The sequence below is a fragment of the Rattus norvegicus genome, chromosome 19, assembly GCF_036323735.1.
Source record: "Rattus norvegicus strain BN/NHsdMcwi chromosome 19, GRCr8, whole genome shotgun sequence".
Lineage (NCBI taxonomy): Eukaryota > Metazoa > Chordata > Mammalia > Rodentia > Muridae > Rattus > Rattus norvegicus.
Window position 1 is genome coordinate 52,721,560 of NC_086037.1, and position 72,089 is coordinate 52,793,648.

Below are 72,089 nucleotides of genomic sequence, written 5' to 3' on the forward strand. Positions count from 1 at the left end.
AGAAACCACTTTATTATTTATCAAGTGTGTTCTCAGTGTCAGAGGCTGTTACAGATCTCATGTTTCAAATCTAACTGTATTTATGTGTGTTTATGTAGCTTGTCCTATGAAGTAGAAACATTGCTGGCCGTGTTTGCGGGAGTGGAAGCGAGAAGGAGATGAGGGTGACCGGGAGATGACTGGCACCGCCCACTGGAACACCTGCAGTATGTAGCATGTCCTCCTGTCAACTCTGGAAAAGTGAGCCAGATGGCGTCTACATCTTCCTCGCTTTGAATGTTGATTTCTGTTTTGTTTTACAGAGAAAGAACTCCAGAGATAGAAAGAAAATAAAATTGTTATCCAGGAACTGCTGGTGGGAGATGAAGTGTGTTCATCCATGGAGGAAACCAGTGTGGAGGGTCTTTGAAAAATTGAAAATGAAACTATTGCTTCTTGACAAGTCATTAATGGGCTATGTCCGGAGGAAACGAAATGGGTACATCAGAGTGCCATCCACCCTTCCATGCTCATTCAGCCTTGCCCACAATAGCTGAGGCCCAGAATCCACTTGTCTGTCTATCATGGGATGCTGGGCCGATTCACACTGGAATATTATATACCCCTAAAAAAGAAGAAATCCCATATAATCTGAGAAATAACAGTTGAATCCGGAGCATATTCAATCACGAGACATCAGTCAGGCACAGAAAACTCTATAACACATGATCTTATTCCTATCTAAAATTTAGAAGGAGGAAGAGGAGGAAGAGGAGGAAGAGGAGGAAGAGGAGGAAGAGGAGGAAGAGGAGGAAGAGGAGGAAGAGGAGGAAGAGGAGGAAGAGGAGAAAGAAAGAAAGAAAAAGTTCTTAGAACAGTGGTTGCAGGGTTCTGGGGAAGATATTGACCAAAGCAAGATTTCAATTACATAGAAAAACAAGTTCGGACCTACTGTCGAAGAAGGCAATCATAGTTAATAAAAGTGGTATCTTTTGAAACCTGCTAAGAGAGATTTTTATGTGTTCCCACCCTAAAACTAACTGTATGAGACAGTGCTTGTTAATGAGCTCGATTAGACCAATCTACAATAAATACACATTTCAAAACAACACTAAATAGAACTAGTTCTTGTTCATTAATTTAACAAATGTTCTGGAAATAGCCCCTTCACTTTGGAGTTGCGGGCTGGTTCTGTGAGGGTGTTTTGCTCTGTGTTTTCAGTTGGCTGGAGTCCATTGCTGTAATCCCCTCAAAGTTGCTACCTTTTAAAGTTTGAAATCAGACTGGCTAGGAGGAAGTAGAAAGATGGGAGGAGATCAAAGGATTACATGAGGTGGGGTCAGGCTGAGAGGGGACACTGAAGGCCAGGGGGACCAGTGTGGCAAGGATGCCCTCTCTCTCCAGGCTACTTGGAAGGGGATGGCCACGGGACCAGGGCGCTTCGTGCGCATGCGTCAGGATTCAAGTTCTTTTTTTGTTCGTTTGTTTGCTTTTTGTTTTTGTTGTTGTTTTGTTTTGTTTTTCCTGTCTTCCTTCGTGTTAGGGATTCCTGGCCCTCATCACTCACCAGTGAAAGAAAATGTCCCACTGGTGGTGCTGTACCTGGTTCCGAAGTTAGTGGGACCAGCGCTACATTTTAACATTGTCTTTGGTATAATTGACAAAGGACTCACGTGCTTCCCTCTTATGCATAGTTTAGATGTCAGAGAACAGCCACCGGGACTCAGTCTGGCTTTGTTTCCTTTAATGTCTGACACGTCTGTCTAGTGTCTAGACAAACCAGGAGGGGCTCAGCACCATGAGTAACGGACCCACTCAGACCGTTTCATGGCCCTGTACCACAGCTCTAGATAAAGGTGGCAAGTGAATGTTCTATCGAGTTCCTCAAGTATCTGGTGAAGGGTCTTGCTTGATGGTCTCCAGAACATTCAGTTTCATGAACCCCCTCATCTGTTTCTTTCATTCTGGTCCCCCTAGAGGGCAGGGATGACACAGAGACGGAAGGAAGGAGAGAGCAAAAGCCCCTGGAGTCAGACTCTGGCCCTTCTCTGGTTCCCTCTCTTTGCCTTTTGTCTTACAGAGGGAGCTACTGGTCTGTAAGTCGCAGCGCAGATGGCTGGGCGCTGTGCTGGCCCTCCAGCTGGGCTGACTTAACCCCCGAGTGTTTGTGTTTGCTTTTGACAGCCAAGACAGGGAGTGGGGGAGCTGTTTCCAGCAGGATGAGCCTCCCTCCTTTCCTCCTACAGCAGCTGGTGGAATGTCTGGGCTGTCCTCCTGCCATGCACCGAGTGAAGTTTGGATGAGGGACAGATGTAGTTTCTAGCAAGGAATCGCGGCTCTTCGTCCGGAGCATGCGCAGTCCCTGCCTACTCCAGCACACAGGACTCTGCAGCGTAGTGCTTCACGTATCTGCCTCTTTCTTCAGGAGGCAGCTATCCACCTCCATAACACAAGAAGTGAGCCAGTAGCTTGGGGCTAGTTTATGCCCATTTTCTAGATGAGGTACTAGAGGTATGGGGAGGTGACCAGTGTTCCTAGACTTAAACATATTGTTTAAAAGACACAGGTCAAATCAATTGTCTAAAGGGGAATCATCTGGGACCATGTTTTTCTTTTGTGGATGTATGTTTGTGTTCATGTGCGCGCTCTGGTGTGTGTGAGCCAGAGGAAATTGGATTCCTCCCACCAGTTTCGTCCTGAACCTGGGGCTTACCCATTGGGTGGAGCTAACCCCCCGTTGGGCGGGGCTTACTCCGTTGGGTGGAGCTTACCCATTGGGCGACACTGGCTGACTGGAATGCCCCAGAAATCTTCCTGTCTCTGCCTTGGAGGCACCAGGATTACGACACTACTTTTTTCCACGGATGTTGAGAATCCAACTCAGGTCCTTACCTGTATGTAGCCAGCATTTTACTGACTGAGCCACCTCCCTGGGTCCTTGGAATGCATATTCGTAAGGTGCTCCACTGTGATATTGTGGTACTGACCTGCGACCCTTTCTTGGAGGTTTATTTGTTTATTATTTATTTATTTATTTTAAAGCAGAACATCTAAGTATATAGGGAATGTGTAAACACATACTAGATCATGCTTCCTACATAATAGCCCAGCACACGAGCCAAGATGCCTGACTGATGACAAAACAATTATCGAGGTACGGGCAGGGACCATACTGGTGGTTTACATACCATGGCATAACGTAAATCGGACGGGCAGCTTTGCTGTTCGGCAGATTCAGCTAGTTAGGCTTCCTCATAGATGTTACTAGAGTCTTTAACAGATAGTGAAAGCTGGAGAATGGCTCTGAAGCCTCCAGATTCCAGCAGTTTGTCACAGAAAGGGATTCCCAGCTTATTCTTACTCTACCCCTCACACCGGTGTGGTGCGCATGCGTGTGGGAGTGACTGCGTGTGCGTGTGTGAGTGAGGGCCTGTTCCTGTGCGTGTGCGTGTGCATGTGCGTGTGTGAGTGAGGGCCTGTCCCTGAGCGTGTGCGTGTGCGTGAGCGGGTTGCCGGTCCAGTGTTACTGTTTCTAACTATACTTCTGTTATCTATTTCCTGCTGTTATCTGAGGGGAGCTGGCCCCAAACAGCCTCATCCACGTGCTGCTACTCACAAAGCTCTCACCAACCAACAGTGACTCACACATCTGTGTGGAAAGAGCTGCTGCCCTCAGCTGCAGGAGTTTATGTCTCTCTCTCCTCCAGATGATTACCCCAAAGTATGTAATAGTCGTCTAATGGGGAGCAGGTGGAGGAAGAAATGCAGCCATTTTGAACAAAGGGAACAGATGTAAACTGCAGCATGAAGGATTTAGGTTAGACATCCACATACGAGGACAATTCTCTCCTGCGGGTACGAGCAGTAGAACACTGGGACACAGGATCAAAGCTGAACTGTGGCACATTCGGGGACGTTTGAAAGAAAAGGGCAGGCGGCTTGATTTCATGTCTTTAGTACAGGCTGCTCTCTACAGGAGGAGATGCATTTCTGAGGGGTTTGTGTCACCCGAGATGAGTTCTGAATACTACTGATAAGGAATCATGTCAAACAGATGAGAGAGAGAGAGACACACACACACACACATACACACACAGAGACAGATACACAGAGAGACAGAAAAAGAGGCAGAGGCAGAGACAGAGAGAGATTGTTTCAGATCAGTCTTGGTGATACTAGAATGTCAGTTTTGGCATGGGGAAACATGTATTATTTAATATTAGACTTTTACCTTCATGTCTGGTGACAGAAATGGTCATATACATGCATATGCATGGTGTACGTGTGTGTGCTGCATGTACATGTGTGTATGTGTGTCTCTGTATGTGTGTGTACATGTACATGTGTGTATGTGTGTCTCTGTATGTGTGTGTACATGTACATGTGTGTCTCTGTGTGTGTGCTGCATGTGCGTGTGTGTGTGTGTGTGCGTGTGTGTGTGCGTGTGTGTGTGTGTGTGTGTATTGTGATAGAATCTCTCACTGGTCAGGGGTTTAAATCTTAGGCTACGTTGGCTGGCCATTGAGCTCTAGGGATCTGTCTTTGTCTATCTCTGGCTTTTACACACATGCACATGCTCCATCAGACTCAATGAACGCAGTGTTACTACAACTACTTAATAAAAGACATTTGACTACCACAAGGATATGGAGTAGCCCATCTTAGGACAGGAGATTGCCTGCACGCTAAGTTTTCAGCTCTGTGACCCCTATAGGCCCTGGCCAATTATGTGGGGACTTCTGCAGAAGACTAGTGTTTGCTCCAGAGTGGTCTTTATGTAGAGATGCAGTGGCTTGTAAAGGACTTCAGTCACCTATTGGTGACTCGCACTGATGAGACCGGGATACCACCAAAACTGAGAAGCTTTGGAATATCTTTACAGAAGCATGCCACCTCGTTTTGACTAAGCTGTGCTTGGAGGCATTCCTAGTACCTTAACATACCCCAGAATGACCAGCCATTGATGGCTCTTTAAAATATACACTGCTGGTGTTGGGGATTTAGCTCAGTGGTAGAGCGCTTGCCTAGCAAGTGCAAGGCCCTGGGTTTTGTCCTCAGCTAGGTGGGGGGGGGGGAGGGAACAGGGGGAAGGGGTAGGGGGGGAACAAAAAACCAAAAACAATCCCCCAAAAAACAAAAAGACAAAAACCACTGCTAGGGAGCTTCCTCTGTTGAGATGGCCACGTGACAGGTTCTCTATGTCCTGTTTCTGTTGAAATAAGCATGAGATGTAGAAGAACCTTGAACATGAAGATGCTAGAAGCCAGAGACATCATTGCCACCTCCTGTCTCTTTGTTATAGCTCTTAGCGCCTCGAGCTACTGGGGACTGTGTAAAGCTTTCTGAACAAATAAACCCAGGCTCAGCGGAAATGGAATGAGCAGCTGTAGTTGAGGCCTGAAAACTGACCAAGAGTTCCAGGTCGGTCCAAGCATTCTGTGTTTGGTACCAGGCTCAGATGGAGTCATTTCTGGGACACCGGGGATGAGGTAGGTGTCCCGGGACCATGCTCCATTTTACCATGACAACTATTTGGAACAATTGATTTTCGTAAGGAAGTCTGGACAGGACTTGGGAGTCATCACTCAGAAAGACACAGGAGGAGGACCTTGGAGGTTGCTTTGTTTTCTAGGGGAGGGAGGGGTCTGGGCAGATTCCAGGGAAGGATTCAAGTTGAAATGCAGATGTCTAAGGAGCAGCTTAACAGGACCCAGAAGTAGAAAATTGAAGGAGATGATGGAGTTGAAAGGTACAACAGTCTTTCAGACGAACCTTACGGATTCTTTCCAGGGCTGAGCTCACCACAGCAGGGGTCCAGCCTGCAGCTTGGAGTCTAATGTGTTCCCCAGCTGGCAGGGGATGCCAGATGTGTACATGGCTCATTATAGGTGGTTCTGAAGAGAGCCGGCCCATGCTCTCTATCCTACAGTGGCAACCAGCTCCAGCTTTTTGGAGGCTTGGGCCTCCGGAGGGACGTCTTCTAGTTTCAAACCAAGTGGGGCCTTTCTGTTGGGAGCTGTGGTAATTTGGGCCAAATAAAACAAAAACGAAAAGCGAAGAAAGATGCACTTTCCACAAGCGATGTCTGTGGATAGTCTGCTTCAGATGAGGCTAAAATAAAATAAGATAAAACGACAACTAGCCAACACATTGGGATTGGACAAAACAAACAGAATGAAAACAGAACAGAAACAAACAAACTAGGAAAGGCACGAGGAAGAGAAACCTCATGCGCACACCCAGAGATCACAAAAACACTGACTGGAAGCCATACTGTATACACAGAGGACCGATGCAGACCCATGCAGGTCTTGTGCATGCTGAGGCTGGAAAATCTTTTGTCTTGAATGATGCGTCTCTTAAAGTGTGTACTCAGTCCTCTGGCTTAAAGGAAAGTTAAGAAGGTGAGCGTCCCTAGAGTGGACCCACTAGGAGCAAACCGCCTCGCTAAAGAGCCACACGTTCCTTGTGTATTTATGTCCGTTTTCTTTTGTCTTTTCTTTATTATTATTTTGGGCTGTTATACAAAGGCATCTAAATACTTGGGTTTTTATCATCCTGTTTCTTTCCTCCACTTGGGTTAATACAGATATTAAGTCTAATAGTATCTACTTAGCATAAACAAGAAGATAAAAAATGATTTCTCTGATTGAAATGTTTGTTATTTAGTATTAAGCATCTTCCGACTCCCTTGCGTTTTCCATTTTAATCCACTCGGCGCTTGGTTGGGGGATTGCTAGATTAGTTTTAATCCCCTGTCTAATAGCAGAGTACTGCTGAGATTTATTACACAGGCAGGGCCTGGTTCTTGGATTTAAGAGGGCTCACGTGCACTCTTCATGCATATTCAATTTGGGCAACCACTGGTTGTGTAGGAAAGGTTGGGGAGACCTCCTTCATCTCAGAGTGCTTCTCCTCGGGCACACGGAGTGCAGACAGCATTTATTGCATTAATCAAAAGAAAATTGATTCCAAGTGTTTCTCTCTTTGGGGGTCAGATTAATGTTCTTCGAATCTGCTCCCCCCCATGCTCAGAGTGTACTCTGCTATCACTTAAAAGTGTTCTAGATGTTTTCTTTATTTCTTAGGAGGCCAGCTTGAAGAGAAAGATAAATACTTCACTATATAATGGGTTCTTTCCAAGGAAAATGAAAAAAAAAAAGTTGAACAGCACCCAGCCAGGGGAATAAATATTTTCAGACACCACAGGAAAGCAAGAGAGGTCTCTGTTTCTGAGGAACCTAATGGTTGCCATTTACCCTCCAAAGCGATTGGAAAAAGAGCATCTGTTAGTTTGGATACTGTAGGTGCACTGTTATTAGTTCAATATTTTTTTGTGTGTGGTGCGATGTGAGGCATGTTGGCACAGAGACCTGTTGGGCAGGAATTCAGGTGTTCAAGGTACTGTGAGAACCATTATCACAGAGCTGCCTGCTGAGTGTAACCTGGGCCCCAGGAAGCCCTGCCCCTCTTGTCTCTCCTAGACTGACTTGAGAGGGGGCCTACTAAATAGTTCAGTAGACTCACATCAAAATTTAAAATTTGTGGTTGGGCAGTGGTGGCCCATGGTTTTCATTCCAGTACTTGGGAGGCAGAGGCAGGTGGATCTCTGAGTACAAAGCCAGCCAGCTTGGTCTAGAGAGAGGGAGAGAGAGAGAGAGAGAGAGAGAGAGAGAGAGAGAGAGAGAGAGAGAGAGAGAGAGATCCAGAATAGCCAGTGCTACACAGAGAAACCCTGTCTCAAAAAAACCCAAAACCCAAAAAATCAACCAAAACAAGCAAGCAACCCCCCCAAAACAAACAAACCAAACCAACCAACCAACCAACCTACCAGCCAACCAATCAACCAACCAAACCAAACCAACCAACCAACCAACCAACCAAACCAAATCAATCAACCAACCAAGTAACCAACCAAACTACCTACCAACCAACCAACCAACCAACCAACCAACCAAACCAAACCAACCAACCAACCAACCAACCAACCAAACCAAACCAACCAACCAACCAACCAACCAAACCAAACCAACCAACCAACCAAACCAAACCAACCAACCAACCAAACCAAACCAACCAACCAACCAAACCAAACCAACCAACCAACCAACCAACCAACCAAGTAACCAACCAACCAAACCAAACCAACCAAAGCAACCAACCAAAGCAACCAACCAACCAACCAAACCAACCAATCAACTAAACCAACCAACCAACCAACCAACCCAACCAACCAACCAACCAAACCAACCAACCAACCAACCAACCAACCAACCAACCAACCCAACCAACCAACCAACCAACCAACCAACCAACCAACCAGCCAACTAACCAACCAACCAACCAAAACCCAAAAAACTTTGCAACACAAATTTTCCTGTTTGTGACGGGCAAATCCAAAAGAACCCTTCCCTTTTCCTTCCCCTCCCTCCCCTCTCTCCCTCCTCCCTTACTTCTTTCTTCTCGTTGCCGTTACACAGAGTCATACTACATAGTCCACTCTGACTCAGAGCTCATTGTATAGCCCAGGCTGACTTCAAACTTCAGAGTGATCCTCCTGCCTCTGCTTCCCAGGTGATAAAATTACAAGCATTTATCCACACACCTGGAAGAGCATTCTTTATTCTTCTGAAGGGTATTTTTCTTCAAAATTTGAGTTGGCTTCCAGATTTATATTTCATTCATTACATACGGTGCCACTTATGACTTGTAAGTAACACACCGTTCACCTAACTGGTTGTTTTTGAGGGAAAAGAACAAGAAATAGTCATGCTCTTAGAATGAATGTTACTTATGCAGTGACTTTAAAGGGCACTCACCGTGGCTACTGACATATACATATGTTTATATGTATGCTATCAACATCAACAAGTGGACTCAGTGGTTTTACCAGTTTGGAGCTCTGTTTCAGTGTTTTGATCCCCCTTGAGCTGCAGGTATGAGTGAGCCGATGGATCTGATGCCCACATAAGTAGCTTGGCCTCAGATGTAATCAAGAAAACTCCAGACCAACACTATGACCGTGAAACTTCTGTTCTGGCAGCTCCACTCATTTAACTATGGGAACGTTTCCTTCATACTGAACAAGCCAGGAAGGTAATGACTATCTTTTCATTTGCATCTGGTAACCACCCGTGTTTAAGGTCCACCAGGATGGAGACAAGTCCATAGCTGCTGCCTCTGACCGGCAGGTCTGTCAGTGTCACAGTCAACAGAAGAACAGTTGAGTAAATGAGTGCATCCATAAAGATGTCTGCGGCTCTTCAGGAGAAGTCATCAGACAACTTCCTAAATTACAGTGTCCTCCTTATCCAGCTGAGGACAACGTCCAAGTCTGCCACTGGAGCTCAAAACTACAAAGTACCGAACCTGTGGAGAGCATATATATATCATATAAATTACATAAAATATATTATATAAAACATACAACATAAATGATAGAAAATATATAATATTATATATACTATGTAAATAAAATCTATAATATATGATACAATATGTAAATTATATAAATTATATAATATATTATATGAAACATTATATAAATTATAAACATGATATATGAATAATAAATATATGTAATGATGTATTTTAAGGTAATATATTTCCATATGTTAATATAATAGCCATGCTTGTAAAGATGTGGTAAAGTTTAACATACACAGGCATTACATGAGACTAACATTCTGGAATTTTCCGTTTCATATTCTCATGCTCTGGTTGCTCGTGATGAGTGCAAGTGTAGAAAGCCAGACTGTGGCGAAGGTGCTTGGGATGACTGTGCTCTGCGCACTAAGTCTATGTGGTCTTTTCCACATTAGCAGGTCTAATCCATGGCCACGTGGACCACGTGAAAGACATAGGGTGGTGATGAGGACTTTGAATCCAGTGGTCCACATGTGGTACATGTATTTCCTCAGTATGTAAGTGTGATAATAAACTCACTATATACCATATGTCATAGGACATATATAAGGAAAAATATAGCTCGTCAGTAGGGAAAGGGTAGGCAAATTGGAGATTTTAGGCATTTTTGAATTAATAATTTTAGATGACTGTTTAAACACAGGATAAACCCTCAGTGCTTTCTAAGGTATTCTAAGGTATCCACAGACTACCTTCAGAATTTTATTATATGAGGACTCTTGTCTTGGGAAGGAGCCTGGAATTCTTTCCTTTTAAACAGGTTCCCAAGTGATGTGAGAGGCACTTGGCCTGAAGACTTCATTTTGAATTGCAAGGCTGTAGCCAAACTCTCACCCTAAACTGATAAATGCATTGGTTAACATCAGCAGGACAACTTGGCCAGCATTTCAGAGCTACCAGAGACACACTTCTCCCTAAGAAACCAAGCAAACATGTTACATTAGTTATTTTTCTTGTCAATTTTACAAAGGAAGTGTAAGGAAGGAAAAGCTCGGTTTGCCTCACTGTTTAAGGATCTGAGGTCCCCATGGTGGGGAAGGGGCTTGACAGGTAGCTGTGTGGTGCAGTAGGAGCTGTGCAGCAGAGGCACCGTCTCTCCTTACAGCCAGAACAGGAAGCAGCAGGTGGATAGGAAACTAGGCATAGGGTTCTATCGTTCCTATAACGAAGTAAATGCCTGTTATTCATCATGGTCTCTGTGAGGGTAGGGCTATATCCTCCATTATTGTCTATGGGATCTTAGCAAGTCCACAGTGTTTGGGAGGCCTCAGCATCATGTATGTACTACCTCACAGAGAGAGGACAATAATGTAGTAGAAATGACTATGGGTGTGGCTAATTCTTGTTAATCAGAAACATGTCTTCATGTAAACAAATGCAGGACAGTGTATATGTATAACCTACATACACATGATGAACATCCCTGTGCATGCAACACACATGCACAGATACATGCACAGACATGCACACATACAAACGCATCTACACACATAAATGCATATAAACACACACACACACACATATATATATATACATATATACACATACACACATATACACATGCACAGATGCACACACACATACAGACATGCACACATACAAACACATCTACACACATACATATATACACATACACACATATACACATGCACAGATGCACACACACACGTACAGACATGCACACATACAAACACATGTACACACATACATATATACACATACACACATATACACATGCACAGATGCTCATCCACACACATATACAAATGCAAACACCCCCACATAAATACACATACACACGTGTACACACACACACATACACACACACACACGCACCCCTTAATACTGTGGTGTGTGGTTTTGTACTCTTTCAGTAAGACCTTGCTAAATGTAGAATCCTGAAACTTTTGTTTTCTTCTAAGGGTTTTACACTCTTGGGCCTTACATTTATAAATTTGTACCATTTTGAGTTAAGTTTGCCTACGGGCTGAGTGATTTTGTATGTGGATCCCTAGTTTTCATAATGCTATTTGTTAAAGACTGCCTTTGCGTGATCTAAGCACCTTATGGAAACCATTTAACCATACACGTGAGCATCTTTCTGGCTCTCTGGTCCAGCCCATCTGTTTGGGCATTCTTCTATGCCAGCCCTGCAGTCTCCAGTTATGGTGGCTCTTCAATAACTTGTAAAGTCAGAAAGTGTGAGACCTCGAGGGCTCACATCGGGTTTACTAACCTTTGAGTGAGGTGGGGGTCTTCCATTCCCTTGATGGCACTGGAAGTGCATTTCTGTTCGTTACCAGTGTACAGGAACATGTAACTTTAGACTACTGATTTTGTATTTTGAAACTTTGTTGAATTAATTAACTTTAATGGTGTGTGTGTGTGTGTGTGTGTGTGTGTGTGTGTGTGTGTGTGTACATGTCGTTTTGTAGCAGGAATGGCTGAGGCACCTCTGTGTAAATGCAGCAGCAAAAGCATCTCCTGCAGGAGGTCCTAACTGGGACTGCTTGAGACATCAAGGATTGCCAGTGCAGACAATCCAGCCAATCAGGAAGTGCTGTTTAGAAGAGAAGCTTTCTTAGGACCAATGGGGCGCGGGTGGAGGATATTAAAGGCGCTTGCAGCAGTGCTCAGCCAAGCTTGCTGCTCACCTGCTCCTGGGGTCTGCGTTTTCGACTCCAACCCCTAAGGGCAAATAGGTTGGTTGGTGAATTCTCCAGGGCACAGACAGCATAGTTTAAAGGGGAGTTTTGGGGATTTTTCCTCTTCCTCTACCATATGGGTCCTGAGAAAAGCTTCTTTACTTACTCAGTTATCTCATTAGCCTGCCTGCTTTTTTTCCTTCCTCTCCTGCCTCTCCCTCCCTCCCTCTCTCCCTTTCTTCTTCCTTTCTTCTCTTTCTTTTTTCTGGGTGAGGTTATGTGTATGGTATACAGACATCTATGTGTACAATGTGCATTCCAATGAGGGCAGAGGAGAGCGTTGAATGTTCCTATCACTCTCTGCCTTGTTCCCTTGACTCCTGGTCTCTGGCTGAACCCAGAACACAGGTTTTTTGGCTGGACTGGCACCGAGCACCAGAAATCATCCTGACTCTGCTCTTCTCAGTGCTGGGCTTACAGCAGACACGGGACGGTGTCCTACTTTTATGTTGGTGCTGACATCTGAACTCTGGTCGGTCCACACGCTTGGAAAACAAGCGCATTCAACTCTGAGCCATCGCCCCAGCCCAGGATGCTCATATTGCTGTAACTACGAAGTACCTTTATCAAGGGGCTTGGAGTTTGGTACTAAAGTCTCACTTTCCCTTGCTTCAGGTCCACCCTTGCATTTTCTAGTCTCTGTGTGATAATAGGGGTGGTTCAGTCGGAGTTGTATCGACGTTCATGCCTCCCCTCTTTTCGGCCTCTTGCGTTGAACCCAGTTAAAGGTTTTTGGTAGAGTCTGAGGTCCTAAGCCCACAGAGACTCTCCCACTGACTTATGAGATCAATAAGCCTCAGAACATGGCTATTCAGAATATAGTTGTTGTGAATTAAGGTTTCCCCCGGGGCTTTTGAGTTAGCCATAATGCTAAAAGAGCAGTCATGTAGTTTCTTTGAAAGCATTACTTGTAAAAACTAATGGTTGCAACTATAAAGGGAGCTATAAAGTTTATCTTAAATTTTTTGCATTTATTTATTTTATTATTTGTGTGGTGGTGGGGATAGTGGTGGTGGTGGCGGCAGCAGCACCAGTAACAGCAGTGACCTTATGCGCATGCGTGTGTTTGCTAGGCTCCCGGAGTAGAGGTCAGAGGACAACCTGTGAGAGTCTGTGCTCTCGGACCACCATGTGGGCTTCAGGGATTGGGCTCACTCACAGGTCTGCAGGCTGAGCCAGCCCTGTTGCTGGTTCAAAGTTTATCTTGGCTTTACATATATCTCTGATTTTTGTTTGGAATGTATCTGTACACGCTGTTACTTCCTGCTCACAAAAGAAAGATTATCAGTGCTTTTTTGGACTCTTCTCACAACTCTTAACTCATTTTATTGTCACAGTATACGGCTTAGAACCTCTAGATCCGTGTTAAACCGCAAATGAGACAGTGATTTGCTGGTGGAGGCAAAAGAGGGCATTGGGTCCTCTGGATTCAGAATTACCTGAAAGTTGTAGTCACCGTGTGGATGCTGGGAACCCAATTCTGGTCCTCTGCAAGGGACCCAAGAACCTAAGAGTCATCTCTCCAGTTCCAAGAATGGACTCTTAATGGAGAAACTGCTTTTAAGACTTAAATTTGATCCTCATGCGCTCGTGCGCGCACGCACGCACGCGCACGCGCACACACACACGCATGCACACACACAGAGGCGGACACACAGAGGCGCACTCGCATGCACATGTAAACACACACACGCATACACACAAATGGCACACACTAATCTAATTATACAGGCTAATGAAGGAAGACGTGGCAAGTGTTAAGAGGATCTTTCATCTTGTATTCACTTGGTTTTCGTTCATGTCTACGTCCAGTCAGAACAAAGCTAAACTCATAATTCCTCCATTCTAGCTTCCCTTGTAGTCCATGGAAAGCCTTCCTGTGTATATAATTCTAATTGTAGGACGTTTTGAACGCCGGTGGGTGTGGCGTCAGAGAACAGTAGTGCAGAAGATGCTGTTCTTAAATATTGTTTCCTTCTGTCAAGTTTCCCATTTTCTCACTTACCCTAACCAGGTGGAGAGAAGTTCTAGCTGTTGTCCCCAGGAACCTTAGCAGCTGTTGGATGCTGGGAGACTGAGACACGCTCTGTGGGAGGTCCGAGTTCCTTGCCTCGCTTTCCTTCACCCTTGCTGTAGAATATATTTCCCTCCATAAATGACAATATAGTGTTCAGTTCTAGTCCACATGTTGGCTACATGCCTTGGAACAGGTTGCTCAGCCCCACCTGCCTTCAGTTTCTGTAAACCAGGCCTGGTCACCTGCACTGTGCTCAGTTCTTGTGAGGGTTCGTGCTCCAGGATTTTCAAAAGCCATCTCCTGCCTCTGCCAGCACATTGCTGACATTTCTTACCCCAGGTCCCTGTTGTGCTTTGTCCCTGCTTGTACAATACTTGTCTATCTTCGCATTGGATATCAGATTTCCTGACAGGGTGAGTCCTAATACACACACACACACACACACACACACACACACACACACACACACACACACACACCCCACTTTAATCTATTGTAAAAGCCATAGAGTGTGTGCTCAACAATACTGCTTGAATGGCTTAAATACACATTTTTTGAGGGGGGGTTCTCTTGTCTGAGAACATGAGGAGTGTCTAAAATAGACGTCACTTCTAAAACACACTGGCCAAGCATAAACTCAGCCCTTCCATCCCACGAAGGATTCCCCTTAGGTGAATGAAGTGCTCTCCCCTCCAACAGGCCCTGAAGGTGTGATATTGCTTTCCTCTCGGGTTTTCTAATCAGCTCTCCTAAGGAAACCCACCAAGTACAAAAGGCAGGTGCAGACTCGGGGGCTAAGCAGGGATGAGATGCTCTGAGCACCGTATCCCATTTCCAGATCATGTGCATTGGCTTCTCCACAGTCTTACTGGTTGAGAATGACTATTCTTGACTACCTCATGGTCTCTGACCTCCAATGAGACCAAGAGAGAAGTAGCCTAGAGCCCACCCTACAGTGCCCTATGAATCTGTGGCATTTTACGATGCAATTGGATGAGCAGGGGAATGCTGTGCAGGTAATCAACAAGTCTTGCCCCTCTCCCCCAATCCCTTACTCAATACCTCACCTCCTTGGGTCTATGAACTGTAGCTTGGTTATTATTGACTTAACAACCGATATCTAGATATAAGTGAATATTTATCACATTTGACTTTCTGGGTCAGGTTTACCTCACTCAGGATAATTTTCTCTAGTTCCATCCACTGACCTGAGAATTTTCTTCTTTTTAATGGCTAATACTCCATTGTGGAAATGTACCACAATTTCTTTATCCATTCTTCAGTTGAGGGACACCTAGGTTGCTTATGTATTTGGCTATTATGAGTAGAACATCAGTGAATGATTGAACAAGCATCTCTGTGATAGGATGAATCATGCCTTGGGTATAGGTCCAAGGAAGTAGAGCTGGATCTCAAGGTAGAGAGACTCCCATCTTCCTGAGGAACAGCCACACTGATTTCCATAGTGGGTGTACAAATTTTTCACTCCCACCAGAAGTAGAGAAGTGTTCCCCCTATTCTACATCCTCACCAGCACGAGCTGTCACTTGTGTTATTGATCTTAGTCATTCTGACAGGTATAAGATGAGATCTCAGAGTAGTTTTGATTTTCATTTCCCCGATGACTAAAGATGTTGAACATCTCCTTAAGTGTTTCTCCGCCATTTGTGTTTCCTCTTTTGAGAATCTTGTTAAGATCTGTACCCTGTTTTTAACTGACTTGTTTTCTAGATATCTAGTTTTTGAGTTCTTTCTATAATTTGGACACTAGCCCTGTATCAGATGTATCGTTCAGTTTCACGATGATCCATTTATTAATCGTTGATTTCAGTGCCTGTGTCAATAGTGTTCTGCTCAGAAAGACTTTTCCTGGACCAATGAGCTCAAGGCTGGTCTCCACCTTCTATTCTACCAGGTTCAGTGTACCTGGCTTCTGCTGTAGTTTTGATCCCTTTGGAGTTGAGTTTTGTGCAGGGTGATAAGTATGGATCCATTGCCTTCTTTTACATGCAGCTACCTAGTCGGACCAGCATTGTTTATTGAAAAATTCTGTCTTTTTTCCCTCAGTGTGATTTCTAGCTTCTTTATTAAAAAATCAGGTGTCCATAGGTATATGGATTTTTATGTTTGGGTCTTCATTTTGTTGCCATTAAGCCACATACCTGGCTTTTATTTTTTGTGTGTAGTAATACTGTGCTGTTTTTATTACTATAACTTTATAGTGCGAACTTGAAACACCAGCAGTTCTTTTATTATTCAGGGTTGTTTTAGGTATTCGTGTGTGTGTGTGTGTGTGTGTGTGTGTGTGTGTGGTGTTCCCATAGGAAGCTGAAATTAAATTGTCCTTTTAAATCTGTGAAGAGTTGTTGGGATTTTGATGAGGATTGCATTGAACCTGAGATTGATTTTGGTGGGACATGACTTTAACTGTGTTAATCCTACCAATCCATGAGCCTGGGATACGTCTTCATCTTCTGATATCTTCTTCAATGCCTTAGTGTTTAATCATTCAAGTCTTTCACTTGCTTGGTTGGAGTTACTCTAAGATGTTTTGTATATTTGAGGCTACTGTGAAAGGCGTTATTTCCCTGATTTCTTTCTCAGTCTGTTTGTCATTTGTATATAGGAGTTCATTTTGTATCCAGCTACTTTGCTGAAAGTGTTTACCAGCTGTAGGAACAGTGAAACTTTTGGGTCACTTATGTATACTATCATGTCATCTGCAATGAAGATGCTTTGACTTCTTCCTTTCCAATCTGTATCCCCTTGGTCCCCTTCAGTTGTCTGATTGCTCTAGCTGAGGCTTCAAGTACTATAATGAATAGGTATGGAGAGAGTGGGCAACCTTGTCTTGTTCCTGATTTTAGTAGAGTTGATTTGAGTTTTTCTCGATTTAAGTTGATGTCGGCTATGGGCTTGTTATAAACTGCCTCTTTTAAGTTGAGGTATATACTTTGTATCCCCAATTACTCCATGACTTTTATCATGAAGGACTGTTGGATTTTGTCAGAGGCCTTTTCTGTATCCAATGAGATGGTCCTGGTTTTTGTCTTGCTTTTTAGTTTATTAATATGGTGAATTATATTTATTGATTTATGTATGTTGGAATGAAGTCTACATGATCATGGTGGGCGATTCTTTGATGTGTTCTTGGATTTGGTTTGCAAGCATTTTATTGAGAATTTTTGCATCTCTGTTCATAAGGGAAATTTGTCTGTAATTCTCTTTCTTTGTTGTGCCTTTATGTAGTTTGGGTGTCAGAGTAGCCATGGCCTCATAAAATGAATTTGGCAATGTTTCTTCTGCTTCTATTTTGTGGAATTTGAAGAGTATTGGCATTAACTCTTCTTTGAAAATCTGGTAGAATTCTGTACTAAAACCACCCGCTGCCCCCCCTCTTTTTTTTTGTTTGGGTGACTTTTACTTACTGCTTCTATTATACTAGGGGTTATGTCTCTGTTTAAATTGCTTATCTTATTGTAACTTAACTTTAACAAATGTTATGTATCAAGAAAATTATCCATTTCTTTTAGATTTTTCCAATGGGTGGAGTGCAAGTTTTTAAAGTATGCCCTTGTGATTGGCTGGCTCTCCTTGGTGTCTGTTGCAATGTTCTACTTTTCACTTCTCATTTTCTTAATTTGGATATTCTCTCTGCCTTTTAGCTACTTCGGATAAAGTTTCATCAATCTTATTGATTTTCTCATGAACCAACTCTTTGTTTCATTGATCCTTTGTATCGTACATTTCTAGCTCTGTTACTTTTAGGTATGATTTCTTCTTTTTGTTGTAGGGCTTTCAAGAATGCTGTTTAAGTTGTTGGTATGAGATCACTCCCCCCTCTCCCTGGCACTTAGTGCAATGAACCTGCCTCTTACAACTACCTTCATTGGGTCCCATACGTTTAAATACGTCGTATTTTCATTTTTATTCAATTCTAGAAAGTCTTTAATTTCTATCTTAATTTGTCTGAATCCATTTCGTTTTTATTCAGTAGCGCGTTGTTTAGTTTCCATGAGTTTGTAAGCTTCCTGTTGATTTTGTTGTTGCTAACATCCAACTTTAACCCATGATGATCAGATAGAATGCATGGTATTCTTTTAATTTTCCCATATCTGTTGAGACTCTTTTGTGTCCAAGTATTTCATCAGTTTTGGAGAAAGTTCCATGAGGTGCTGAGAAGAAGATACATTCTTTTGTTTCTGTAAGTCTGTTAGATCCATTTAGTTCATAATGTCTGTTAGCTCCTGGTTTTCTCTGTTTAGCTTTTGTCTGTATGATTTGCCTATTGGCTATTGGTGAGACTGGGGTTCTGAAGCCCCCTACTATCAGTGTGTGAGGGTTAATATGTGATTTAAGCTGTAGTCGTGTTTCTTTTATGAACTTGGATGTGCTGTGTCTGGGGCATGGATGTTGAGAACCATAATACCGCCTTGGTAGATCTTTCTTATATTTTTGCTTGTGAGCCTAGCCTTTAATGGCTGGGCCATCTCTCCAGCTCGGTAGATCTTTCTTTAGATTAGTATTAGTGTCCAATCCCATCTATTCTGTTAGGTTTGCTCTATTTAGTCAGATATTAAAATGGCTATACTAGCTTGCTTCTTAGATTCACTTGCTCTAAATAGTTTTTCCATCCTTTTACCCCAAGGTGTTGTCTATTTCTTGGATAGAGCAGAAGGATGAATCCTGTTTTTGCATTTATTCTGTTAATCTGTGTCTTTTTATTGGGAATTGGGACCATTAATGTTGAGAAATTCTAATGAGTGGTATTTATTGATTCCTATTATTTTGTTGTTGTTGTGGTGGTGGTGGTGATGGTGTGTGTGTTTCCCATCTTTTGACATACAGGTCAGGAATTTTTATTCCTTGTGTTTTCTTCAGTATGGTTAACCTTTTAAGGTTGGAGTTTTCCTTCTAGTATCTTTTGTAGGGCTGGATTTGTAGATAGCTACTGCTTAAATTTGTTTTTATTGTGGAGTATCTTATTTTCTCCATCAATTGTGATCAAAAGTTTGGCTGGGTATAGTCTGGGCTGGCATCTATAATCTCTCAGAGTCTGTAGAACACCTTTCCTGGCCCTTCTGGACATAAGCATCTCTAGTATTATTCTAATAGGTCTGTCTTTATATGTTTTAATTTTCTTTCTTTGTTCACATGTACACATTTACTGTTGATTATTATGAGTCTAGGAGACTTTTTTTTTGATTCAATTTATTTGGTTCTGTATGCTTCTTGTACCTTGATCGGTATCTCCTTAGATTAGGGAAATTTTATTCTCCTATTTTGTTGAAAATATTTTCTCTGCTTTTTACCTGTGTTTCTTCTCCTTCCTCTATTTCTATAATTCTTAGATTTTTTTTCTTTTTATAGGGTCCCAGATTTCCTGGATATTTTGTGTGTGGATATTTTTAGATTTAACATTTTCTTTGATTGAGGTTTCTGTTTCTTGTGTTATGTCTTCAATGCTTGAGAGTTTCTCATCTCTTTTTTTTTTTTTGGTTCTTTTTTTTTTTTTCCGGAGCTGGGGACCGAACCCAGGGCCTTGCGCTTCCTAGGCAAGCGCTCTACCACTGAGCTAAATCCCCAACCCCGAGTTTCTCATCTCTTATATTCTGTTGCTAAGTCTTGCCTCTCTGGGGTTCCAATTCAAGTGCCTAAAATTTTCATGTCCAGATTTCCCCTAGTTTGGGTTGAATTTTGTTTTATTTTATTTTTATTTTATGTGAGTATATCTTTGACATCCTCAGACACACCAAAAGAGGGCATCCGGTCCCATTACAGATGGTTGTGAGCCACCATGTGGTTACTGAGAATTGAACTCAGGACCTCTGGAAGACCAGTCAGTGCTCTTAACTGCTGAGCCACCTCTCCAGCCCCCCCCCCAGTTGTCTTTATTGATTCTATTTCCCTTCTTTTCAGGCCTTGAACTCTTTTATTCATTTCTTTCCACTATTGTTTGTGTTTTCATTGATTTAGGGAACTTATTTATTTCTTCTTTAAGGACCTCTATCATCTTCAACAGGCTATTATAAGATCTATTTTCTTGTGCTTCAGCTGTGTTGCCATAGTTAGGGCCTGCTGTGGTCAGGTTGTGGAGCTCTAGTGGAGACATATTGTTTTGGCTCTTATTGATTGTGTTTTTGTGCTAGCATCTTGACATCTGGGTCTGGGTAGATTGTAATTTTAGTGCTGATATCTGGTCTTGTTTTTTGGGGGATTGGTGTTTTATTTTATTTCTTTGTTTCTGTTGTTCACTTTGGTTTTTTGTTTTTGTTTTTGTTTTTTTCTTTTTGGCCCAATTGATAAGATATAATTGCCCACCTAAACATACAAAGCCCAATAAATACACATCCATCCCTTAAAAACATTTGTAACAACCTGTAAATGTAATCCTTTTTTTTTTTATTAACTTGAGTATTTCTTATTTACATTTCGAATGTTATTCCCTTTCCCGGTTTCCGGGCCAACATCCCCCTAAACCCTCCCCCTCCTCTTCTTTATGTGTGTTCCCCTCCCGATCCTCCCCCCATTACCGCCCTGCCCCTAACAATCACATTCACTGGGGGTTCAGTCTTAGCAGGACCAAGGGCTTCCCCTTCCACTGGTGCTCTTACTAGGATATTCATTGCTACCTATGAGGTCAGAGTCCAGGGTCAGTCCATGTATAGTCTTTAGGTAGTGGCTTAGTCCCTGGAAGCTCTGGTTGCTTGGCATTGTTGTACATATGGGGTCTCGAGCCCCTTCAAGCTCTTCCAGTCCTTTCTCTGATTCCTTCAACAGGGGTCCTGTTCTCAGTTGAGTGGTTTGCTGCTGGCATTCGCCTCTGTATTCTGGCTGTGTCTCTCAGGAGAGATCTACATCCGGCTCCTGTCGGCCTGCACTTCTTTGCTTCATCCATCTTGTCTAATTGGGTGGCTGTATATGTATGGGCCACATGTGGAGCAGGCTCTGAATGGTTGTTCCTTCTGTCTCTGTTTTAATCTTTGCCTCTCTATTCCCTGCCAAGGGTATTCTTGTTCCCGTTTTAAAGAAGGAGTGAAGCATTCACATTTTAATCATCCATCTTGAGTTTCATGTGTTCTGTGCATCTAGGATAATTCAAGGATTCTAATTCTAGGATAATTTGGGCTAATAGCCACTTATCAATGAGTACATACCATGTGTGTTTTTCTGTGATTGGGTTACCTCACTCAGGATGATATTTTCCAGTTCTAACCATTTGCCTATGAATTTCATAAAGTCATTGTTTTTGATAGCTGAGTAATATTCCATTGTGTAGATGTACCACATTTTCTGTATCCATTCCTCTGTTGAAGGGCATCTGGGTTCTTTCCAGCTTCTGGCTATTATAAATATGGCTGCTATGAACGTAGTGGAGCATGTGTCTTTTTTATATGTTGGGGCATCTTTTGGGTATGTGCCCAAGAGAGGTATAGCTGGGTCCTCAGGTAGTTCAATGTCCAATTTTCTGAGGAACCTCCAGACTGATTTCCAGAATGGTTTTACCAGTCTGCAATCCCACCAACAATGGAGGGCTGTTCCTCTTTCTCCACATCCTCGCCAGCATTTGCTGTCACCTGAGTTTTTGATCTTAGCCATTCTCACTGGTGTGAGGTGAAATCTCAGGGTTGTTTTGATTTGCATTTCCCTTATGACTAAAGATATTGAACATTTCTTTAGGTGTTTCTCAGCCATTCGGCATTCCTCAGCTGTGAATTCTTTGTTTAGCTCTGAACCCCATTTTTTAATAGGGTTATTTGTCTCCCTGCGGTCTAACTTCTTGAGTTCTTTGTATATTTTGGATATAAGGCCTCTATCTGTTGTAGGATTGGTAAAGATCTTTTCCAAATCTGTTGGTTGCCATTTTGTCCTAACCACAGTGTCCTTTGCCTTACAGAAGCTTTGCAGTTTTATGAGATCCCATTTGTCGATTCTTGATCTTAGAGCATAAGCCATTGGTGTTTTGTTCAGGAAATTTTTTCCAGTGCCCATGTGTTCCAGATGCTTCCCCAATTTTTCTTCTACTAGTTTGAGTGTATCTGGTTTGATGTGGAGGTCCTTGATCCACTTGGACTTAAGCTTTGTACAGGGTGATAAGCATGGATCGATCTGCATTCTTCTACATGTTGACCTCCAGTTGAACCAGCACCATTTGCTGAAAATGCCATCTTTTTTCCATTGGATGGTTTTGGCTCCTTTGTCAAAAATCAAGTGCCCATAGGTGTGTGGGTTCATTTCTGGGTCTTCAATTCTGATCCATTGGTCTATCTGTCTGTCTCTGTACCAATACCATGCAGTTTTTATCACTATTGCTTTGTAATACTGCTTGAGTTCAGGGATAGTGAGTCCCCCTGAAGTCCTTTTATTGTTGAGAATATTTTTAGCTATCCTGGGCTTTTTGTTATTCCAGATGAATTTGCAAATTGTTCTGTCTCTTTGAAGAATTGGATTGGTATTTTGATGGGGATTGCATTGAATCTGTAGATCGCTTTTGGTAAAATGGCCATTTTTACTATATTAATCTTGCCAATCCATGAGCATGGGAGATCTTTCCATCTTCTGAGGTCTTCTTCAATTTCTTTCTTCAGATTCTTGAAGTTCTTATTCTACAGATCTTTTACTTGCTTGGTTAAAGTCACACTGAGGTACTTTATATTATTTGGGTCTATTATGAAGGGTGTCATTTCCCTAATTTCTTTCTCGGCTTGTTTCTCTTTTGTGTAGAGGAAGGCTACTGATTTATTTGAGTTAATTTTATACCCAGCCACTTTGCTGAAGTTGTTTATCAGCTTTAGTAGTTCTTTGGTAGAACTTTTGGGATCACTTAAATATACTATCATATCATCTGCAAATAGTGATATTTCGACTTCTTCTTTTCCAATCTGTATCCTTTTGATCTCCTTTGTTGTCTGATTGCTCTGGCTAGAACTTCAAGATCTATATTGAATAAGTAGGAGAGTGGGCAGCCTTGTCTAGTCCCTGATTTTAGTGGGGTTGCTTCAAGTTTCTCTCCATTTAGTTTAATGTTAGCAACTCGTTTGCTGTATATAGCTTTTATTATGTTTAGGTATGGGCCTTGAATTCCTATGCTTTCCAGGACTTTTATCATGAAGGGGTGTTGAATTTTGTAAAATGCTTTCTCAGCATCTAATGAAATGATCATGTGGTTTTGTTCTTTCAGTTTGTTTATATAATGGATCACGTTGATGGTTTTCCGTATATTAAACCATCCCTGCATGCCTGGGATGAAGCCTACTTGATCATGGTGGATGATTGTTTTGATGTGCTCTTGGATTCAGTTTGCCAGAATTTTATTGAGTATTCTTGCGTCGATATTCATAAAGGAAATTGGTCTGAAGTTCTCTTTCTTTGTTGGGTCTTTGTGTGGTTTAGGTATAAGAGTAATTGTGGCTTCATAGAAGGAATTCGGGAGTGATCCATCTGTTTCAATTTTGTGGAATAGTTTGGATAATATTGGTATGAGGTCTTCTATGAAAGTCTGATAGAATTCTGCACTAAACCCGTCTGGACCTGGGCTCTTTTTGGTTGGGAGACCTTTAATGACTGCTTCTATTTCCTTAGGAGTTATGGGGTTGTTTAACTGGTTTATCTGTTCCTGATTTAACTTCGGTACCTGGTATCTGTCTAGGAAATTGTCCATTTCCTGGAGATTTTCAAGTTTTGTTGAATATAGGCTTTTATAGTAAGATCTGATGATTTTTTGAATTTCCTCTGAATCTGTAGTTATGTCTCCCTTTTCATTTCTGATTTTGTTAATTTGGACACACTCTCTGTGTCCTCTCGTTAGTCTGGCTAAGGGTTTATCTATCTTGTTGATTTTTCTCAAAGAACCAACTTTTGGTTCTGTTGATTCTTTCTATGGTCCTTTTTATTTCTACTTGGCTGATTTCAGCTCTGAGTTTGATTATTTCCTGCCTTCTACTCCTCCTGGGTGTATTTGCTTCTTTTTGTTCTAGAGCATTTAGGTGTGCTGTCAAGCTGCTGACATATGCTCTTTCCTGTTTCTTTCTGCAGGCACTCAGAGCTATGAGTTTTCCTCTTAGCACAGCTTTCATTGTGTCCCATAAGTTTGGGTATGTTGTACCTTCATTTTCATTAAATTCTAAGAAGTCTTTAATTTCTTCCTTGACCAGGTTATTGACAGTAACCTGGGCTGAGTATAGCATTGTTCAACTTCCACGTATATGTGGGCGTTCTTCCCTTATTGTTATTGAAGACCAGCTTAAGGCCATGGTGGTCTGATAGCACGCATGGGATTATTTCTATCTTTCTGTACCTGTTGAGGCCCGTTTTTTGACCAATTATATGGTCAATTTTTGAGAAAGTACCATGAGGAGCTGAGAAGAATGTATATCCTTTTGCTTTAGGATAGAATGTTCTATAAATATCTGTTAAGTCCATTTGGTTCATGACTTTTCTTAGTCTGTCTATGTCTCTGTTTAATGTCTGTTTCCATGATCTGTCCAATGATGAGAGTGGGGTGTTGAAATCTCCTACTATTATTGTGTGAGGTGCAATGTGTGTTTTGAGTTTTATTAAGGTTTCTTTTACGTATGTAGGTGCCCTTATATTTGAGGCATAGATATTTAGGATTGAGAGTTCATCTTGGTGGATTTTTCCTTTGATGAATATGAAGTGTCCTTCCTTATCTTTTTTGATAACTTTTAGTTGAAAATTGATTTTATTTGATATTAGAATGGCTACTCCAGCTTGCTTCTTCTGACCATTTGCTTGGAATGTTGTTTTCGAGCCTTTCACTTTGAGGTAGTGTCTGTCTTTGTCTCTGAGGTGTGTTTCCTGTAGGCAGCAGAATGCAGGGTCCTCATTGCAAACTGGATAGTTTGTTAATCTATGTCTTTTTATTGGGGAGTTGAGACCATTGATGTTGAGAGATATTAAGGAATAGTGATTATTGCTTCCTGTTATATTCATATTTGGATGTGAGGTTATGTTTGTGTGTTTTTCTTCTCTTTGTTTTGTTGCCAAGACGATTAGTTTCTTGCTTTTTCTAGGGTGTAGCTTGCCTCTCTATGTTGGGCTTTACCATTTATTATCCTTTGTAGCTCTGGATTTGTAGAAAGATATTGTGTAAATTTGGTTTTGTCATGGAATATCTTGGTTTCTCCATCTATGTTAATTGAGAGTTTTGCAGCATACAGTAACCTGGGCTGGCATTTGTGTTCTCTTAGGGTCTGTATGACATCAGTCCAGGATCTTCTGGCCTTCATAGTTTCTGGCGAAAAGTCTGGTGTGATTCTGATAGGTCTGCCTTTATATGTTACTTGACCTTTTCCCCTTACTGCTTTTAATATTCTTTCTTTATTTTGTGTGTTTGGTGTTTTGACTATTATGTGACCAGAGGTGTTTCTTTTCTGGTCCAATCTTTTGGAGTTCTGTAGGCTTCTTGTATGCTTATGGGCATCTCTTTCTTTAGGTTAGAGAAGTTTTCTTCTATGATTTTGTTGAAGATATTTACTGGTCCTTTGAGCTGGGAGTCTTCACTCTCTTCTATACCTATTATCCTTAGGTTTGATCTTCTCATTGAATCCTGGATTTCCTGTATGTTTTGGACCAGTAGCTTTTTCTGTTTTACATTATCTTTGACAGTTGTGTCAATGATTTCTATCGAATCTTCTGCTCCTGAGATTCTGTCTTCTATCTTTTGTATTCTGTTGGTGATGCTTGTATCTATGGCTCTTTGTCTCTTCCTTTGGTTTTCTATATCCAGTGTTGTTTCCCTGTGTTCTTTCTTGATTGCTTCTATTTCCATTTTTAAATCCTTCAACTGTTTGATTGTGTTTTCCTGAAATTCTTTCAGGGATTTTTGTGATTCCTCTCTTTAGGCTTCTACTTGTTTATTTATGTTTTCCTGCATTTCTCTAAGGGAGTTCTTCATGTCTTTCTTGAAGTCCTCCAGCATCGTGATCAAATATGATTTTGAATCTAGATCTTGTTTTTCTGGTGTGTTTGGATATTCAGTATTTGCTTTGGTGGGAGAATTGGGGTATGATGATGCCATGTATTCTTGGTTTCTGTTGCTTGGGTTCCTACGCTTGCCTCTCGACATCAGATTATCTCTGGTGTTACTTTGTTCTGCTATTTCTGACAGTGGCTAGACTGTCCTATAAGCCTGTGTGTCAGGAGTGCTGTAGACCTGTTTTCCTGTTTTCTTTCAGCCAGTTATGGGAACAGAGTGTTCTGCTTTCAGGTGTGTAGTTTTTCCTGTCTACAGGTCTTCAGCTGTTCCTGTGGGCCTGTGTCCTGAGGCAGGTCGCTTGGAGCAGAAAAGTTGGTCTTACCTGTGGTCCCGAGGCTCAAGTTTGCTCGTGGGGTGTTGCTTGTGAGCTCTCTGCGAGGGCAGCAACCAGGAGGACCTGTGCCGCCCTTCCCGGGAGCCCCCATGCACCAGGGTCCCAGATGGGGTTTGGTGTTTTTCTCTGAAGTCAGAAATGTGGGCAGAGTGTAGTCTCTTCTGGCTTCTCAGGCGTGTCTGCCCCTCTGAAGGTTTAGCTCTCCCTCCCATGGGATTTGGGTGCAGAGAACTGTTTATCTGGTCGGTCCCTTCAGGTTCTGGTGGTGTCTCGGGCGCAGGGGACCTGCTGCTCCAGTGCCCTTATCTACAGGATTGTCACTTTGGTTCTTAGCAGAGTGTGGTGGCTGTGTGTTTCTTGGTAGGAAATTCTTCTGGGGTCCTGGTGGACGTGGCCTCTGGCAGTTCCAGGTAAAATGTGTTTCTAGATATTGGGGAGATGATACTTAGGAATGGGGATGGGCTAGGAGAGTGAGGCAAAAGGCTTCCTAGGAAGGAGGGAAGTAGGTTATTCCATCAGAACATGCTCAGGTATTCAGGCGGAAGGGGGCAGGGAGTGAGGGGAGGCTGCAGAAGAAGAGCTTTCAACAAGACTGGGAGATTGGACTTGGAGGGATGGAGGGAGAAGTAAAAAATTGCAGTTAGCCTATATGTTTCCCTTGCTGGAATGGCTTGTGGGATACTAGGGATTGTCTGCCGGGTTAGTAGCTGGGATAAAGTAATGAGTGGAGGGAGGGAATTTGGAAGGAAGATCTGTGTTCACTGGAGATGGAGGCAGGGAAAACGGAGGTTGCAGTAGGTGGCCTGCTATAGAGCTGGGAATGAGACTGGGGGATTGAATTAGGAGGGATAGAGGAAGAGGTGAAGATCTGTAGTTGGTTTTCCTGCTTTTTTTTTGCCAGAGTAGTGTTATGGAATGTTTGTTTGTGGAAAACCCAGGGCATTTAAATCTATCTCTCTATCTATGTATCTATGTATCTATGTATCTATGTATCTATATATCTATGTATCTATGTATCTATCTATCTATGTATGTATGTATCTATCTATTCATCCATACATTATCTGTATATCATCTATCCATCATGTATGTATGTATGTATGTATGTATGTATACATCATATATATGTGTGTGTGTATGTATGTATGTATGTATGTATGTATGTTGGTTGATGTCATTATGAAGGTGAAGGCAGGTACAAGATAGAATGAGGCCTGTCATTGGACGAGAAGGAAGGATGGGTGAGAGAAAAGTTTGAGGGAAGAGGAGGAGACTGGAATGGGGAGGCAGAGGAAGGCACGGAGAGAACATGGAGGCTGATGTTAAGATTCCACTCTGTGTATTTACAGGTTGTTATGAATAGTCTTAAGGGATGGATGTGTATAGGGCTTTGTTTAGGTGGGCAATTATATCTTATCAATTGGATCAGAGATTATTGTGTTGTGTGTTCTTTCATGTAGCGATTTAAGTTTAAGAGAGTGTGTGGTGGCTGGGACACTGGGCCGCCACGGAGCTGGGATCTATCTATCATCTTTGTAATACTGAAAAGTACAGAGGAGAAAGGAGACAGAGTAGAGACGTCGGGTTTACAGACGGGCATAGTAACTGGTTCCTTCTGGTTTTCCTTTGCTTCCTGCATTTCAGAGAGGAGAGCGTGGGAACTAGTGTTCTAGCAATTTCAGTGGGCACAGATGAAAAGGAAGAGCCAAGGAAAGACTTACTCATTTATCCAAAGGAACAGGCATGGACTTTTGCAAGGCAAGTCAATTTTCTAGAACTGCTACAATAAAGCACTGGAGACCAGGTGGGGCCTGTCCAAATCTGTTGTCTTGGTGTTTGGGGTTGGGAAGTCCAAAAAAAAAACCCCACTCTGCCAGAAAGCTGGTTCCTCTCAGGTCTGTCAGGAAATAGCCTGCCTCAGGTCTCCCTTCTTGGGTTTTTGGGAGCTTCCTTTCAGTGTCACCACACTGTCCTCTGCATGTGCCTGTGTCCACCCAGACCTTGTACCTTGTAAGTAAGGATATGAGTCCTTTTGAATTATGGTTCTCCTTGGCTGTGTCATTTCTACAGATCACCTCTGTTCGGATTCTATATTCAAATAAGGTGGCAATCTGAGGTCCTGAGGGTTGATCCTCATCATATGTCATGTGATGTTGGAACTAGTTCTGTTCAAACCATAGTAGGTAGCAAATGCTCTACCCTGGTTGAGTATCATAGATGTTTAGCTTTTCCTTACCCCACTAGCAAAGGCCATACTGGGGATTATCCTTCTGCCTTGTGATGATAGAAAGAGACAGATTCCTTCTCATCAGTGATACCCACAAGAGGAGATTGGACACACCCACTGTACCCCACTCCCCATTAGGATAGCATCAATAAAAGATGTCAAATAGAGAAAAGAATCCCCACCAATGCCCAGTAGCAGCAAGGAAGCCAGAATGTAGCAGCAAAGTCTGTGTTCCAAGAATATTGGTATTGGAGACAGGTGGAAAGTATTATTTCATAAATTCAGCAGCAGCAGCATCAGCAGTATCAGCAGCAGCAGCAGCAGTATCAGCAGCAGCATCAGCAACAACATTACAGGGTTGTTTGTGTGACATGGGCCTGAACGTTCAGCACTGCAAGCACTCGTGTGAGAATAATCTGGTTGCTGGCATGAGTCGTGAGTCAGAGTTGCCATGGCGAGGCCTTCTGAAATACAGAAAAGGAAGGAGGGAAAAAGAAGAAATAAATGAAGGAAGGTAAGTAAATAAGGAAGCAAGGAAAGGAGGAAGGGGAATGCTAAAGTTAAGAAATGCAAGAAGCTGAGAGAGAAAGTAAAATATTCCTATTTTTTCTCCATGTGGTAGCAGTATCAAGAGTTACCTTTCTTCCTTTGCTCGTGTGATATCAAAATGGCTTGTTAATCCAGGTGATTTAAACAAAGTCTAGAGTCTTGTACTGTGCAAAATATTCAGTTAGCCATAAAAGTTATTCGTAGCAAAACTATAAGACTCTCAGGTTAAATGAAAGATGATAGCACCCCTGTAGTGATTCAGAGGACTGAACTGTCTAACAAGGATCCCAAAGTTAAAACGTGTGAAAATGCCTCAAACAGAGGCAAATGTGGAACGGTTCATTGAAGAAAGAGGAAATAACAACACAGATGAACCAAGTAAAACCTTTAGAACTAAAAACCAAGGTAAAGGTAATAAAAACTCAACGGATGAACCCAACAGAAGAAAGCAGAAGGAAGACAGAGAAGTCAGTACACTTGGGGAAAAAAAAACAAGTCGACATTATTCAATCAGAAAAAACAGACTGGAGACTTGGGAAGAAGCTTCAATGACATTTGGCAGAATGGAAGACAATCTAACATTCTAAAATTCTAGAAGGTTCTAGAATAAAAATGAAACATAAGAAATAGACTCCTGGGTTGGGCAAAAGGCAGGGATCTGCAGGCATGTACAGCTGATGTGAACATGACCAGGCAAAGCCAAAGGCATCAACGCTGGAACACAGAAAACATAAACACTTAAGGAAAAATTAGAACGTTGAGAACAGAGAGGAACGATGGTTATGAGAGAGCGGGATGTTTGTCACAAACCATGGAGACAGAAATGTCACAGCATGGGATTGTTTAAGTTCCGAAAGAGAGCAGCAGCCAATGCCATTCTGCTTCTGTTGAAAACACCCTCCAAGGATGAGGAGAGCTGCGATAGTTTCAGAACAAGAAAGACTGTGAGAATGTGTTGCCTCATCTAGAGGAATCTTCTGAGTGGAAATAAAGAAAGAGGGAAGGAAGACGAATTAGAGAAAAAAATAGATGTGGATTTCATGTAGCCTTTGAATTTTCTAATCATGTTGGATTATTGAAGTGGAAAATTGAACCAATGTGCAGTGATTATTGATCAATGTAGGGGTTTATTCTTTTTCTTCCCTTTTTTTAAGATGGCAGGCTAAAGGGATGCAGACTGATATAAGTTTTTCTAAAGTTTACTTGAGCTTGTAAGATGATAGTATCGGTAGACTGGGAAAAACTATGCTGTGCATAGACTAAGACCACTGGCTTGCTGTGCAAAAATCTATAGAAAAAGGTATGCTTCAAATAGTGTCAAAATTAATAGGAAAATAAAAAAAAATAAACTAAAAGTTGTTCATGTAACTTACAGGTGAAATAAAACATCAAGACAAACAGAAAAATGACCCAGAGGATAAAAAATGGTGAAAAGAAAATATAAGACCAAGTCTGAACATGTCAACAATTATATTAAATATAAATACATTAAACCTACAGGTAAAAGACAGAGATTGGCAGCGTTGAATTTGTAAATCTCCTTACCTGTGTCATCCAGAAGAAACTTACTAGAATACAATACAGGCAACTTGAAAGTAGTAGGATGAGAAAAGATACTTAGTTTGAATGCAAATCAAATGGCTAATTTTAATGTGAGATACAATTGATACTTGATAGAGAGATTGGGGGAGGGGCTACAAAATGATAAAAGAAAGACCCAGCATTTCTCAGTGTTTATGCAGCAAACAACCCAGCTGTAGAATGATGGGACAGAAAGGAGAAGTAGATATGTTGACAGTTAAAATTGGAGAAATCAACACCTTTCCTGGAACATGCCTAAGATAGCAGGAGTGCAGAAGACACAGTAAACACCATTAACCAATAGGCTTTGGTTGCCATTATGGAATGCTACCAAGGGGTAATAGAGTACTCATGCCTTTTAAGCACCCATGGAATAGATCGCATGATGGACCATGTCCTGGGATATCGTGGACACCTCAACAGATGCAAAAGAGTTAAACCAGAGAATATTGTTTGCTCATGGTAAGTCAAAGGAGAAGTCAAGTAACTTGACAGAAAGCTGACTGGAAGTTCACTGAATCTTGGGACACTTAAGCCACACCATTTTGAATCAACTTATATTAATAACTATGGGGAAATGGGTGGACACAGAGATATAACCACCACAGCTGATCACATAGCTAAGGCAATTCTGAGAGGCAAAGTTATAGTACTAAATGCTTATATTGTTACAAAAAGATGGACTTTCAATGACTTGAGTTCCCACTTCAATGGACCGGAAAAAGAAGCCAAAGATAAACCCGAAGCAAAAAGGAAATAATAAAGATTTGAGAAAAAAAATCAATGCAACAAAAAGCAGTAAAGTAGAGAAAATCAATACAACAAAAAACTGCTTCATTGAGGAAGATCAATAAAATCAACGAAATTCCAACATGACGGATGAAAGAGGAGTAAGAGAATACACAAATTAGTAATATCTAAGGAGAGGCAGAGTTGTCCCTGTGTCCCACAGACATCAAGGTGATAAGAAGAAAGTCGTAGAAAGAATTTTATACACACAAATTTGGCAACAGACTGCTAAATCTCGTTATAAAATGGGTAATCCAAATAGTTCTTTAACTCTTAAGAAAACTGAATTTATGGATTTTTTTTTCTGAAAAGGAAAAAAAAATCCAGGCTCTGATAGTTTCACGTTATAATTCTATGAAATTCTATGAGGGATTAATTCCAATTCTTAAAAACTAGAAAAGGAAGGAAGTAATAATGAGTCAGTGGTGTCCTGGCAGCCACCCCAAAGACAGTAGTCCCTGAGGCAGGGGAGGGAAAATTACAGCTTAGCATCGCTCGTGAACAAAGATACTGTCTTAAGATACCAAGCAAAAGCAGTGGCAGATAAGTAGATTCATACACACAAGCCATTCTAAGAACATAGGACGGATATTTAAAGTAAGTCTGATCTTCAATATTAATAGGTTAGAGAAGAAAATATTATGATCAGTCCATGTGCCTGGCATGTTAGCAAATTCAATACATATTCATGATTAAAAAAAAAACCAATAGTCTGATACAACTATGAAGCCTGAGGAGCATCTTCTGGTAACAGCCACAAGAGATTGACAACTATGTCATGTGGGAAGATCAAATGCAGCCAACGGTCTGATACCCAAATGTATGAAGAATGTTTAGAACTCCCCAATACCAAAGAAGACTCGTTAAAACAGGCATTAAAAAATAACTCCACCAAAGCTTAGACATAGATATGTTTAGTGTTGTCTGGATAGATAGTTTGGGAATTGCCAGTTAAAACAACAGTGTGCTACCTCTCCGTGTCTATGGTTAAAATTTTAAGTGGATAATTGTAAATGCTGGCATGAAGGTATAGAACACCAGGGTCTCTTGATAGGAATGCAGATTGGTACAGGTGGTCTGAAGAATGACTGGTGGGTTTTTTGGTTGGATTTTTCTCCAAAACTAAACATAGTCTTGCCACACAATCTAGCAGTCACACAGCATGGTATTTACCCATGTGAGTTGAAAACTCTCTCTCTCTCTCTCTCTCTCTCTCTCTCTCTCTCTCTCTCACGCACGCACGCACACACACACACACACACACACACACACACACACACAGACACACACACACAGACACACATGCAAAACTCACCCATGCCCGTGTTTGAATCAGGAATATTCTTGATTATCTAAATTTGTGTGTAACCTCAATTAGAAAGTGGGTAGTCGAGAAAGAAATTAGGGAAACGACACCCTTCATAATAGACCCAAATAATATAAAGTACCTCAGTGTGACTTTAACCAAGCAAGTAAAAGATCTGTACAATAAGAACTTCAAGACACTGAGGAAAGAAATTGAAGAAGACCTCAGAAGATGGAAAGATCTCCCATGCTCATGGATTGGCAGGATTAATATAGTAAAAATGGCCATTTTACCAAAAGCAATCTACAGATTCAATGCAATCCCCATCAAAATACCAATCCAATTCTTCAAAGAGTTAGACAGAACAATTTGCAAATTCATCTGGAATAACAAAAAACCCAGGATAGTTAAAGCTATCCTCAACAATAAAAGGACTTCAGGGGGAATCACTATCCCTGAACTCAAGCAGTATTACAGAGCAATAGTGATAAAAACTGCATGGTATTGGTACAGAGACAGACAGATAGACCAATGGAATAGAATTGAAGACCCAGAAATGAACCCACACACCTATGGGCACTTGATTTTTGACAAAGGAGCCAAAAACATCAAATGGAAAAAAGATAGCATTTTTAGCAAATGGTGCTGGTTCAACTGGAGGTCAACATGTAGAAGAATGCAGATCGATCCATCCTTATCACCCTGTACAAAGCTTAAGTCCAAGTGGATCAAGGACCTCCACATCAAACCAGACACACTCAAACTAATAGAAGAAAAACTAGGGAAGCATCTGGAACACATGGGCACTGGAAAAAATTTCCTGAACAAAACACCAATGGCTTATGCTCTAAGATCAAGAATCGACAAATGGGATCTCATAAAACTGCAAAGCTTCTGTAAGGCAAAGGACACTGTGGTTAGGACAAAACGGCAACCAACAGATTGGGAAAAGATCTTTACCAATCCTACAACAGATAGAGGCCTTATATCCAAAATATACAAAGAACTCAAGAAGTTAGACCGCAGGGAAACAAATAACCCTATTAAAAAATGGGGTTCAGAGCTAAACAAAGAATTCACAGCTGAGGAATGCCGAATGGCTGAGAAACACCTAAAGAAATGTTCAACATCTTTAGTCATAAGGGAAATGCAAATCAAAACAACCCTGAGATTTCACCTCACACCAGTGAGAATGGCTAAGATCAAAAACTCAGGTGATAGCAGATGCTGGCGAGGATGTGGAGAAAGAGGAACACTCCTCCATTGTTGGTGGGATTGCAGACTGGTAAAACCATTCTGGAAATCAGTCTGGAGGTTCCTCAGAAAATTGGACATTGAACTGCCCGAGGATCCAGCTATACCTCTCTTGGGCATATACCCAAAAGATGCCTCAACATATAAAAGAGACACGTGCTCCACTATGTTCATCGCAGCCTTATTTATAATAGCCAGAAGCTGGAAAGAACCCAGATGCCCTTCAACAGAGGAATGGATACAGAAAATGTGGTACATCTACACAATGGAATATTACTCAGCTATCAAAAACAACGAGTTTATGAAATTCGTAGGCAAATGGTTGGAACTGGAAAGTATCATCCTGAGTGAGCTAACCCAATCACAGAAAGACATACATGGTATGCACTCATTGATAAGTGGCTATTAGCCCAAATGCTTGAATTACCCTAGATCCGTAGAACAAACGAAACTCAAGACGGATGATCAAAATGTGAATGCTTCACTCCTTTAAATGAGGAAAAAGAATACCCTTGGCAGGGAAGGGAGAGGCAAAGATTAAAACAGAGACTGAAGGAACACCCATTCAGAGCCTGCCCCACATGTGGCCCATACATATACAGCCACCCAATTAGACAAGATGGATGAAGCAAAGAAGTGCAGACCGACAGGAGCCGGATGTAGATCGCTCCTGAGAGAGACAGCCAGAATACAGCAAATACAGAGGCGAATGCCAGCAGCAAACCACTGAACTGAGAATAGGTCCCCCGTCGAAGGAATCAGAGAAAGAACTGGAAGAGCTTGAAGGTGCTCGAGACCCCAAAAGTACAACAATGTCAAGCAACCAGAGCTTCCAGGGACTAAGCCACTACCTAAAGACTATACATGTACTGACCCTGGACTCTGACCTCATAGGAAGCAATGAATATCCTAGTAAGAGCACCAGTGGAAGGGGAAGCCCTGGGTCCTGCTAAGACTGAACCCCCAGTGAACTAGACTGTTGGGGGGAGGGCGGCAATGGGGGGAGGGTTGGGAGGGGAACACCCATAAGGAAGGGGAGGGGGGAGGGGGATGTTTGTCCGGAAACCGGGAAAGGGAATAACACTTGAAATGTATATAAGAAATACTCAAGTTAATAAAAAAAAAAAGAAATGATTTAACATTCTATCAGAAAACTGAAGAAATGGAAATTCATCTATTAAGGTGGTGTACAGTCCATAATATATTCTACATTATGTTAACATTATTCTTAAATGTGATTTTTTAAAATTGACTAAATATGTTTTTAATGAGAAACAAAAAAAAAAAGAAAGTGGGTAGTCAAATGAACCCCCATATAGCATCAATGACAGTAGTAGAAAATGGAGTCTTCACAATATATTTTATTTTGATTTTATGTGCATTGGTGTTTTGCCTGCTTGTATGTCTGTGAGGGGGGGTGACAGATCTTTGAGTTACAGTCATGAGCTGCTGTGTGGGTGCAGAGAATTGAACCCCGGGCCTCTGGAAGAACATTTAATAAGAACATTTAACTGCTGAGAACATTTAACATCTCTCTAATCCCAAGCCTTCAAGTTACAAGAAGTCAAAAGAAACTTCGATCATGCATTGCTGATTGAGAGGAACTGATCTGAAGAGACAAATAGCATATAAAATCAACAATGTGACATTCTGGGAAACAAAAGGCTGAAAGGCTGCAGAATGTAAGCGGTTGTTAGGTTTGGGGAGTGGGGAAGGAGTGGGGAGATGACTGGATGGAACACGCAGGATTCCAGGGTTTAGCCATTATTGTCATGGTGGAAGTATTGTTTGAAAGTCAACCCACTGCAGGCACATCGCAGAGTGTATGCTAAGTGTAGACTGTGGACTTTGGTTAACATGGCCGTACTGGCTCATTCACTGTAAAAACGCAATGTAGCACTAGCATTAGTTCATAGAGTGCTAATATAACAAGACTAGTACAGCAGCAGAGCCAGGTAAGGGGATCTACAACTCTGTAGTTCTGCTCACTACCCCCATACCCATAAACTCAACTTCTCAAAAAGTCATTTGGCAGAGCTGAGGATATAGTACAGTAGAGTACTTGCCTCACATGCATAAAACTCTGGGTTTGAGTCCTACTATTACAAGCAAACCATCCATGAAATGATAAAAAAAACCATCTATGAGTAATTTATAAAACACACTTAGGTAGACATCTAATAGAAAATGTGGATCTTACATGCCAACAACTCTACAGCATTGGTGAAGGAAATCAAAGATCTGAAGAAATAGAGAGATATACCATGTTCATGGATTCAAAGACGACATAGGAAAGCCATCAGACATCCCGAGGGTCATACTGGAACATGCTTAACACGGTCGCTATAAAATGTCAGCAATATTTTTCTTGATAACAACAAGTGGTTATAAATGGACTGGATTAGGTAAGGGAACTAGAAGAGCTAGCTAGATCTGCTGGGAAGAATCAGTACAATTGATGTCATCAAAGGAGCAGGATGTGGTCCACACTCATTGGGTCAATGTCAAGCTCTAGATCTGCTGTTGTACAGCACTTGTACAAGGTGGGAGAAACTCAGCCAAGCACACCTGAGACCTCTCTCTTCTGCCTTGTAGCCTCCTATTGACTGTGTAAATGGTTCCCAGTGAATGGCTCAGTGTTCTGAGGTGATGGAAATGTTGTTGGCTGTGGTTATATCCTCACCTACTGCCCCCTCCAACTGCATTGGCATTTGTGAGTCATTTGTAAACTGCCACTCTTGCCCTCTCTGTTCTCTGAGTATGTATGCCAAGGACCCCTGGACTTTGAAGTAGCTTACCTCAAAGTTCTGCTCACTGCCTTCTACTTACAATAATTTGTGACTTTCCTTGGAGACCAGAACAGACTCTGGGGAGAACCAGATTGCTTTCACTTTCATTCTCCATCATAGTTTCTCCAGTAACCATATACAAAATTGTCTGTGTGCATGTGCGTGTGTATGCATGTATTAGGGTATATGCATGCAGGTATGCAAGTGCACATGTGCTTGTATGCATGTGTAAATGGAGCTTCAGTTTTGACCTTAAGAGCCACCCTTCTTGTGTTTTGAGACAGTGTTTCTCAAAGGGATCTGGATTAGGTTATCTGGCTAGTGAGCCCGCTAGGATCTTCTATTTCTGGCTTCCATGCTATGTTATAAGTGTACAGTACCATGTTGGCTTTTAGTTGGGTACTAGAAACTAAACTTGGCTCTTCATGCTTGCATGATGAGCAATTTATGGATTGTGCAATCACCCTAGCTTTTATTCTTAAAAAATACAGAACTGCTGGGTAATCCCTCCCAGTCCCACTTTCAGCAGCAAAGACTTCCTTATCATCTCAGCACCATCTTCATCTTCATCTTCAGCTCTGGGCTCTCCTGCAACCACCTCCAGCTTTATGAGTGACAGCTGCTGTCTGTGGTTAGCTATGAGTCTTAATTTACTCTGCCAAAATTTCAGTTTCTTTGACCTTTCAACACCAAAGAAACCAATTGCCTATGTTAAATTCTTCTGTGTGAAGTAACCAGATTGGGACTGTTTTCTTGTTTCACTTCAACTCATATGTCCATATTGGGCGCCACAGAGCCAATGGTCTGTCCCAGGAAGTGACAGTCAAAAATATCTGAGAGGAGGGGGTTGGGGATTTGGCTCAGTGGTAGAGCGCTTGCCTAGCAAGCGCAAGGCCCTGGGTTCGGTTCCCAGCTCCAAAAAAAAAAAAAAAAATCTGAGAGGAGACCTTTCTATTCTGTTTCAATTAGGAGGCAGGATAAAATAATGGTGCTCTAGAGAGCTGTCTCCGACTCACTTAAACACGTGCCAGTTTTGTTTTAGACTTACAGATGGAAATGGAACGTGAAGTTTGATGTTCTGAGATCTGGAATTAGGAGTGCCTATGGCAAAGCTAGAACACAGCATTCGAAAGAAGAAAGTTTGTCCATTTTTGACCAGGACCGATATTGCTAGGACCACTCAGAGATGGTAGCTCCTAGGTCTGGAGAAAGTGTACTTTGATTCAAGTGTGAGCTCTCTCCCAATGGACCCCAAGAACAGTGACCACGGAAATACTCACCCATATGGCTTTGCTGCCCTTCAAGCCAAAGTCAAATGGGACAGATGATTGATGGTGAGGGTAGCGTACCAAGATCTCCCTTCAAATGTTCTGAAGTGTTTTGGGCATGGGGGGAGGGGAGGAGATGGGAAGGTTTGCAAAGGAAGCACATATGCTGTCAGTCTGTGCAGTAAGAACAAGGGTTTGGTTTGATTGACAATCCACTGGGGGGGTGAACCTTAATACTTTTTTTAGCTATTTATGGTAATAGAGTCCTGTGCATAACGAATCATTACACTGGTGAGAATGATATTGTTGCTGCTGGCTTGATTGAGGCTAAATGAGCTGGGGTGACTTTGAATGTCTGTGGTCTCAGGTAGAATGGCTCAAAACTCTGAGACTAATGGAACTTCTTCCTGTAGGAGCCATGTTTTCCTCAGAGGCGGGTGAACATGTTTGTACTTGGTGGCTTTGGTTCCCAGCATTAAGAAGGTGAAGTGCTCTCTCTCTCTCTCTCTCTCTCTCTCTCTCTCTCTCTCTCTCTCTCTCTCTCTCTCTCTCCTCTCTGGGCCATTATGTTGTTAATCTTCCACTAACTAAAATTTCCATCAAACCTGATGGTGCTCAAGCCTAGATGTAAAGGAACAAGAGATACTTCATCCTGGATGGGAAGAGGTGAACCGTCTCACACACAGGGGTGTGGGTGTGGGGCATTTGTTCTCACTTGGTGGTGTTCTTGAATTGAACCATGAGAAGAGCAAAGGAGATGGTGTCAGCACTAGGCTCCAGACACATGATTGCATCATTGAGCGGGTCAGCCATGCTTTATGAGATGCTCAGCCACACTGTATGATTCTCTGATGGACTTGGCTGCTCCATCACTAGCTTGTCTATTCTGGCAAACATCAATATATTTAGTAGTGCACCATTTCTGAAGTGATTATCCTTTGGCTGTAAACCCAGTTTTACATATCCTGTTTCATGATTCAAGGGCAGGAGCTCTTTGCAAGGCCCATTTTTGCTTTGCCAGCGAGTTTCTCTATATATTCTGCCACTGGGGACCCCAGAGGGATGTGGAAGGGCTAGAGAGGAAGAAGTAATGTACTCCTGTTGCTTAGCTTCTGGTGACCCTCCTGTAACTTTTCTTCATCTGTGACTGTCATTTTAGCACCATGCTGTAACTGTCCAGGGACGCTCCTTTCTGCAGTGGCAATAAATCCATTTTGCATTTCCTTGGCATCTTCAGAAGCAGTTTCATGGTGCACCTCTTAGTACACTGAGGCTGTTCATCTAAGACTCTCTTTAAAGCCACAAAGTTAGCCTTTTCTCCAGGCTTCTCGCTCTCATGACCCCAGTCTTTTCAATGCATTCTCCTGACTCCAGAGTAGATCATATTTGCTTGATAGCTTGGGATTATGTTTCTCTTCAGTTAGCTGGCTAACAATTCTTCATGACTCTTTAACAATTTGTTTTTCTTTCTGCATATCAAGATGCTCAGCCATGCTATATGATTCTCTGATAGACTTGGCTCTTCCATCACTAGCTCGTCCATTCTGATAAACATCAATATATTTAGTAGTGTACTACTTATGAGATGATTATCTTTTTGGCTGTAAACCAAACTTTATGTATCCTGCCTCATGAGTCACCATGATCTCCTTTATATTCACTGGTGTTGTTTCTGTCCTTTGTCAGGACCTTGAGTAATTTCCACCGGAAGAGGAAGAGGAGAACAGGAAGTGGGCTTGTGTTAGGCAAGGCAGCACTGTTTCCTGCTCTCATCAGTCACCTAAATCCCAAAATGTTCGAAGCATCAAAACCTATTTTAACAAGCTGGCATGAGGTCTTGACAGCAAGATCTTACAAGGACAAAAAAAATTAAAGGTCATCTCTTTTTTTTGAAATAAAATGCAAAGCCAAGAAGAAAACATCAGTAAACCAAACCGTCGTGGTCTGATGTGTTATTTGAAGGGCTACGGGGTACAGAGTTGACTGCCTTTGAAAACTGCATTTTGTACCCCTTCCCCACTCTACCATTTCTGCCGGCCATGAGTCAAACAGCATGTTTCCACCAGACCTTTCCACCATGATGTTTTTGCTTTGCCACCGATCTAAGAACAGTGGACCCACCTAGCCATGGACTGGAAGTGTGAGCCAAGATGACTCTCTTTTCCCTTTGGTGACATTCTCGGGTATTTTGTGGCAGCAACAGAAAGGTACCTAACACAAATCTAGCTACTTTTTTACTTATCGATTGATTTGGTTTGTAATTGCTTTTTTGAGACAGGGTCTCATGCATCGCAGGCCAACCTTGAAAGTGTTATGTAGCTGAGGATGACCCTGAGCTTTTGATTCTCTTGTCCAAGTCTCACAAGTGTTATGATTGCAGACATTTGTCACCAAACCCTGTTTGAAGAGATGAGGGTGAACGTAGGGACCCATGTGTGGTAAGCAAGCATCATAACACCTCAGCTACATACTTGGTTCAGATATAGCACTTCGTACAGTGAATATCACTTAATGACTTGGGCTTGTCTTAGAATATATGTCAGTTTAATTAGAAAATCAGTCAATACATAATCTACTGATTATTCCATTATTCCAGTATTACTATTGACATAATAAGATTGACCCCGTATCCTTGGGAACCCCAGGCAAGTGCTCTGTCAAATGATCTACCACCACAGCTCTTTTTATTTTGAGATAGGGTCTTTTCGAGTCTCTGGGAAGGTCTTCAACTTGTCATTCTCCTGCCTCAGCTTCCTAGGAGCCAAGACTATAGACATGCACTGCAGTATAAGCTAAGCAGTACTGGGTTTGTACATAGTTATTTAAAGAAGAAAAATGATATGACCATGTTTTATAGATTGAAGTACTTTTTTTTGGACAAAGGTTAGGAATGTAGGTTAGAAAGAAAATTCTTTGGGATTGAATCTCATTAATATGTAACAACATGTAAAATAAACATAATTCTTACCAGACAAATAATGGGAAAAAAGTTACTTTTAAGAAACCATCTCCTTCAACTACATTCCCCAGTACTGGAAATTTTAGTGTAGCATTGTAAGAAAAAGCCAGGAAAAAAATCCAAAAGAATTGTGAAGGGATAGAGAAAAGTGTCGTTTTTTTCATAGATGATCTGATTGAAAGTTTAGATGATGGAAAAGAATCATTGGACAAATTATTAAAATCTAGTAAGTAAAATCCAGAAACAGATTACATACAGAAAAATGGATTATGTATCTATAAACCAGCAACAAATAGAAAGCAAATTAAAAAAAAACAGACAATTTTCAGGAATATCAAAATATGAAGAATTCAGGAATGAAGCTTGACAAAGTTCTCTGATGTCTGAAATGGCCGTAGACTCCTGTGTACTCCTGGCCATGATCTGCTCTTGAAAAGAAAAATTTGTACATTTGTCGAAGTGTGAAGAGGAGCAATTTCAAGAGTTTTCAAAGGAAATACATTGGGGAATATCTTACCGCCTCTCAGGACACATCATTGGCCCAACAGGTAGTCATCCATTCATAGACCAATGGGACACAATAGAAGACAGAAACACAAGCCATCTGTTTGCCTGTCCTTGATTGGTTCATCAGTGGGGATGGGAAAGGCTTTTTAATAAGTGGTGACAATTGTCCCTTTGAAAGAAGAAATGAGACAGAAAACGGTTGGCGCTGGGGGTGTAGCTCAGTGTACAGTTATTACCTTGGATGTGTAAGGCTCTGTGTTCAGTCCCCATCACTGAAGAGAAAAGAGATGTATAGAGGAAAACCTCCATTAAGAGAGGGATATTTGCCACAGACACAACTGGCCGAAGAGTAGTGTCCAAAACTCATGATAGATGGGAATTCTGGGCCCTTTACAAAACAACAAAACCAATGAGCCAGAAAATATATGAAATATTTGACTTTTCTCACATACAAACCAAAACACAAAAATAATAATGTTGCATACCTTGTATCTAGTCGTGTTTTTCCAAGTTGGCTGAGATGAAACTTGCTGGAAATTTGCTAAAGAAAATGTCAACTGGACAACCATTGAGAAAGAGTTGGATTGACTTGATACAGCTTAGTTTAGTGTGCTTATGTGCTATGACACCCCATCTCCATGTGTGGTTGCTATAACTAAAGGGAAGCCTTGTGCGGGAGACACCAACAAGAATGTTCTTGGTAGCACTGTTTGTAATAGCCTTACACTAGACATGCCCAAACCATTCCTCAGGAGTAGAAATGGATCAATAAAGATTGGTAAATTCATGAAATGGAATACTACACAGTTAATGAAAATGAATGTACCTTAGCTTCATATGTCATAATGAGCAACCCTATGTTGGTGTCAATATATGTGGTATTGTGTAGTATGTAGTGTGTGGTGCTTGTGCATGTGGGTATGTAGGCCTGTGTGTGTAAGCCTGAGGTTGATGCTCCCTAATTAGCTATCTTTCCTTGATGACTTTCTACCTATATTTTTGAGACAGTGTTTCTCATCGAACCTGAAGCTCATTGATCAGGATAGACTGGCTAACCCAATGAGCTTCAGGGATCTCCTAGTTTCCAAGCCACCAAAGCTGGGAGTATAAGCAAATGCCACCACGCTGGGCTTTTTTTTAATGTGGGTTTTGTGTCTGAACTTGGATGTTTGTGTTTGTGTGGTAACTTTACAACTGGGTCATCTCTCCTATTCTGAAGAGATATTGAAAAACCACGGAAGAATCATAAATCCATTAGCATAAACCAGGCAAAATGATGTTTTGTTGGTGATAAGGATGAAGAAAATTCTGTGATTGAAACATACAGGTAGGCCAAGTTCATAAACTAAAAAGTAGACATCACTTGTAAAGTTTTAAGCATGATGGAATCATGGAGAAGCCCTGTTGGGGAGATGCTGGGCGGGAGGCAGATGTTACTAAGGAGATGGCAAATTTATCTTCTGAATCTTCCTGGAGGCCATGCTGTGTATGTTTTATGGTTTTTCTTTCAAGTATACATGAGTGGTTTAGACTATTCTGAGTCTGTGATGTAGCCGCCCCTAAGACACAAAGGGATGCACATCCATTTCTATTTCTCTTACTTTAATGAAGGAACGACAGAAAGACTGACTCTAGGAGCCTCAAAATGTTGCAGTTTTTAAAAGTTGCTTTCATTTATTATTTTTTTGGCCCAAATAAGAAACTTCCTGTTTGTTTGCTCGTTTGTTTTGTAAGCATATTAGTCAGACTTAGAGCTGCTGAGACAAAATACCTGAGCAGGACAACTTAAGGGAGGAAGGAGTGACTTTGGCTCACTGACTCAGAGGTTCTAGGCTGTCACCACAGAAGGGCCTGGTGGAGCCACCTTAGGGCTGCCAGGAAGCAGAGAGATAATTGTCTGGACAGGTTGACTTTTCCTCATCACCTCCACTTTTAGCTCACCCAAGTTCTCAGGCTATGAGAGGAGGCTGCCCACATTTGTGATAGATCTTCCCCATCTAGTTAAACTTTCTAGAAACATGCTTGCAGACACACACGCCAGATTTGGCGCTGTATCTTACAGAAAACTCACAAGGCACTGATTCAAAGTCAGCACTTTCTGTGGTAGCCTATTGTGTAGTGCGTGTGCGTGTGCGTGTGTGTGTGTGTGTGTGTGTGTGTGTGTTTGAGTGTGTGTCTGGATGTGTATATGTGTCTGCATGTGTCTACGTGTGTGCCTGTATGTATGTGTATGTGTCTGTCTTTATGTCTGTGTGTGTCTCTGTGTGTGTTTGGATGTGTATATGTGTGTATGTATGTGTGCATGTGTCTGTGTATGTCTGTGTCTGGATGTGTATGTGTGTGTGTATCTGTGTGCATGTATGAATGTGGTATATATGTGCAGGATATAAGTGGACATCCACTGTCACATCCTTGGAGCCATTGCTCTACTTTCTGAGGCAGGTTCTTTTAGTTGCCTTGAACTCACCAACTAGGCTAGGCTGGATGACCCGTGAGCCCCAGGGATCTGACTGTCTCTGCCTTCCTGGTGACGCATGCTTCACCATGCTCATATTTTTATGTGGGTTCTGGACCTCAGACTCAGGACCTCATGCCTGAGTAGCCGACACTTTACCGGCTGAACAACCTTCTCAGCCCTCGGCCTGTGTATTTGCTCTGGATTTTTGGCCATCACTGGAACCCCTAACTGTAATCCTTGGAAATCACTGGCGTGCTGGCGACCCACAGTGACCCAGAATGGCCCACAGGCTTACCCTTAGGTTCACAACCTGGAGTGGAATTCCAGCTCTCATTTCACTGTCCGTCCGCGGCTCCCTCTGGGGAGCAGCTTTGCCACTTAAAAAGGCAAAAGCAACAAAACAACAATTATGCAAATTGGATGGAAGGAAAGCAGTAGCCTCCTGTTGAAGGTAATTTCCCCATAATGAGTGTTGGAGGAAGCAGGAGAGTGGCAAAGAAGGTTAAAAAAAATCAGAAATATGTGTGTGTGTGTGTGTGTGTGTGTGTGTGTGTGTGTGTGTGAGAGAGAGAGAGAGAGAGAGAGAGAGAGAGAGAGAGAGAGAGAGAGAGAGATGAGTGTACGAGGAAAACAGATGCGCATTGTGGAAGTCATGTACAGAGGTAATAATCTGTGACAGAAAGATTTACATAATACTCTATCTGGGCTAGTTCCCCCATTTGAAAGAGATGGCGAAATGCAGACAGCAGGCCGGTCTGTAATGAATCTAAATCAGGTAATAATTTGCACTCTCAGATTATACCTCACCCTGGCCTAGCGTCCAAACTTGCCTAATGGCTCCATTACAGCATAGAATCAGGAGGGCAGAAGTTACCTCGACACGTATGTGCGGCATAAAGAGAAGGAGTGTTCGACAGTAGGATGCCATTGATAGGCACGGTGGATTTGAGTCTTGGAAGCTGTGCCTACCTAAGTCTCGATGGGATGTTGTTTTTCAACGTACCCCTCTCAAACAGCATAGAGCGAGCTCCAGGTATGAAGGGACATTGGCTCCTGCCTGACAGGTACCTGCACCATCAGCCAAACCAGTTTGTAGATCAGCAGGGTCCCTGCTTGGATTGAGTGTCCGAATGCTTCCTTCTGACCTGAGAGGTTATATGTGTGCTAGGATAGCACATCAAAATGGAGTGGGAGGTCCAGCTGCTTTTCTGCAAACGTGATAAGAGTTCTCACGTTTTTATTCCTAAGCACCTCTCTTTGTTACTCTGCCAATTGCATCCAGAGCACTTGGAGTGCATCCCCCAGTGTCTGTTAGGTTGGCCCTGGTCTTTGGGTGCATGTCTGAGGCTGACCTAGGGGGCGGTCAATACCTTGGACACCAGCATCCCCCATCCCAGGTTTACAGCTTCTGACTTTACTCTTCCATAGCCAGGAGCCATCGTGGACTTCTCATTAGATGCTTAGTATCATGTTTCAATTAAGCCGTAAGTCTCGGTGTAATGTTTAATGATAGCTAGACTCGGGGCTGGCTGCCATGACTGCCTTCAAGTACATGTCACATATATAGAAGAGGGAAGTCTGGTCTCCTCAACAATTGTACATGCAACACATGATCCATTGCGTGCACCCGTCCCTGCTTTGAAGCCGCCTACGGAGCAATGAACAGGAAGCAAACCGTGGGATGTGTTGCAAGCACGAGCCTTGCCCCTTTCTCCCAGTCTGTCCGTGTTGCCTTCGGATCATCAATATGGATAATAGAACGAAATGTGCGGAGAAGAGGACTCACTCAAGTCAGCGAAGGAAAAGGGTGTTTTATTTGGTGACTGTGCCTGATTTGCTGAGGGGATAGCCTTCCTTTTGATGCAGGCAACCGTCGGTTACTAATAACCATGTATCATCATAAAACGGAGATTTAGACTTTAAAGAAAGGGAAACGTGTATGCTCATGTGTGTGGGAACCCCTCCCCCCCTACATTCATACAAAGGGCGACGGAAGGGGCTGTCTCTCAAGGGCAGGCTATTACTTGGACCTGCTTAGAGGCTAAGGCTTTCTCAATGGGATTATACCCCCTCCCATAACCTATCAGTTGTCTGATCAGAAATTCATAACTCAGCTCAGTCAGTGCTGCAGGCCTGCATTTAAATAGGCAAATGCCAGAGCCAGGCGCTGACATTCTCTCGTCTCTCAATCTCTCTCCATCTCTGGTCGGTCCTCCTCCTAATCTTATTGCCTCTCTTTCCCCCCCCTATCCCCCCATTTTATTTTTAAAATTCCTCCTCATACCACCATCTTATATTAGGCACGAACTAACACGATAGGAAGTTATTAGAAATAGAGGAAGGATGGTGGCCGGAGAGGCAGGCGCCGTGGGGGCGGGGTGCAGGGAAGGAGACCGGGAGAAAATGGTGAATTGCTGCTGCCACCACTGCCGCGTGTTTGTAGGGACAGCAAAACCTGGCGGCTTCCTTTCCCTTCTTTATTTTGTATCTGGAAGGAGATATTTCAGGATCTATAGCTCAGCGGGAGTCCTTACCCGACGGGAAGATGTTTGTGTACATCAAGTTTCCGTGGGTTCCATATTCTCTCCTTTTTTTCGGTGACACTGACAATGGAGAGAGTCCGTTTGCTATCAGTCTTGGGTCTTTCCCTTGAACGTCTTCCCACGGGCCGGATTCTATAGAGTTGTAACCTGCTGACATTTCAGTGTGGTCTGATAAAGCCGTAATTCAGTTTCCCTCCTTCCGTCTTTTCTCTCATCTTCTCCCACCCCAGTGCATATAAATCAGAACTATCTCGAAGCCCACGTCCTACACTGGGAGGAAAAATCTGTTTAATTGATAACACCCTACCACTACTGTCTACGGAGCTGAGACAGAATGCTGACAGCTGGAGGGCTGTTGTGTGCAGACAGATGGGTGGATGTGAATTACACTGCCTGGGCTTTGATGGCGATGAATAAAACAAACACGTAAACAAACAAACAAACAAACAAACAAACAAACCAAAAGTCACTGTGAGCCAACTGCCTATTGCTCTGGTCTCTCTCTAAATAAAGAGTTTGATAAAATTGGTCCAGCTTCAGGTCATGTCACTACCTTTCACCTTCTCGGCTCTATAAAATTTCTTTTTGTGTCTTTTAGAGACCGGGTGTTACTGTGTAGCTCAGGTTGGCCTGGACCTCACCGTGGAGCCAGTCCAGGCTGATTCTGAACATGTGGTCCTCCTGCCTCGGCCTCCCACAACTGAGATGATGGGTGTGTGCCAGCAACTCTGGAGATTCTCCGATGTTTTTTTCATTAGGCAAGAATGGGAATCCTGAATGTGGCATTTTACAAAGATGCTTGCACTGGCGGGCTTTGTTTTTTCTCCCTCACGGCTACCCGCAAAGGATCCCCTTTTGAATTTTGATTTTTTTTTATGCTTAGTTAAAAAGAAACACTAACATGTGCTTATTTATTTTAAATCTCCACCAATTTACTGGCACTTAAACTTATTCTGGAGGCTAACTCCAAAGCAATTTTATCCGAATGGGAACAGCACATGGTTACGGCAGACACCTTGTAACTTTTAATAACTACCCCAGCCTTAATAAAAAACAAAAGCACACTATAATGATGCTGTACGCTTTCTGCCTGGGGAGGGCAGCTCTTGTGCACCAGAGAGCATGCTAAGTAGACTCCTCCTAAGAGTTACCAACTGTGTGAACCCACGGCTTCTGTCGTTCATTGATTTTAGCTGGTGGCAGCTTTGATGTCTAGGAGAAAAGGCATCAGGGAAGCTAATGTAGCTTTCTGGTCAGCATAGCAGCGTTCACCGTGTGTGGCTGTTTTGGCAGGAACCTGTAGGAACCTAACTCATGAAGTATTGAATTCATTCTCTTTGGTTCAGGTAAGATGGCGAATTTCAACCCAAGTTGTTACAGGCGCAAAGACATTGCCTTCCCTGTGGGATTTGCCTTGATAAGGAAGGAGGCCCCTGTTATTATTCGTAGCCTTCTATCTACGGGGTCAGGCCTGATGAGTCCCTGGATCTCTCTTTCTTTTACAGGGGCTGACCTGTTCATTCTGATAGGTCAAGTAATAACGACAGCTTCCTTGAGGTGTACTTCATGTAAGATTTACCCATTTTAAAGACACATGCCAATGGCTTCTGGGTTCAGTCACCGAACTGAGCAAGTGCCAGGGTATGTACAGCATTCCCGTAAGAAACACCCCAGCCATTGCCACTCAGACACCCCCAAACTCCAGCTTCCTCCCCTAAGCTTCAGGCAATCAGCATTTTGCTTCCTGTAGCTCTAGACTTGGCTATTCAGGTATTATTTTTGTAAGTGTTATCATATGATTGTAGCCCCTATTTTGCTGACAGACCTTCCTAGAGTATCTACTGTGATCCTTGATATCTTTGAGAATTCGTGAAGTGAAATGTTGGGGTGAATGTTCTTTCTCATCTGAGCACCCCTTACATAAAAACATATTCTCCAGAACTGTGCTTCTACTCCAGAAGATGCACACAGGGGAGGAGCTGAGGGCTCTGCTGTCTGTTCTCTTCCTTGATGCCCTTTGGTGCTGGGAAAAACTGGGAGAGTCTTCACTGGATGCCCCAAATAACCAGTGTTCTATTACCTTTTCTTCCTTTGATAATCCTGGATGCAAAGTTAAATCAGAAATGTATTACTCGATTTCTGCAGTTGAGCTTAGATTCAAAACATCCAAAAGAAATGGAAACCTTCAGGATGGGGGAGATGGCTCTCAGTAACGTGACTGCTGTGTATGTGTAGGACTGGAGTTCCATCCCCAGAACCTGTGGGCACGAAAACTCCAACCTGGGCAGGTTGACATATGCCTGGGGAGGCTGGATCAGGCCAGTCCTTGGGGCTCAGTGGCTGGCCAGCCCTGCCTAGTGGGCCAGATCTAAAAATAATAATTGGACAGTGCCTAAGAACTAACACAAAGGTTTCCCTTTTGCCTGCACATGTGTGCACACACTATAAACACCCCCTACAAACGTGCATACCCATGTACACAAACATAAGTAAGTAAAAATGACAAAGATAGATTTATAGCTTACCTATTTCCCATTTAAACCACCTGTTCCATAGGCCCAGTGTAGGCGGAGAATTTAATGAAAACTCTTCAGAATTCATTTATTATTGTGATGATGACGACGTTGACGATGATGACGACGATGACAACAATGATGATGACAACGACGATGACGATGATGATGACGACGTGTCTAGGTGTTTTGTATGTGTGATGATTATGTACCATCCTCATGCCTGATGCCCATGGAGGCCAGAAAATGTCTAATCCCCTGGCGCTGAAGTCACAGATGCTTATAAGCTGCCATACGGGAGCTCCGAATTGAACCTGGGTCCTCTGGAAGAGCAGCCAGTACTCTTAACAACTGAACTATCTCTCAAGCCCCAGAAATCTTTTAGATTCAAGTGATGGATGATTATAGGGAGAACATCAGACAGCACTCCAGAGGTGTTGCTTATGAAAGGGCTCAATGGTTATGTTTTCTCTCTGTTCATTTCCTGCCAGCTTCCGGTTCGGTTCCTTGGCTGTAAAAGGTCAATACCGTCTACCTTACCTTAGTTAAGCTCATTCAAGCCTGCCTCCTAAGGCCCTGAATATCCTGACCAGAGAGCCGAGCATCCTGGCTCTTCCAATGAGCTTCCAGGATTCCTTCCTCTCTGGCTAGCTCAGTGGATAGGTCTTAAGGTCATTTAGCACACAAGCTCTTTTATTTCCTAATCCTGACTGGCTGCTATTCTGGGCTTCCAGTAATGCTCATGGGCAAGGAGATGCGCAGGCTGAAACCTTGTCTTTCTCTCTCTGCCTTTATCCAGAGAGGAGCCACAGCACAATTCCAGCCATCTAACTTTCAATTCACAGGGCTAGTGGCACCAAGGCAGAGAATACATAGTGTTGGGTGGTTATCGTTTGTTTTCTTCCCTCTGTTACTTCCTCCCATTTTGGTTGTTTTCTTTCGCACATATATTATTTTTTTTCTTACCCTGGGAATCTTATTTTTATTTCAAGAGCAATGGAATTTGTCAGAAAGCCAATTTTACACACACAATGAATCTTTATCTCCATATTATTATAAGCAAGAAGTATGAGGGAATACATGGGACAGAAACCACAATAAATTTATTTCTCATTTTCAGCTGTAAGCCAGGGGCCAATTCTGTTGAGAGATTGATCAAAAAGAAATACTGGGTTTGGCAGTGCTCTGTTGGGGGTGGGCGTAGGTCTGGGGTACACAGCTGGTTCCGAGACCACGCTGCTCGTATGTGCTTTGTTTTTGTCCCAGGAGTTCTAGACTTGAGGCACACCTGATTGCCCCTGGTTTAAAGCTATAGTGTTCTTGGTGACCAGGGACTTTTCTCAGTTCAAGAATATTCAAGTGTGTGGGAGGAGACAAGGACACAACTTGAAGTTGACCTAACTCTAGCAGGGTCCTCTGGCTGGCATGAAGGAGTTGCTGACTCAAATAAACCTAAGACAGAAGGTCAAGGCACATTGGGGGCTACAGAGAAGCTAGCAGAAAATTTTCAGCTTATCATATGTATTCCCTTACTCATTCATTCATTCATTCATTCATTCTCTTTCTTTCCCTCTCTCTCTTTCTCTCCCTCCCTCCCTCCTTCCTTCCCCCTCTTCCTTCCATCCCTTTGCTCTCTCCTCCTCCTCTTCTCCTACCCTCCTCTATGTCTGTCTGTCTGTCTGACTCTATGCATGTGTGTGTAACCCAAAGGACAACCGTGGGTCTCATCCTCAGGTATGCCCTCCATGCCTATCCATCTCCTTTGAGACAGTGTCTTTCACTGAGCCCAGAGCTTATCAGTTAGGGTGGAGTGAGCTCTGAGGATCTTCCTGTCTCCATCCTCAGGTACTGAGGTGGCAGACATGTTACCAGTGCCTGGCTTTTTGCACGGGGGCTGGGATTTGAACTCAGGCTCTCTTGCTTTTACAGGAAGTACTTTAGCCCAATGAATCACCTCCCTAGCCCCTCAGTTTGTTTCTTGACTCAATAATACTTTCCTCAACATGCTGAGGAGAATCTAGAGATTAACTGGAAATGTGGTTAATTTGGGGGCGGGGGTGCTTTCCGAGATCCAAGTGTTTATTTCCAGTGAATTTCTGGTACTTACATTAGCCACCTAGCTTCGGTGTGTTTATCTCTGTGTCGCATGTGAATATATGGTCAACATCGCTGTCTTCTCAGTTCCTCTCCACCGTGTTTTTTGTTTTTTGTTTTTTGTTTTTTTGTTTTTGTTTTGTTTTATTTTATTTTGTTTTTTTTTGAGACGGATTCCCTTACTGAACTTGGAGTTTAATGACTTGAGCTAGACTATCTGGCCAGCAACAACCTGGGATTTCCCCCTATCTCCCCATCTCCCAGACTTGCCAGTTGCAGGCATATACTGCTCTACCCAGCTCTGGAATCTGGACTTGGACCCTCACTCTTGAGCAGCAAGCACTTTATACCCACTGAGCCATTTCTCTGGTCCTTCCCTTGCTTTAGTTTTGATTTCTGCAGTTCACTGTGACATCCATATTGAAATCTTCATTTAACTTCATTTTCCTCCAAACTGCTCATAAAAGACACATTAGGGCACCACCCACCCCATTTCTTTAAAAAACTTGGTATGATGCAGTTAACACAGTGACTATCACAGTGACGTGTGTGTATTTGGGAAGTCCCTGGTTAATTAACACTAGCGGTTTCTAGCCGCCTTTCTCTGGTAGCGTCTGTCTTTTTCTTGTCCCCTAGTCTCCTTTTTTCCTTCCTCCTTCATAACTAGCTCATTTCCTCCCTCCTCCTCACCAACACATTTCTTTGTTTACGCATGAAAACCAGTTGGGTTTCCACCTTTCCACTGGGTTTGCTGCCCTCTTATGGGCTAAGCTTGTGGAAGGGTTGCTTCGTTAAAGATGGCGGTCTCCTTAACACAAGCATTTTTGCACGCTATTAGAAGAAAACCTACTCTGCACAGCTCCAGAAAGAACTAGGCCACCATGTAGGTAGGCAGCGGAAAATCCCGTCACTTCATTTGCTCCCATCAACCTTGGAGGATTCCCTCATGATTCCTTGAGTAGCTTGTGGCATTAAATATGGCCTTTACGGTTTTTATATCGCACCTGCACATTGACTTTTAAATCAGGGAAACTTTTCCCTTTGGATTCTTAAAGGGGGAAGTAAGGCAATTTCTCCTTCATGATTGGAAAACAGGACAAGCTACTGAGAAGTAAAACAGAAGGCACAATAGCTACAGGTGGTTCCAGAAGTGGTCCTGGGATCCTGGTAGGACATAAGGACGCATATGGATGTAATATTTATCATATGAATAATTTCTCTGGCCAGTTGTGAAGCTTTTATACCAAATAAGTGGATAGGCCTCGTGGATGATAAAACGGCGAAGAAAAGTCCAAATCCCTTTGAAACAAATGTTTTAACGGCTTAAGGCAGAAAACGAGATTTCTGTCGAGTCTGATGATAAGGGCTGTGTGCAGCAGGGGAATGGGCAATGTGTGGAGACCCCAAACCTTTCATAGAGATGTTATCAGGGCTACAGGGGCGGCTCAGCAGCTAAAGCAGAGCACTTGCCCTGGCGGAGGACCCAATCCAGTCCCCGGCACGCGTGTGATGATTCACAGAGCTCCCGAACTCCACTTCCAGGAGATACAATGCCTTCTTCTTACCTCCGTGGATGGGCGGGTACCAAGCACGAGCGTGGTGCATGTGGAGCATGCAGGCAAGCACTCATAAACACACAAAACCCATTTTAAGAAGGCAGATACTGTCTCTTAAAGAGCCGTCGTGTGGCACAGAAGGGTAGGAGCAGATGGGGTGACTTGACCATTCATTGGTAGATTGATCCCTGTTCTTCGTATTTGATTCCAGTCCTTTCCGTCTATGGTTTAGTTGAGTGGGGTTTCTGGTTAAGGAAAAGATTTGAATTTGAAAACACCAGAGTCGAATGATCTCAGGAGCCCAGATAACAGTGTTTCCATGAGCACTTCCGGTTTGGTTTCTCTAACCAGAAGTCTGCTGTTTCCCACCTGCTTTTCTGCATGGGAGGAGCTCGTTCTTCTTGGCTGGTACACCCTGGTAGGAATTACTTGCAGGTTAGCAGTTTTTCTGATGTCATCAAATATTTCCTGATGAGAACTCGCGGCCATCTCATCCCCGGCCTCTTTTCACATGAATATTTCAAATTGGCGAGAGTGTGAGATACAAGCCTTAATCTCCTGTTCAAACAGTTTGAAAGGTCTAGGCATTTAATATGTGCGCACACTTTGGAGAGGGCTCCGGCAGCGATGAAAGCTAGTTTAGTTTGGCACGCAAAAGAGCCGATGGTCTGTATGTGTGACGTGTACCTACCCTACTGTTCTGGGAGGGTGGGGAGGGTTCTTTTGGAAGGATGAGGTCAGATAATACTAAATGGGTTCTTCCAGAGAGCTTCAGGCGTCTGCTAGCACAAAACAAAGGAGTGAGATTGTCCACAATGCCTTAGAGCTCACAATGGAACAGAAAATTAGAAACGTACCATTTTTATTAACCACATCTGGTTTTCAAAACCTTGGAGAGGCGTGCCACCTCTTGGTGTGTAAACATATGTGTTTGTGAGTACTGACAGCTAATGACTGGGGCCAGGGCTGCTGTGGATAGTTCAGTGTATGGTCAGAAGAGATCCCCAAAGCAGTATATAGAATACAAGCTAACTGATAATCATGTCTTCTGTTTCCTGGACCAATGTAAAAATAGGCACATGTCACTTAACAATGAGGATCTACTGTGAGAAAAGCATGTGGAGTTTTATCCTTGTGCCTACATCCTGGAGTCCCTTACACAAACTAGGATGTCTTCTTTGTCCCTGGGCAATATAATGTTATAGTATCATTTGGAGCAGACGCTTCTCATCATTGACATAAATACTGTTGGTAATGTCTAGGTGTGTAGCTGGACTTCCAGAGAGAGAGCTGTTGAAGGAGCAATCAATCACAAGTGATCCCCAAACTTGGGAGAGGTACACACTCAGGGCTTACCCCAATACCTTTGGGTAACTACCAGAGAAAAGTTTCATGTTGCTTTTGCAGGACTCTAAGATACCCTGACCCAACCCTGTCGAGTGTATTTGTTTTAATTAAAATGCCCAGGATATATTTATGGGCATTTTGCATTTCACTGTGCATTGTTGAGGCCAAGGTTTCGTTCTGCTGACTGTGACTATGACTGCTTCCTATAAAGTCACGGACCTGTGATTTCACGGGTGATCAATCAGGACAGCTGGAGGGAAAATCATTCTGAAAGTTACCATTTTCTTCCCTATGCTGTCTGAGGGAGGTGAGCAGACAGTGAATTTGCCTCTAGTGAGGATTCGTAATTAACTTGAGATCATGAATTCCTTGATAATTAGAAACTCTGCACTGTACACACACACACACACACACACACACACACACACACACACACACACACACACACGTTTTGCAAAGTAGTTCAGAGGCCTTTTGAACTCTCTGATACTCAGTGGTTTTCCTGTTAGAGAGCAGCTTCCCAGGTCTATGTCTCCTCTTCTAATAAGCCCATATGCAAGCTAGGAAAATGCCTCAATATTAAGAATGCTTTTTTCTTTTCCATGGGGTCCAAATTCAGTTCTCAGCACCTACATCAGGTGGCTCACAATCCTCTGTAATTCCACTTCCAAAGGCTCTGACACCTCTGGCCTCCCAGGATGTCTGCACTTATGTGCATGTACGCACATGCAGAGACACACACACCTACACACATCTACACATAATTAAAAAGTATGGGCCTAGAGAGATGGCTCAGTGGTTAAGAGCACTTCCTGCTTCTCCAGAGAACCCAGGCTCATTCCCAGCACCCTAGCAGCTCACAGCTGCCTGTAACTCTAGTTTTGGGGTGGGGGATCAGACACCCTCTTTTGGCTTTCATAGGATTGTGTATAAGCAAGATATACAACATACATTCACTGAGGCACACACACACATCCATAAAATAAATACACACAAAGATTTAAAGGTGATAAATGCAAATTTTTAAGGAGCGCATACACTGAGCAGCCTGCACAATTAAGGTAAAAGTCTGTTTTTGAAGGTTGTTAACTTGAGGGCCCTTCATTAATGACCATGGCCCTTGTGTGACTCTGGCATTTTATTTCCTTCCCACACTCTGCTTCCTGCTTTCCATTCATCCGCTGACTGTTGTCCTCAATTCACTCTCAGTCCTGCAGCTGCATTCTAACCGGAAGTCCGTCTGGAGTTTACCTCTGGTTTCTATGTCTGTCTCGTCTCCTACTGCTTAGTCCTGGAACGTCTTTGCCCTCTCTGCTGTGCTCTGGGGGCCTCCATCTGTTTCCCATGCTCCTGCTTCCCGGAGGGGATCTGACCAATAGGATGGCCTCGAGAAACACATTTTAGAACATTTAGAATAGTCTTGATGCCAGTCACTCAGCAGAGGGCCAAACCTATAATGATTCCAGTTCCAATTTTGTCAATATCACAATGGAGAGAGAGAGAGAAAGAGAGAGAGAGAGAGAGAGAGAGAGAGAGAGAGAGAGAGAGAGAGAGAGAGAGAGAGAGAGAGGAAAGATTTAGTGGTGACATTTTACAGACATGGGAATTTTGATGTAAAACAAAGAATATTGATGTTTTATCAGAAATGTTAAATATTTAATAAGTCAATGTGCTACAAAGGATAATCCAGGGAAATTAAGTTCCGACTCCATTTCTTTCTTTCTTTCTTTTCTTCTTATTAATTTTTTAAAAATAGGATCTATTTTTTTTTTCTGGAAGCAAAAGTCTGATTAACTTACCACAGCTGACTTTTAAGCTATTTAATTCCATGCCCCATTTTGAGTGGAATCTGCTGAAACCAAATGGAAATGGCAGGCACGGAGTAGCCGTCTCTCGATACAGCTCAGAATTAAGCAACTTAAATCAGTGGAAATTCATGGGCTGTTGGGAGCACCAAGGAAAACAAGCTGTAGGAGGGAAGTTAGGTAGAGAATAAACTTTCATGCCAGCCACTGCTTGCCCTTTAGTCCTGGGCCTCTGGGGGCTTATTCGACTGAATATCTACACACACCATTTCCCATGTTTAACAACTGAGGCCAAATTCTTACGAAGATGCCACGTGGCACCATCTGCTCGAGGGTTGGAGCAGGGGCAGAACTTATCGGATTTTCTTTCTCTTCAGTTGGTTACAGAGCCCAGGCCCTTGCCAGTGTTAGATGAACTCCCTACGTCCAAGCCTCAGCCCCAGCCCAGCACTCAAAAATGTCCCAGAACTCAGAGGCTAGCCGGAGTAACATTGCTCGTGCATTTAGCATAGACTGTAACTTAATTTAGCTGCCGGTCCTTAATGCCTCATAAATGTCTTTTACCTAATAAGTGTTTGTGTACAGAGAAGTGAATTGCATTGATCTGAGTTTATCTTACGTTACAAAGTAATGCTAATTTCATCTTGTTCCGTGGTCTCCGTGTACGAATCTCAGGAAATGCGGGGTTATTGTAAGATATAGGGGATATACGAGCTGGGTAGGGGGGGATGGTTTGGGGGTCCATGGATATGCCAAAAAGGTTTTACCTGTTGTCAAGACCATTACAGGGCAGCTGAAGGACCATGCCAAGTACAACCTTTAATGAGGCAGCCTCCATGGCTCCAAGAAGTCTCCTTCCATTCAAGGCAACATAAGGCATCCTGATAGGATGGTGCTGTGCACGCCCTGGTCTTTGTAGGAACCCATCTGGTTCTTATAAAGGTAATGTTTCTTAAAGCAGAAATGTCCTTAGGTTCCTGGAATTGATGGAAATTATTTTTAGTGATTTTTACATAGCATATATTATTTAAGTTTGGGCAAACACTGAATTAGGTATTAATTTCCTATGCATTTAGCTTTTATCCAGCTGTAAAACTAAGCTAGATTTACAGATTTCTATATAAGTTTACTATAGAACACATTAAAGTTCAAATTAACAACATTAACTTAATGTCTTGTGTGCACCAGGATGCTGCTGATAGACTTAATTGTAGAAGGAATGGTATTTTCCTGCTGGCTGTCTCACCTATTAAGTTGATTCTTTGGATTTTTGAGCCCGATGGGGTTATCGTTTTAATAATTTTTATTACTGTGGTTATTTTTTCCCTTTTATATCTGGGCTCATTTCAAATCATGGATCCATCATCTTGATGGGCCTAGCGGTTTAATAGTGGGACTCAGAACATGGCGTTGCTACGTGAAGAAGGTTGGCTTGAATGAAAGGCTTCTCCCTGTCCTTCTCCTTGTGCGTTGAAAATAAATTGCCAAGTCCTTAAAGACCAGAGTCTCACTAATTTAAAATAGGGGTCCTAGAGCTGGAGAGATGGTATAGGAGGGCTTGCCTCGGGCGCATGGGGCTCGAAGTTCAAATCCCCACCATGTATGTGGGGAAGCTGGGCCTGGTACACCTTCCTGTAGTGGCAGAGCTGGTTGGGCTGAGGCAGGAGGATCTCTGGGACTTGCTGGCTGCTGATCTAGCTCCAAGTTCAGTGGGAGTGGCACACGTGGTTACCTGTCTCAAAGGAAAAGCGAGAGAGAGAGAGAGAGAGAGAGAGAGAGAGAGAGAGAGAGAGAGAGAGAAGCACATGTCCTTCCCAGCCTTTGTGTGTTTACCAGTGTGTGCAAAGCCCCACCCCACTGCACATATGCACCCCACACAGAAGGTTACAATGGGGCCATTCGTACAAAGGTTCTCTGGCGTCTGCCTGGTCTATGTTATTGTTGAGTGCCATGTGCGTGCCAGTTCACGGTTTTTCCACTGTTTTCCTCCATCCCTCCTCCCACAAACCTATGTTCCTTCAATGTCCTATGCAGTCATTTGGCAAATACAGATCACAAGTAAGTCAGCCTATTTAAGTCCATGTACATGGACACAATAAATAAATGTAACAAAAAGTTTAAAAGGAGGGTGGAAATGGGAGGAGCTCCCACTGTAGTAAGGGTGTGTCTGTGATCCTGACCATACACAGCATTGACGTTAGGAAGAACAGACAGACATCTTTGTTGCCAAAAAATATAAATAAAAAACAAAAATAAAAATAATGATCTCTTATGGATATATAGGCAGTATGTTTGACTGTGTGTATGAGTGTCAGCATGTGTGTGTATGTGGTACTCAGAGGTCAATGCTAAGGGTCTTTCTTGATCATTCCTGCCGTTGTATTGATGAGGAAGAATCTCTCCTTTGAACACAGTGCTCACAGATTGATTTAGTGTAGCCATCTTGTAACCCAGATTCCCAGTTAACTTTCCATGTGCTGGGATTACAAGCAGGGACCCACTAAGCCATCACTTAAACAGGCCTGGGTGACCCAAACTCTGGTCCTCATGTTTGAGTAGAAAGTACTTTTTATCCACTGAGCTGTCTTTCTGGCCCCAAGCTCACCCCATCCCATTTTAAATGGAGACATTGTTGCAAATTATTTAGTTCAGCTCACAGAGCTGATAAAGGCTGGTAGGCCAGATTTGTCAAGCGGTTCTCTAGAACTTGGCTCTTTCTTAAGCTTCTCACCAACAACCCTATGATGCGTTTTCAAGACATGCTCTGTGTTTTTGATGGTGTGTGTGTGTGTGTGTGTGTGTGTGTGTGTGTGTGTGTGTGTGTAAGCATGTCTTTAGTATCTTGCCGTTGTAGCTGTGGCTGGCTTAGAATTCGCAATGGACGCAGAATGGTCTTGAACTTGCTACAGTTCTCCTGTCTCTCCCAAAGGTGGGGATTACAGATGTGAGAGGTCACGTCTGGCCATGAATGCGGTTTAAGGGATACTGTAATTTGATGCGGCAATCAGAAATGTCAGAAACCCTGAAGGCTAAAACCCATTCAGAAACCACGGAAAAGCCAGGGACTGGAAGCTTTGATTTCCTTATCTACCAAACAGGCTTAATGTGGCCTCTCTGTACTCCGAGAGAGCAATGTACAGTGGTCCACTTTATCCACAGAAGGCATATTTTAGATTCCCTCGGTGGACACCTAAAACCATGGCTACACACATTTCCTTATAGGTATCCCTGATAAAGCTTAATTTGTAATTAGGTGGAATAATAAAGTACCAAGAACAAGTAAAACAGAACAGTTGTGACTGGGTACCATGACCAAAGTTATCTGGACAACAGGTCTCTTAAAATACCGCATTGAGCTGCTGCTTCCTATAATGCTCTGAGATGGTACAATATTAAAATGGTGAGGTGGACTGAGGCAGGCAGACACAGTGGCACAGTATTAGGTGACTCTGTCAGAGTTAGTCACTTGGACACAGGCAGTTCATGTACAAGCCCTACCACAGGATAAACCACTGTGGTTTGGGTTTACTTTCTTTTGAAGGATCAAAACCTACTGTGATGGTTTGCATGTGCTTGGCTCAGGGAGTGGCACTATTAGAAGGTGTGGCCTTGTTGGAGGAAGTGTGTCACTGTGGAGGGTGGTCTTGGAGACCCTCCTCTTAGCTGCCTGAGGATGCTCAGTCTCTTCCTGGCTTCCTTTGGGTGAAGATGTAGAACTCAGCTCCTCCTGCACCATGACTGCCTGGATACTGCCATGCTCCCACCTTGATGATAATGGACTGAACCTCTGAACCTGTAAGCCAGCCCCAATGAAATGTTGTGACCTTTATAAGACTTGCATTGGTTATGGTGTCTGTTCACAGCCGTAAGACCCTAACTAAGACACCTACTTATGTGCTGAGCACGATCTAAATCACACAGATTAAAATTCTCATATACCTGTAGTCATCAAGATTCTCCAATTGCCCCACTTCTAGTGAACATTACCATTTCCCTGCTCTTTTAACTGTATTAAAAAGTTATTATATTGGCCAGGGATAAACCAGCTGTATGGAGGCTGAGTTCTATTTGCTGCTTTATTTTTTTAAAAAAAAGAATTATTTATTTTATGTATAGGAGTACATTGTAGCTGTCTTTAGCCACACAAGAAGAGGCATCAGATTACATTTCAGATGGTTGTGAGCCACCATGTGGTTGCTGGGAACTGAACTCAGGACCTCTGGAAGAGCAGTCATTGCTCTTAACCACTGAGCCATCTCCAACATCTCTGCTGCTTGTTTTCTGCATAAAGTTTTATTGGGACAGAGCCATGCTCAATGATTTATGTATTACTGATTTCTTCTTTCTTACTGTAAGGTCAGTTAAATAGTTGGGACAAAGATTACATGGCTTACAATATCTGAAAGATTTGGCCACCTGGTTCTTCCTAGGTCTAACTATAACCCAGTCTTTTCTAGTACCTAAGTCCTTGATAGATGGGACTTGATTCAAACTCTCCTGTTGAGAATTCACAGCTGCCAATGCCCAGTTTACCAGACAGAATACAACCTTATCCCTTCTACTCTGAGCTGTGAGTTCAAAGGGATGGGTATCTTGAGACTGGGTGGAGTGGTGTCCTCGCAGAGTTGGCTAGGAATCTAGGTACGTGTTAAATCCCATTCACGAGCCGCATGCAGCAGCGTGTGCAGGCTGCACCACTGTCATCTCGTTTTCTTTTAAGACAGGGTCTCTCACTGGGACTCGCAGCTTGCTGACTAGGTTAGATGGGCAGACCAGATCTTCCTGCCTCTGCCTCTCCCATGCCGGGATGACTGGGATTTATTTACCATAGCACCAGACTTTTCCATATTGGTTCTGAGAATCCAAACTCAGGTCCTCATGCTGGTACAGGGGAACCCAATACAGACTAAGCTATCCATTCCATACCCCCCCCCAAATTTAAACTTAAGTGGCTCTTTGAGTAAACTAAATGGCCAATCCAGCTAATGCACAATGAGGAAAGATAAGACAGTTGCTAAGTTCACAATTTAAATGTATTTATTTTCTACGTTTCCATATTTTCACGTGTTTAAGTATTTAGGCATGATTTGCTGGGTTCAGGCGAATTGCGAGAAGCAAGTAGGCTATCCCTGGAACTTGGCAATCTCTGTGAGCTTACTTCCTACTAATTTAGAGAAGTCAGAGGTGTCTCATTTAAAATAGAGACCATAGAGCTGACAGAGACCTCTGAGATCAGCATCTCCAACCTTTTTGACCCATGGATCATTTTCATAGTAATTTATAATGTTGTCAACCCTCCTAGGAATTTTTAAAATCAGCTCATCATTTTTGCATGATATATTATGAAGAGGTAATTTGAAGCGAAAACTTTAATCTGAGATCAGTACATTATTAAGAACCGTGCTATACATTTTATTTTAGCATAATCACCAATGAGAGCATATGAAAAACACATTTTGCCTTCCTTCATTTGACAAATGATAAATACTTAAAAAGTCTACATGAAAGAAGTCACAAAAGGAAAAGGCACAAATTGACAAAAAATAAATTGAAAAATGACATTATTTTCACAGTGTAATTTTGGAACTGAAATGTGGATTAACATGAAAAGAGGAAAATTGCTCTCATGATCTGATATTTAAGTTTCTTAGATTCTTATGCCATAAAAACTCCCTTATTTTTATAATCTTGGTATTTGTGGTTTGAATGATGATATCAGAAGTTTGGGTTTTTCTTTCTCCAAAGAAATAGTTGTGACTGAAGAGTCCCATAAAAAAGACACACTGGGTACAATTGTGTGTGGGGGTATGTGTGTGAGAACCTTTATGTGTGCACACATGTGCATGAATGTGCATGCATGTGTGTGTGTGTGTGTGTGTGTGTGTGTGTGCGCACGCGCGCGCACGGGCAAGCACATGTGGGTGTGTCTTTCATTTCTGCATCCTTTCAGGTAGCAGAGGGGTACAGATGCCATGTAAAACTTTGGGGTGTACAAGATGGCTCAGTGTGAAAGTTCTTGCCTCTGAATCTTAGTATGATTCTCAGAACTCGTGGTAAAGGAAAACCAACTTGTCCTCTGACGTCCATAGTACTTAGTGGGCATGTATATACCTGTACTTCATACACACACACACACACACACACACACACACACACACACACAGAGCATTCTTAACAACAACAACAATAATAATAATAATAATAACTGAAGACTTTAGATCAATGGGTGTATTCTACAAACTTATTAAAGCTATAGGTACAATGATTACTATTTTGTTCTTATGAAGCCCTGTTTTGTTATCCCACCGTAGTTAGACTTTTGGTTAACCAAATACCCTGGTCATAATGCATTGTATCTCATGAGAGCCAAGGGAGTTGAGGATCACATGGTGGTTAGGGAACCTTCGTGGCTAAGGGGCTGGGGTCAGAGGACCCACACCTTGTCTCTACTCACTTCAAGCTCTGTTCCTATATACTGGGAGGCTCTTGGCCCCTTCCATTGTAGAAGGGAAGAATATGTCATGGATTATTTTGCTTATGTTTGCAAAGAAACATAAACTGAGATAATATCAGTGAGTGCTCACTGTGCGCACGGCAACATTGGAGCCGAGAGGAGTACAATGAAACTATCAAGTTCATACAGTAGTGCAAAAGCACAGGACCCCGACTCTGGGGCAGCATTCATGGGTTTTAGTTACACCATTCAGCATTTTGCCCAAGCTAGCTTTCAATTGGTGGGCTCATCAGTTAAGTCATTCCACAGTACATATGATGTTCTGCAGCTGCTGGTCTGTCAGCAGATTATCTCATTATTTAGGTGTCCTTTTATTGGAGATGCCAATTAATAATGTGTCTTCCTTTGACAATATGCTAATTTTCTAGTTATAGCTATTCGTGTCTAAGTCCCATACAACAAGTACCCATTTTGTGTAAATTGCTTTGTCTTGGACAGTATTGGAGTCACAAACCATTTGTTGGAAGCTAGAGATCAACTAAATGAGCTTACAAAAAGCTAAAGGAATTTGGAAGTCACCCTGATATAGTTAATAGTCAGTGTATGTAGATTAACCCCCAAATAGTTATAAACAATTTCTGAAAATTTAGACTGAAGATTAAATAGAGTCCGTACTGTGATTTCAGATATTCCGTATGTGCCCATTTCCCAAGTTGGTGGGGTCACTGTAGTTTCCCTGCAGATTGTAATTTCTCTGGTTGATTGATGGTTGACTGTCCGTTTGCTCAGCATATGTTTATTGATTTGCAGTTCTTCCTCTTCATTGATAAATTTGTCAGGTGGTGTTATCCTCCAATTCAAGACTATGATGTCATTTAGGCGATGGTGGAGACTATATTTTAAATCAATCCATTGCTTTCAGTAGAGTGGAAGGCCTCCTTATTGGTAAGGCTTAGTTATGTCCAATGTACAGTGAAGAGAAAAAAATCAGAACAGGAGAGGATATTAAAGACCAGAAAGTTACAATTTCTGCTGGTCACATTATGTGTCTTGATGTAATAGACGAGTTCCTCGGGTCTCTGGGTTGATAGTTCTCAACCCCAGTTTTAGAATCACGCGGAGAACAATACCCCGATCCGACAGTTAAATTTTATCTCTAGTATCTCCCCTCCCAGTTTTTACAGCTTCTGCAGTCTCCATGGGGCCACATGGTACCCATGCAGTGTTCTGAGGAAAGTTCTGTCAGGAAGATCTGGGTAGGAAGTCTGGCTACTCATCATGCGTGAAACCTGATATACCAGTGTTTGCAGCGTCCAAGGTTGCAATTCACAACTATACCCTATGCCAACTCTACCTATTCTATGCCAGCTCTACCTATATACTATGCCTGCTCACTCCCGTTTAACACTCTATGGTCAACCCTTCCTATGATCATTATTTAGAAAAATTTATTTCTGGTATTGGCATATGTGCTGTCTTGGAAGAAAGTCACTCATTGGAAGACTTTTTGTCTAAATTCCTAAGAAACGGCTTTGCTTTTGGGTCACATCATGAACAAAGCCATTGTTGTTGTTGTTGTTGTTGCTGCTGTTGTTATTACTCACATCTCTAGGAAGCTGACCTGGGTGGAAGAAGAAGCCTCTTCTGTACCTCTTTAGGACTTGCCAACAGCATTCTTTTAAACAGAAAACCAATTTATTAAAGGAATATGAAGTGGCATCCTTAAAATATTATGTAAATAAGTACTATTTATGGAACCATTATAGGTGACATCCATGAATAACCCAATATTACATTGAACATACTACCCCTGAACAAACAAATGCCTTTGGATGGCGTTCTTTACTCCTTGATCTTCCCTGTCCACCCACTCCACCCCAGCCATGCGGGGAGGGGGATGATGAGAGGCAAGAGAACCTAAGCACAGAAAGCCAGGCCTTCTCTGCTTCTTTACTCTCTCAGTGGAGCCCCTACCAGCAGATTATTCACGTGGCCACGTCGTAAAATCGTCCATGTTTAATATCTGAACCACTGAGCACAAACATAACATTTAAATAAAAGTAATGCAGAGTTATTTATCTCTACCAAATCTTCCCTGCCCCGGAGAGGATGCTAGCTGTCTCTTTAACGATGGGAAGGAGTTGTAAATTTCCAGCTGGGGATGGGTAATAACAAAGAGAGTGATCTCCACGAGGCTCTAATGTCCATGGAGTGGCTTAGGAGGGCACCTTATTAGCTCTAACAGACTGGTTAGCACAGGTCACCTCTCTGCCTCCGTCTCCCCCCAGCAGGACCACTCATGTCTGGACTGTATTTGGGAAGAAAGAAGTGAGGGGGAGGGGAAGGACTATGTTTCAGGTTCCTCTCATCTTCCTAGCATTTATAGCTATTTTTTCCTCCTTCTTCACTCCTCCAGTGTGCTATCCTTGCTCGGAGTCCGGCCCCATTCTTCCCTTCCCCACAACTGCTCTTTCTTTCTCCGGTAGCTGACCCGTCTTTACATGGTGCTGTTGAGACAGAAATCCTGGTCATGAACCAGCCCTTGTTATTTATTTCACTGTAGAAGTCACCCCTGAATAAGTGTTCATAAATATATAGCTAAATGAATATTTACTCTGCTGATGCACACTTGAATGCACGAGCACACCCCTCCCCCCTAGAGGAAGGGAGGGAAGGAGAGAGAGAGAGAGAGAGAGAGAGAGAGAGAGAGAGAGAGAGAGAGAGACTGGGGATAGGATCCAGCATAGTATTTCAGCTTCCAATTAACATGGCCAGCCACAGGAAATAAGACAGAATATAGATACACACGCCTACACCTTTTACTGTCTTCAAAAATTAAGATCAATCCCATTTTAGAATGTTATAAATCCACAGGATAGTGTAAATCAATCATACCCAGGCTCGTGCTTCTCAGATTTTCACAGAAGAAGAAGGTTGGCTAACTACCTTCTTTTTTCCACCAGCATGTCTGTGCCGTCTTTGATTTTTTTTTCCATCATAGCTTTGCGCCTCACCTCTCCTCCCCCCCCCAACCTCCAGCCCCCAGCTCCCATTCTCCATCCAAAAATGAATGCAAAGAAATACTATTAGGCTGTCTGGTTATGTATTTTTTATGAGGCCATACAAGACGCTGTCTGACCCCTCGCTGCTGCTGTTAGAAGCACACTGAAGATGCTTTTCATTTGGCTTCTGCTTTCCAGCCTGGGTGACCTCTATTAAATAAAAAAAGGGGGAGGTGGGGGGCTGTGAGGGGAGGCCTAATATGTGACCCCAGGGACTGGGCGCTTCAAGGATTACATTTAATTCATATGATAATATTGAAATATAACGTTCCTGGGTCTAATGCTGTGGCTATTTTCTTTCTTTTTATTTCGGAGGCCTGGCGATGAGTCTTGTCATAGATAGTCTTCATCCGTTTAGAGCAGAGCCATAGCCCAAATGCTGGGGTCAGGGCCTTAGAATTACCTTCTTCCCTCTTCAAATTCAGGCCAGGAATATTAAAAAAAAGTCTCTTTTCCTGGTTTCAGTGAGAGACACAGAGACATCAATTCCTTTTTCATGTGTGTCTACCAAGAGTTCTGTTTCGGAGGAAGAAACAAATTCATATTTAGCATTTTTGTCACCCAACTCAGCTACTCTCTGTCAAATTCTTTATTACTATAAAAGATAACATCTTTTAACATACATACATACATAAACATACATACATACATACACATACTTCCTTGCTTGTTCCCTTCCTTCTCCTTCTATTATGCCAGTTATAGATATATAAAGCTGATCTCCTGTATGTGACATGTGTGGTCATTTAGATAATGACTTGCCTTTGAGTTCTTGTGTCTGACTGACTGTCTATCTATCTATCTATCTATCTATCTATCTATCTATCTATCTATAGACATTGCTTTAGAATTATCTAGAATGCTCCTATTCGTTGGCGAATGTCCATTTGCATAAGTTACACACAGGGTACACATTCACCAAAAAAATCTTTGCCCCCTGATTCAGCTTAACATTGCTTATAGCATTTAAGGTTTTGACAGAGGCTACAAACCAATTTTTAAACACACCCCCTCCTGCCACCGCCCCCCAACCCCCAAGCCAGTTTTCAGAATCACAGTCCTATTAAAGGATCTTCGGACATCTTTGATGCCCCCCCCCCTTTTCTGGTTGAAATAAACTGGTTGAGAGATAGGACTCAACTCCCCGCCGTTCACGTGTTTTGAAAATGTTTTTGTTCCTTTCACTTTAATAGAACAGTACTTCATTTCCTGGAATCGGCTGGCGCTCCTCAGTGCTGTGTGTCGCTGTCCTCCAAGGCAGGTTCCTTGGAGGGATGGTAGCATCTCACCAGAGCTAATAAAGTCAATTAGGGTAATGGTATACAGTAGGCCACTAGAAAATCAGACGGCTCTGCCTCGGCCCTTCTGTGTTTTCAGCTCATACCAATCTTGCTTTTCATAAAGAATATACAGAGAGGGCTTTTATTATTAGTGTGTAGATATATATTAAATTGCAGTCTCTCTCCCCCTCTCTCCTCAACCCCCCACTTCTCTCATTTCTTTTTAGTTAGAGAGAGAGAGAGAGAGAGAGAGAGAGAGAGAGAGAGAGAGAGAGAACTCGGTAAAAATCTGCGGACATGTTCACACATTTTCATTACCAGAAAAGTACTGCTGAAGACTGATCAAAGCTGGGAAAATCACGGCAGCAGCTGAAGCCCCCATCTCCAGCCTGTCTGTTATTATTACCCAGGTATTACCACAAATGTGATTCAGCAAATAAAGCCCCTGGCTGCCCGGCTCCCTCTGCAATCAGCAAGCCAAGTGGGTCTGCCATGGGGTTTCCTGAAGGGACTCCTAATTGTCTTGCGTGCATTTGCCTCACAATCTGAATATTCCCAGCATCCAGGAGACTCGTGGAAAATGTACAGATGTCTCCAAGTATACATGGAGTCCCTATATATTTTTGCCTTTGTCAGTCACCGTGTGGGAGAGAGATGTTTTAAAGCACAGAGCCCAGGTTCTTCTTTGTGAGGCTTTAGCTATGACCCTCCTCCTCTCTTCCCGCCCCCAGTAGCCCTGGACTTCAAGATGCCTCCTTGACTGGAGCTTAACATGGAGTTGTCTTTTTTATTTTTTTATTTTTTTAAACCCAGTCACAACACAGAGAGAGGAGGAGGAAGAGAGAGAGAGAGAGAGAGAGAGAGAGAGAGAGAGAGAGAGAGAGAGCATGAAGGATGGGTTTCAAATATTGTAAAGGAGCTACAGGGAACCCCCTTTGAGAGCTACAGAAAGCAGGCTAGCTGAGGTAAGGTAGATGTGAAAGTCTTTCTTTTCTTTTTTCTTTTCTTCCCTCTCTCTGTCTCTTGCTGTTGTGTCTCCCTCTCTGCCTTCTCCCTCCCTCTTCCTGAACCCCCCCTCCCTTTTCCCTATGCATTCGTGTGTTCTTTCAGTAGCTTGTCTCTCTTTGGATCTGGGAGGGTGGCTGGTGTGCGGGGCGGGGGGGGGGGGCGCACCTAACTTCTTCCCCGCTTAAGCAGTCAGAGCGTGGAACTCATGTGAATATGCAAATAGGACTCCTGGCCGCGTTGCCGACACGTGTACGTGTTGTATCTCCCCCCCCACCTCCCTGGCTCAGCGTCTGATCTTCAACAGATTGCTGTTGTTTTCTCTGATCGCGAGCACAGCGTGCTGGAAAGAGAGATGGGGGTGGGTTGGGGGGGGGAGGTGGAGATTGGAGGGAGTGTGTTGTGGGGCTGGGAGGGAGGAAATCATGACAAGATTGCTGTGACTTTTCTATATTAATGTGTGGCTTTTTTTCCCTAGCTCATTTGCATGTCAAAGTGGCGGAGGTGTGAGGGCACAGATTAGTATGGAGATGGCATAATGATGTAATGAATTAAATGTGATCACTTCTCCCAAGCTGGGGGGAGGTTGGGGGGGGAGGACAGCGAGGTGGGGAGGGGGAAGCTGGTGTCAGACAGCCAGGGTGAGCCAGCAAGAGGGGAGAACTGTTTCTGATCTGCACCGCGGTTGATTGATGTCTCCAGCTCTCGGAATGCATCTTTTTATTGTGATGATGATGATGGTGGTGGTGCTGATTGAGATGATTACACTTATCGTTAGTGTGAAATTTGAATTTTAAGTGGTCAGTGCCAGAGCCAACCCCCCTCCCCACCCCCGTGCACGTGATTATTTGGTCCATCAGTGTAAACCCTTCACTGTCAAAATCTAACACCGCTCTGGCATCCGCTTTTATTTAAAAAGGACGGTGCAACCTCCAGGAAAGAGAAGATGACTAATTTGTGATATTACACAGAAGGCTGGAGTACAAGGCCTTTTCATGTGGTGGCTTCAGTTCTGGTTTTGAGTGTGCAAAAAAAAAAAAGAAAGAAAGAAAGAAAAAGAAAAAGAGAAAAAGAAAAAGAAAAAAGAAAAAGAAAAAAGAAAAAAGGAGGGGAAAGGAGATTTAAAATATTTTTATTATGAGAAGAGACAGAGAGAGGGAGAGAGAGAAAGAGAGGAGAGGAGAGGAGAGGGGAGAGAGAGAGAGAGAGAGAGAGAGAGAGAGAGAGAGAGAGAGAGAGAGAGAGAGAGAGAGAGAATCTTTCACTATATCGGTAGGGGGGCAAAGGTTTTCACCAGTGACAATAAAGAAAATGCAATTTCATCTCTGGCATTCAGCGTTATCTCCCTTTAATAACAAAACCAAACGAGGCTGATTGCGAACAAAGCAAATCGCCAGTGTGAGAAGAAAATCGGGACATTTCCCCTCCTCCTTTAGCCTGGTTTATATGCAACACCTGAAAATGTGCATACAGCAGCTGCAAAGAGGGGAAAGGGGAGAGGCTTCTACTCGCCCTTTAAAAGCGTGTGTATAATTAAAAAGAAAATTAAAACAAAAGAATATAAACACAAACTCCAAAGCTTTTTTGGAGTTGGAGGTTTTTTTTTTTGTTTTTTTTTTTTTTTTTTTTTTTTTTTTTTTTTTTTTTGGTCAGTGTCATCCCGTGAGCCAGTAAGTTTTCTTTGACTCCTTCTGGTGTCCTGCTCCTTGGGTTTCCTAAGGTATAGAAAACCAGAATAGCAACTTGGAACTAATTGTCCTCGATGGTATGAAGGAGCACTTAGGAATTCACAGACGTCACTAACATTAATTTATTGAAAAAGAAAATCCAAAGCAACTCCATTAGTTTTTCTCCCCCTCCCTTGTTATTGTTAAGGGCTTTAAATGGATTTCCTAATTGGATAATTTTATTCACAAAGAATAATACACAGATGGAAAACAAGCCCGGACTCTGGGATGGGGGCGGAGCTGGCAGGCAGAAGGAAGGAGAACCGTCCGCGCGCGCAGCAGGGTCAAGTTCATGGAGCCCTTCTCAGAAGTTATGCTAAGAGGGGCAGAGGGTGCCGGGAACAACATGGATGTGAGAGCCACCTGACCCCCGGGCCCGCGGGAGGCAGATGGGTGTCTTAAACATGTTCAGACAACACAGCGGATGATGCGTTTGCCTCCTTTCTGTCATGTTTAAAGTAAAGCCCGCCATTACTGGTCCTTGTTGATCAGAGCTACTTGTAGTTCATCCCAACCTCGGGTTTCTTAAGAGGCAGGCATCCTGCTTTCCCTTCTCTCGGGTGCTGCGATCAGATCTGTGTTTCCTGTCCCTCAAGTCTGTCTTTTTGTTGGTGAGCTGGCTTCTGACATCTCTCTTCTCTTACCTGGTTATGTTTACTATAAACCAGATCCCAGTGGATGCCACATACAGACACAAGCATATCGGGTCCCATTCTTACACCCATCCGCTGCTAAGTACATGCAGCGTGAGGGCAAAGTTCTGGAGTCCTGGTCCTCCGGCTTCCACACCCGTATCCTTTCGCTTCTTTCATTCCCTAGGTAGCCCGTGGCCTCCACAGCATCCTGCTTTCTCCCTGCCTTAGTCTTCTATGCCAATAAAGAAGAAAGGCAGCCATGAGGATTGTTACTATTGATCTGCCCAAGGGGATCATTAGGCGTCCGTATCAATCTACAAATCAGTAGGCCTGTGTTACTAGCTTGGGCAGTCATTGCCAATTTGTTCCTATTAGATGGCCGAGCCTGGAGGTACGTGATGAGCAGGTCGGTCTTTATCTCAGTGCTGGGTTTACTGGCTTGCTGCCAGACGCCAGAGTTCACTTGAGTTTTATTTTGGGGAGTGGAGGTAGTAGAGATTGTGTGAGAAACGAGGCGTGGGGGGTGTCTGTGGATTTTCTTTCTCAGCCTGAAAGCTGCACGCACTTAGACTACCAAGGTGGACCCCACCCTGTTTTCTGCGAGCCGTCACTAGTGGGAAGTGCCCCCCCATATCTTTCCAAGAAAGCTGCCCATAGAAACCTTTAGCAGAAGTGTCTTGTTTTGTTACCCCGTTCATGGTCCCCATTCCCCCTCCTCTTCTCCCTCCACTTCCTTTGCTACCCGCAGTGTATTTACTGTTGGGCAGGTGACATTTTTCCCTGATATTTTCTCTGTAGTTCAATTAGATAAGGTAAAAGTTAAAGCTACGGGTAATTTTGTTTGGGTGAATCATATTTACCTTGTCTCTTTGAACTAAAATCTAGAAGGCAATGCGTTCCGGCTGCATTCTTTATTACTGCTGTGTTTTTGTTTTTTTTTTTTTAAATCTGTAAAGATCATCTTTGTCTCTGGTCTTAGGCTCGGAAAAGAGGAAAAGAGCAACGGCTAGAGCAGAAGCCCCATTCTGTTTCCCGCAAGTAGAACGTGAAAAATAAAAATTACGTTTCCGCGGAGGAAGGGGAGGAAAGGGATAATGAATAAATAAGTACAATTTATGCCGTTACCACTGCCAGCGCGACATTTCCTCTTCATTATTTTGTGAAAACCTCAATTTTAAACCTGGTTTTACTCATTCCTGACGTGAGCATTATTCAGTATAAATATCTGTCCATTACCAGGCCTCGATGAAGCTCCAAGTGACATTTTCTGCTTTATAGCTTGCAACTGGGGCTTCGGGGGTGGGTGGGAGAGGCAGGGTGGGGTGGAGGGAGGCAGGGAAGGTGGGCTGTGCAGAGATGGAGGGGAGGGACCATCCACTTCCTGGGAGCTGTTTTTAATCCCGCAGTGGTGTTTGTTCCTTGTGAAAATAATCTCTTTTTCCACCTGGGGCTCAGGGGTGCTGGGTCACACATCCCAGCCTAAATTAAACACTTAAAAAAAAAGTGTGTGTATCTGCTCCTGGGTTGGCTTATTGCTCAAGAAGCAATAAAGTCCTGTATTTTCTTTTAAAAAAAAACAATGTTTCAAATTTTGATTGTTGTAAATGAGACAAAACTGTTTATCAATAAAGGCCAATTTCTGAGAGCCCTGGGCCTGGTTTTTAGGTATTCAGTGTATTTCAGCTCACTCTATCAAAACAGGGACGTCTTGTCTGATACTTTAGAAGATCTTGAGCTTAGCATCAGCTAGCATTGGCATTTCCTCGCTGCTTGTATAATTTTGTTACTGTTTTTCTCTTCTCCCTGCCCCTCCTCTTTTTGAATCCTCCTCGCCCTCCTCCAATGTATCCCCCCCCACATCACCCCTCCTTAAGCCGCACACTCCTCTGCGGAGACCCCGCTCTCTGTTGTTATCGTTGAGT

General features: G+C 42.8%; 1 protein-coding gene and 2 long non-coding RNA genes across 3 annotated transcripts in view; 1 reads left to right on the forward strand and 2 right to left on the reverse strand.

Annotated features, from left to right (window-relative positions):
* Nucleotides 1–28,900: 28,900 nt before the first annotated feature.
* LOC134483638 (uncharacterized) lies at nt 28,901–30,578 on the reverse strand. The gene is made up of 2 exons (XR_010060471.1): nt 29,325–30,578; nt 28,901–29,150 (listed from the first exon to the last, which is right to left on the reverse strand). It is a non-coding gene; the product is annotated as an uncharacterized LOC134483638 (long non-coding RNA).
* A 21,929-nt stretch (nt 30,579–52,507) lies between these two features.
* LOC134483513 (uncharacterized) lies at nt 52,508–53,509 on the reverse strand. Its single transcript, XR_010060342.1, has 2 exons — nt 53,222–53,509; nt 52,508–53,097 (listed from the first exon to the last, which is right to left on the reverse strand). It is a non-coding gene; the product is annotated as an uncharacterized LOC134483513 (long non-coding RNA).
* Nucleotides 53,510–67,586: 14,077 nt separating this feature from the next.
* The window catches only part of Zfhx3 (zinc finger homeobox 3), a 1,006,519-nt gene continuing 1,002,016 nt past the window's right edge, over nt 67,587–72,089 (forward strand). The window contains exon 1 of the mRNA XM_063278047.1: nt 67,587–67,765. The gene's annotated coding sequence lies outside the window, so the exon portion shown is untranslated. The remainder of the gene's footprint in view (nt 67,766–72,089) is intronic.